The following is a 70686-nucleotide window of genomic DNA, read 5'->3' as shown; positions in this document are numbered from 1 at the left end:
GCTGGAACCCTCTTCGGGTCCAAGGAGCTGGCAAGCAACAGAGCTTACAGTCCCCCCTCCACTTTGTTAGGGCAGACACGAGCAAGCTTTGTGCGCCCTTGCTGGTCTACTGTGTCAGTAAATGCTGGGACCCACACCAGCCACAGCTGCTCAACTGGGACAGCCCCGGTGTGGTTCACACATGGACACCACTGGTCAGCAATCACCACAGCACCAGAGATCTTACCAAAATGACATAGGTGCAACGAGCCCAAGAATATTCCAAGCCTTCCCCTGCCAAGGTACCCTGTGTAAGTATCCCAGGAGCCTTGGCTTGCACCCACTTCAGCTTCAGCTGTCTGGCCAGTGTGCCCTTTGAGAAGAGAGCCAGAGGAACACCCTGACCCATGCCCACAGCAGCTCCTGTCTGTCCCCCAGGTCAGCCCCAGCATGGAGTGCCTTAGGACACCTAGCCCATGACAGCCACAGCTCCAGCCTGCCAAATTCACTAGGCACACAGTGTACACAGGGGACAATGATATTCAAGTCATTCCTTCAAGCTTAGAAATAGCTGTTCCACCCAATTCATAGAAAAGCACAAAGTTAAACAAAATGAAGAAACAGGAATGTGTTCCAAATGAAATATCAAGACAAATCTCAGGAAAGAAAAAACCTATCAGATAGGTTGCTTATGTCCATTTCATTTAAAGAATTCAAATTAATGTTCATAAGGATGCTCACAGGACTGGAGAGAAAAGTAGATGAACTCAGTGAGAACTTCAACAAAGAGATGAAAAGTATTTTAAAAAATAACCAAAGAATTCAATAACCGGAATGAAAAATATGCTTAGAAGAAATGAACACTATTAGAGGGCGCAGAAGGATGGATCAGTGACCTGGAAGACAAAGTGGTAGAAAGCATCCAAGCTGAATGATGAAAAGAAAAAAGAATTTTTTTTAAAGAAAAAATTTCAAAAAGGAGGATATGTTAAGGGATCTCTTGGACAACACCAGTGAACAAACATTTTGATTATAGGGGTCCCAGAAGAAAAGGGGAATGGGGCAGGAAAATTATTTCCAGACAGAATAGCTGAAAATTTTCCTAACCGGGGGAAAGACATCCAGGGTCAGCAAACAGAATTTCAAACAAGATGAACCAAAGGGGGTACACACCTTCTGATGCAAAAAATAAAAATGTTGAAGATTAAAGATAAAAGAGAATTTTCAAAGCAGCAAGAGAGGAGTAACTAGTTACATACAAGGAAAACCCCATAAGGTTTTCAGCTGATTTTTCGACAGAAACTTTGACTATATTATGCTTGTACTTTCTGGCCTCCAAAGTGCTGAAAGTGAAAAACAACAACAAAAACAAACAAAAAAGCTACAACCAAAAATGCTCTACCAGGCAAGGTTATCATTAGAATTGAAAGAGAGATAGAGTTTCCCAGGGAAACACATGTTAGAAGAGCTCATCACCACTAAGCCAGCCTTACAAGCAAGTGTTAATGGGAACTCTTTAAGTAGAAAAGACAAGGCCATAGTTAGAGGAAAATTATAAAAGGAAAACATTTCATAAGTGAATGCAAACATACAGTAAAGGTGGGAGTGTAAGCATTTATGAAGCCAATATGAATATTAAAAGACAGAAGTAGTAAAATCAAAGATCTTTAAAAATGAGATAAGGAAAAAATAAAAAATAAAAAAAAATAAAAATAAAAATGAGATAAGGGACTTGCTAAAATATGTAAAATATGACAACGTATACATGAAATGTGGAGAGTGGGAGTAAAAATTAAGGTCTTTGAACTTAAGTGACCATCAACTTGATCCAGGCTGCTATATGTTTAAGATATTATATATGAACCTCAGGCTAACCACAAACCAAAAAACATAATAGAAACAAGAAAAATAAAGGAAAGAAACCCAGCATACCACTAAAGGAAGTTATTAATCACAAAGAAAGAGAGCAAGAAGAGAGAACTATAAAAACAACCAAAAATAAAAATCATTAAAAATTAAAAAAAAAAAACAAAAAACAATGAACAATGAACAAAACAGCAAGTACATACCTATTAATAATTAGGTTAGGTATAAATGGTCTAAATGCTCCAATAAAAGACACGGGGTGTTTGAATGAATAAAAAAGGAAGACCCATCTACAGGCTGACTCGCTTTAGACCTAAAGACCGGAAAGCAAAGAGATGAAAAAGATACTCCATGTAGATGGAATCAAAGATGACTGGGCTAGCAACACTTAGATCAGAAAAATATAGAGTTTAAAAAACCACAAGAGACAAATAAGGGCATTATATAAGGATAAAGGAGTCAATCCAACAAAAAGATTTAATAATTGTAAATATCTATGCACACAACACTGGAGCACCTAAACCCCAAAGAAATATTGACAAAGGAAGAAGCTGACAGTAATACAATTAATAGTAGGTGACTTTAAAACCACACTTACATCAATGGATAGATCACTCAGGCAGGAAATCAATAAGGAAACAGTGTCCTTGAATGACACATTAGACCAGCTGGACTAACAGTGTAGGAAAAAAAATTTTTTTTAAAGATTTTATTTATTCATTCATGAGAGACACAGAGAGAAGCAGAGCATAGGGAGAGGGAGAAGCAGGCTCCCTGTGGGGAGCTCGATGCAGGACTCGATCCCAGGACCCCAGGATCCTAGGACCATGCCCTGAGCCGAAGGCAGATGCTCAACTACTAAGCCACCCAGGTGAACAATAGAGAAAACATTCTATCCAAGAACAGAATACACATTCTTTTCAAGTGCACATGGAACATTCTCTAGGATATACCACATGTTAGGCCACAAAACAGTAAATTTAAGAAGATTAAAATCCTATCCAGCATCTTTTCTAAAATATAGTAGTAGGAAACTGGAAATCATTTACAAGAAAAAAAACTGGAAAAAGCACAGACACAGGGATACTTAACAACATACTTCTAAAAACCAATGGGTCAATGAAGAAATCAAAAAGGAAATTAGAAACATGGAGACAAATGAAACTGAAAACACAACGACCTTAAATTTGGGGGGCACAGCAAAAACAGTTCTGAGAGCAGAACTTCTAGCAATACAGGCTACCCTAAGAAACAAGAAAAATCTCAATATAACCTTATACCTTCAGGAACTAGAAAAAGAAGAACAAAGCCTAAGTTATGATAAGAAGGCTATAATGAAGATGAGAGCAGAAACAGAGATAGAAAACCAATAGAAAAGAGAGAGGACACACCAAAGATCAGACATGAAAAAAGTTACAAACACCAGAGAAATGCAAAGACCTATGAGAGCCTCCTACAAAAAAACTATATGCCAACAAATTGGACGACCTAGAAGAAATGGCTACATTCCTAGAAACATATAGCCTTCCAAAACTGAATCAGGAAAAGACAGAAAATCTGAGGTTACTAGTCACAAAAATGAGCTGGTAATGGAAAAACTCCCAGCAAAAGTCCAGGACCAGAAGGATTCACAGGTTAGTTCTACCAAACATTTAAAGAAGAGTTAATACCTATTCTCATCAAACTATTCCAAAATATAGAAGGAAAGTATCCAAATACACTTATGAGGCCAGCATTAGCCTGATGCCAAAGCTAGACAAAGACACTACAAAAAAAAAAAAAAAAGAAAATGACAGGCCAATATCCTTAATGAACACATCAATTCAAAAATTCTTTTTTTTTATATTGGACAACATAGATTTTATTTATTTATTTATTTATTTATTTATTTATTTAATTTTTTAATTTATTTATGATAGTTACAGAGAGAGAGAGAGAGGCAGAGACACAGGCAGAGGGAGAAGCAGGCTCCATGCACCAGGAGCCTGATGTGGGATTCGATCCCGGGTCTCCAGGATCGCGCCCTGGGCCAAAGGCAGGCGCCAAACCGCTGCGCCACCCAGGGATCCCTATTTATTTATTTTTTAATAAATTTATTTTTATTGGTGTTCAATTTGTCAACATACAGAATAACACCCAGTGCTCATCCCGTCAAGTGCCCCCTCAGTGCCCGCCACCCAGTCTCCCTTGCCCACCTCCCCTTCCACCACCCCTAGTTCGTTTCCCAGAGTTAGGAGTCTTTCATGTTCTGTCTCCCTTTCTGATATATCCAACTTATTTTTTCTTCTTTCCCCTTAATTCCCTTTCACTATTTTTTATATTCCCCAAATGAAGGAGACCATATAATTTTTGTCCTTCTCCGATTGCAGGATGTTTTAATATCCACAAATCCATGCGATGCACCACATTATCAGAGGATATTGAAGGATGAAAACTATATGCTCATCTCAATAGATGCAGACAAAGCATCTGACAAAATTCAACACCCATTCATGATAAAACCTCTCAACAAAATAGGCTTAGAGGGAACTTACCCCAACGTAATAAAGGCCCTATGTGACAAACCCACAGCTAACTTCACTCGGGAAAATCTGAGGGCTTTTAAGATCAGAAACAAGACAAAGATGTCTGCTCTCACCTATTCAACATAGGACTGGAAATCCTAGCCACAGCAATAAGAAATAAAAGGCCTCCAAATTGCTAAGAAAGAAGTAAAACTCAGTATTTGCAGATGACATACTATACAAAGAAAATTCTAAAGACTTTACCAAAAATTATTAGAGGCAATAAATGAATTCAGTAATGTGGCAGGATAGAAAATTAACATACAAAAATCTATTGTGTTCCTATAAGCTAATAGTGAAGTAACAGGAATAAAGCAATGAAGAAAACAATTCCATTTACGATTTATAATTGTGCTAAAAAGAATAAAACACCTAGGAATAAACTTAACCGAGGAGGTAAAAGACCTGTACTCTGAAAACTATAAACGCTGATGAGAAAAACTGAAGACAACACAAATAGAAAGCTATTCCGCGTTCATGGTTTGGAAGAATATTGTTAAAATGTCCACACTACCCAGAGCTATCTACAGACTCAATGAGATCCCTGTCAAAATACCAGTAACATTTTTCATGGAACTAGAACAAATAATCCTGAAATTTGTATAGAGCCATGGAAGAGTTCAAAGAGCCAAAGTAATTTTGGGAAAGAATAAAACTGGAGTTATCACAATCCCAGATTTCGAGCTATACCACACAAAGCCATAATAACCAAAACAGTATGATACTGGCACAAAAATAGACATAAAAAAAATCAATGGAACAGAATAGAGAGCCCAGAAAGAAACCTCACACACTATGACTAGTTCATCTAGGACAAAGGTGGCAAGGATATTCAGTGGGGAAGCATAAAAATAAATGGTGCTGGGAAAACTGGAGAGCCACATATGAAAAACTGAAACTGGGCCACTTTCTTACACCACGCACAGAAATAAACTCAAAATGGATTAAAGACCTAAACATGGGACCTGAAACCATAAAGCTTCTAGAAGAAAACATAGTCATCTCTTTGACATCAGCCTTAGCCCCATTTTTCTGGATAGGTCTCCTCAGGGAAGGAAAACAAAAGCAAAGGTATACTAATGGGACTATATTAAAATTTAGCTTTTGCACAGCAAAGGAAACCGTCAACAGAACAAGGCAACCTACAGGATGGGAGAAGAGATTTTCAAATGATAAATTTGAAAAGGGATTAATATCCAAAATATATAAAGAACTTCCATAACCTAACATTAAAACCCAAATAATCCAATTAAAAATGGGTAGAGGGGACCCCTGGGTGGCTCAGCGGTTCAGCGCCTGCCGTAGGCCCAGGGTGTGGTCCTGGAGACCCGGGATCAAGTCCCGCATCGGGCTCCCTGCGTGGAGCCTGCTTCTCCCTTTGCCTGTGTCTCTTTTTCTCTTTGTGTATCTCTCATGAATAAACAAGTAAAATCTTTAAAAAAAAAAAAATGGGTAGAGGACCTGAATAGACCTTTTCCAAAGACCACATACAGAGATACGTGAACAGATGCTCAACACCACTGATCATCAGGGAAATGCAAATCTAAACTACAACGAGATACCACCTTATCCCCGTCAGGATGGCTAGTAGCAAAAAGACAAATAGGTTTTGGTGAAGAATGTGGAGAAAAAGGAATCCCCACCCCCTGCACTGCTGGTGGGAATGTAAATTGGTGGGGCCCCCGTGGAAAACACTGGGGAAGTTCCCCACCGACCCCCCTTAAAATAGCAATATCATGCAATCCAGTAATTGTACTACTGTTTACCCATTCAAAATTAAAACACGAATTTGAAAAGATACATGCACCCTTATATTTATTGCAGCATTGTTTAGGGTAGCCGAGGTAGGGAAGCAACCTAATTGCCCATGAGAGATGAACGGATAAAGAAGCAGCGGTACGCACAATGCTGTATCAGCCACAAAACAGATTTACCATTTGTGACAACACGGATGGACCCAGAGGGTATAATCTTAAGTGAAATAACTGAGAAAGACAAATACCAGAGGGTGGGGGGTGGGCCAAATGGGTGAAGGGGAGTGGGAGGTATAGGCTTCCAGTTGGGAGTTCACTCCAGGGTTGAGGGGTGCAGCATGGGGAGCAGTCGGTGGTTGTGCACTAGGGTTGCACAGGTACACGGGTGGTGAGCACATCAGAGTTGTTAAATCACCGCTACCCACCTAAAGCTAACGTAACGTTGCGTATCAACTATACTCCAATAAGAAATAGAAATGAAGACGAGTTAGGACCTGGAGGAAGAGAATTTCAGGGGAGGAAGCCGTACAGAGCCCTGAAGGGAGGGGCGTGGGGGGTACGAGTGGGCTTGGGGATGGCCCCAGTAGCATCCCTCCTGTCACCCCGCTCTGCACGGATGGTAAAATGAGACCGAAATAAGCAGAAGGGGCCAAGAAGATCGTCTGTATGGTTAAAGCTGAGAATGGGGAATGTGGCTTGGGTCAGTGTGGCTTCTACTACCGAGACCCATCCCCAGTGAGCCCATCCTGAGCCCCATCCTGGGCCCCTTCCTGAGCCCCATCCTCAGTCCCATCCTCAGCCCCATCCTGAGCCCCTTCCTGGGCCCCATCCTGAGCCCCATCCTAGGGCCCCATTCTGAGCCCCTTCCTGGGCCCCATCCTGAGCCCCATCCTGGGCCCCTTCCTGAGTCCCATCCTAGGGCCCCATCCTGAGCCCCTTCCTGGGCCCCATCCTGGGCCCCATCCTGAGCCCCTTCCTGGGCCCCATCCTGAGCCCCTTCCTGAGCCCCATCCTAGGGCCCCATCCTGAGCCCCTTCCTGGGTCCCATCCTGAGCCCCATCCTGGGCCCCTTCCTGAGCCCCATCCTAGGGCCCCATCCTGAGCCCCTTCCTGGGCCGCATCCTGAGCTTCTCCCAGGACAGCTGCGGGGCACAGCTGAGAACCAGGGCTCGCGGGGCGGGGAGAGAGCCAACCCTCCGAAGAGGGGGCACCAGGGGCCGGAGTCCCGCAGCTGGAAGAAGGCTCCTCCTGGCTGAAGCCCGGGAGCTGCGCCCAGGGCTTGGAGCTCGGCCTCCAGGGCAGGAGGGTGGCCCGAGCCGGGGTGCAGGCGGGCCGGGGCCCTGGCGAGGAGCGGGTGCGTCTCCCCCGCTGCGGGAGCGTCAGCGCCTGCGGGCAGCTCGTGCAACCGTTCCCGGTGTCGTGTCGTGGACCACAGCCTGGTTGCGTAGCCACCCTTTCCAACGATTCAACTTAATGCCTGCGGTTCTCAGGAGCTGTGGCACACACCCTGGCAGGCCCGCCCGCCCGCCACTCGCCTGGCGTCGCCCTGTGCCCCGCGAACCCCGGTTAGGCAGGTCCCTGCGTCTTGGTTTGCTCGTTGTGTCCGACACAGGCCATTCCACATACTCCAAGGTCAATAAATATCAAGGAAACCATCCAACAACAGCGGGAACTGCAGTCGGGGTAATTAGCCGACCTGTGCCTCTCGCGGGCCTCTGTCGCTGTCCCCGCAGTGGGCGCGCACCGCCGTCATCTGGCCCCTCCCTGAGCCTCGGGCGAGCTGGAGCAGGTGCCCCTTCAGGAGTCTCCGCGGGTCGGAACCTTCTCTGCAGATGAACCGGACGTGGCCTGAGTGAGTGAGCTCCGCTGACACCTGCTGCAGGCCCGGGGGTCGGTGGGGGGGCTGCCACCCGAAGGGCCCCCAGCGCCACCAGCCACAGCCTGGCAGGTGCGCAGGTCCCTTTCTGGCCTCCGCTGGCTGAGGACGACGGCCGGGGAGCGCGGTGGTCTCCCCCCGATGTGTGCTCAGCCACAGGCACCCCTGGGTGTGGAGCTGGAACCTCCAGAGGTGTGAGTTCACGTCGTGGGACTTGCAAGCGTTAACATTCATGTGTGTTTTATTTCTTTTTTAAAGATCATATTTATTCATGAGACACACAGAGGGAGAAGCAGGCTCCCTGTGGGGAGCCCGAGGTGGGACTCGATCCCAGCACCCCGGGATCACGACCTGAGCAGAGGGCAGACGCTCAACCACTGAGCCACTGAGCCAACCAGGCGCCCCCAAACACGTCTCAAAGAACTGTCAGACATGGGCCCAAATGTTCAACATCTGGGGTCCCACTGCACCTTGACAACAGCGCGAGGAGGTGAAGACCATCCTCCTAATTTACGCAAGGAGCCGCTGAGGCTCGGAGGGACCCAAGGCTGAGCCTGAGGTCACCGCTGGGAAGGGTCAGGGGCTCGAACCCGGGCTGGTTGGCCCAAAACCATCTTCTCCATTTCACGGATGAGCCCACCTTCGCCGTGTGGTCCTTGCGTGTGTTACTCTACACACACACACACACACACACACACTCCAGTGCAGGCTCTGGCTTTGTTTTTTCACCGAGAAGTGAAGGTCTGCAACCTCTGGGTTAGAGCCCTTGCGTGACTAGGACCCAGGCTCCCGCGCTGGCTCGGAGCCAACAGGGGGAACCTGGGCAGGTCCCTGGGGCCCCGTGGACCCCAGTTTGTGACACGAGGCTGTGGACACCGCGCCTGGGGCCTTCCCAGCTGCCCTTTGCTCCTCCCAGGACAGCGCTGTGCCACTTGCCCCCCCCCCCCGCCCTCCCGCAGGCTGCCCCGAGGACCCAGCCTGGAGAGGGTGACGACGCTGACCACACCTGCGGGGCACATGCCGCCAGCCCAGCAAGGCCTTTTACCAGCAAGGTGTGCAGGGCAGTGGGGCATCTAGTCGTCTCGCTGTGGCCGAGACAAGACTCCTACGGAAGTGTCCTTTGCTGTTATTAAGGTGCCACCTGCATGCTTCCGACTGTCCCCACCTGATGGGGCCGGTTTCCCGTCCTCCTGAGAAGCTCCTGAGAGGCTCCCGCGGAACCATCGTTTCCAAACGTAGAAGGGGCTGCCTCCCATGTGTATATCTTTGGGGCCACACCATACTTTTCTTTTTTTTAAAGATTTTATTTAGGAATCCTTGGGTGGGGGATCCCTGGGTGGCGCAGCGGTTTGGCGCCGCCTTTGGCCCAGAGCATGACCCTGGAGACCCGGGATCGAGTCCCACGTCAGGCTCCCTGCGTGCGGCCTGCTTCTCCCTCTGCCTGTGTCTCTGCCTCTCTCTCTCTCTGTGTCTCTCATTAATAAATAAATAAAATCTTAAAAAAAAAACCCAAAACCAAAATGCTTGGGGTAATTCCAGGCCATGGTTACCTGAGAAAGTCTGGGGAGATCTGGTCCTGCCAACACCTGGGAGCACCCGCTTTCTTAGTCTGGTGGATGAAGTGCCGGGGGTCCCAGGGAGTGACCCCACAGATGGTGACTTCTCAGCACGGAGGTCCCCCACAGCCTTCCAGGCTCTCACAGGTCACATCGGGGCGGCCCAAGCGGAAGTGTAGTGGGCAGAGAATGGTCACGTCTCCGAGGGAGCGTCGTCGGAGGTCGTGTCTGGGTCAGGCAGCTAGTGGGGGACAAGGAAGGAGCCCTGCTGGGAGCCACGTGTGAGGAGGTGGGGGCTGCATTGTACAGGCCCGAGGCCCGGATGACCCCCCCTCCCGAAGCCACGGGGCACCCAACCCCATCCTCCTGGGTCACACAAGCGCCTCCTTCCACGTCTCCCGGGATGCGCTCCTGGGGCCCCTCAGCCAACGCTTCAATTCTCTTCTCTTGGCCAAACCCCAGGGCCAATTCCGTCCTCCCGACCTCTCTGAAGCTGCTGGTTCAGTGAATCACCACCTTCTATCCTCATTGTCGTCTCTGTTCTTGGCAGGCCTTGCAGAAAGAAAGAAAGAAAAAATCCTTTGCAAGATTAACATTGACCACAAAGGATGTGCTTTTCTACGTTTTTTTTACATCTCATTTTTCAAGCTCAATTGGTTCATTTTGTTGCAACTACAATTCATTACAATAAAACAGCAGAGGCAGGAGGGGTTGGGGGGGAGGCAATATTGATAAAATGCGTATCAAATATTGAAGTTTTCAACATAAAAATAAATCACTTTATTATTTCCTATAGATGTACGGCTGCTCCAAACAGCACCCTCCTGGGTGGCAAAATAGAATATCGATTAGCACATGACACATGCCCACTGAACTTGACTTAGCTGAGTATCCGGGACTCCTTGAGGCCTTTTTTTCCCTGGAGGGAGACACCCAAGCAAGGCTCTGTGGCCTCTCCCCAACGGCACCAGAGTGGGCGAGGCTGGGGCATCTGGTGTCAGGACTCGCAGGAATTGTCATTTTTATGGCTCCGTGGAGGGGGGAGGGGTAATGTGAAGGAATGCTCCGATTGCAGCTGCTTTTCCACCTGGAGAGGTCTCGGGGACAATGCTCAAAAGTAAACTGCAAAGGGAATTGCGGAACTGCTGTTTGAGGAAAAAATTCCAGACTGTTTTACGAAAACTATTAAACTGTTTCACACACACACACACACGCACACACACACACTGGATTCTCCGGCTACAACTCAGCTCTAAGAATTTTGAAGCCTTGATAGAATATACTGGATCCTATAAACTGCAGGGAGGCTTGGTGCCCCAAGAGGCTAAACCTGGTGCGTGATTTCTTTTTTTTTTTTTTTTCTTAGTCAGAGAGAGAGAGAGAGTGAGAGGGAGAGAGAGACACAGGCAGAGGGAGAAGCAGGCTCTATGCACCCAGAGCCTGACATGGGATTCGATCCTGGGTCTCCAGGATCACGCCCCGGGCCAAAGGCAGGCGCTAAACCGCTGCACCACCCAGGGATCCCCGGTGCGTGATTTCTGAAGCTGACTCCGCCACAAGTCCTACTTCCAGCCACAAGCGTAAAGCCCCGTTTTGTCCTAGGAAGCCACGAGGTGGGCTGAATGCACACGTTCGGATGAAGGGCAGAGTCTTCTGTGTGGGATCGTCGGGCGGCTCCCTGCCTGCCCCCGCGACACGTGCGCCCTGGGGATAATTCCTCGTGCTCATATGCTCATCTGATGATAACTGTCCACAGGGGTATCTCTTTTTTCTTTTTTTTTTTTAATTTAAATTCAATCCGCCAACATAAAGTCCGTGCTGAGTCCCAGACGTAGTGTTCCTGACTCATCAGTTGCGTACAACACCCAGAGCTCATCACATCAGGTGCCCGCCTAATGCCCATCACCCACGTAGCCACCCCACCCCCTCCAGCGACCCTCAGTTTGTTCCCCGGAGTTAAGAGTCTCTCATGGTTTGTCTCCCTCTCTGATGACTTCCCATTCAGTCTTGCCTCCCTTCCCCTGCGATCCTCTGGGCTGTTTCTTATATTCCGCATATGAGCGAAACCGCACGCTGACTGTCTTTCTCTGACTGGCTCCTTTCACTCAGCGTGATGCCCTCCAGTTGCATCCACGTTGAGGCGGATGTTAGGTACTCGTCCTTTCCGATGGCCGAGGACTCTTCCATTGCGTATACAAGCACCACATCTTTACCCACTCATCCGTCGGTGGCCATCTCAGCCCTTCCCTCAGCTTGGCCACTGTGGACATTGCTGCTATGAACATTGGGGTGCAGGTGCCCCTTTGGGTCACTGCATTTCTATCTTTGGGGTAAATACCCAGTAGTGCGATTGCTGGTTATAGGGTAGCTCTATTTTTAACTTCCTGGGGAACCTCCATACTGTTTCCCAGAGCGGCTGCACCAGCTCCCCTTCCATCTCTTTCTATCAAGCAATTTGAAATACAGAAAAAAATCCCCTAGTTGCTGAAGCCAATTAGTTGGGGTTTCGGTTGTTGACACGTGGACCACCCTCACCCATAGAAACTCACTCAGAGAGAAACTGACAGCTGGGCCGGGGTCACCTCTTGTCTTGGTTTCCTAGGGCTGCCATGACAAAGTACCACACCCCGGGTGGCTTCAAACAGCAGACACTCACCCTCTCACTGCTCTGGAGTCTAGACATCAGAAGTCAGCTGTCCTCCCGTAGGGGAGGATCTTGCCTTGCCTTGCATCCTCGGTGCTCCTGGGCTTGCAGGTGCAGTGCTCCAATCTCTGCCTTTGTCACATGACCTCCCAGTGTGTCTGTGTCTCTGTGTCCAAATGTCCCTTTTCTTACAAGGACACCAGCCATACTGGATCGAGTTCCACTCTGATCCAGGAACGACCTCATCTTAACTAATTCTATCGGCAAAGACCCTATTTCCAAGGAAGGTGACAGGAGGACTGAGGGTTAGGCCTCAGACATGGATTTAGCCAGGAGCACAATTCAACCCATAGCAGGGTCTTTCCCAGGGACATCCCAGGGTATCCTGTGACAATACCCTGATTGCTTTCAGAAACAAACTGGGGGGACCGCTGTGGGGAGCCAAGAGGTGCAGCCATGGTAGCGCCCTCCTGGCATACTTGGGTCAGTGATCCTGACTTCATCAGTTCCATGTTAGGGGTTCATCCTTGATGAGCCTGCACCGTGAATTGACTATTGATTCTAGAACCTGCTCTGACTCATGCCGGTGACACTTGTGGTGGGTGTATGCAGTTGTGGAGCCTAGGGATGAACTGGATTAGCAGGAGATGCGGGGGGGGGGGGGGGGGGGGCAGGGGCTGTCGCCAGGAGGCTGGAAACAAGTGGCCAAATGGCAGCTGTGACGAGCACATGCCCAGGGTACCAGCAGGCAAGGAAGAGGAGGCCACAGGCCAATCCTGGAAGTGCTTGGTGTTCTTCAAGCCAACCCGGCCCCAGCATTCCTACAGGTCCTGGGTGGGGCAAGTCCAGGGGCGCAGGGAGGGAGGGGAAAGGTGTGTCTGGGGGGGACCCCAGCCCCGAGGGCCAGGCGGGGGGAAGGGCACCAGAGGACATGTAGGGTGGGCTTCGTCTGCAGTGCGGAGCATCCCCTGCCGCTCCACACACCCGACCAGGGCGTTGGGACAAGAGGCGGGCTGGGGCCAGCTGGGCACCTGGAGTTGGACTCAGTGGGCCCGGGGCTGGATCGCGGGCTGGAGGGTCAGAGGTCAGGGTGGAGGAGGGAGGAGGGAGCATGACGAAGTGACAGTGGCTGAGAACAGCCACTCTGGGAAACGAAGGGTAACTGCAACGTGTCCTAACAGCACTTGGGGGCAGCTGGGACCGCAGCGGCGCTGCCCCCGGGGCTGTGCGTCATCGGGGTGCTTCTCAACTCCGGCTGCAGGTGACAGCTGCGGGGGCATCGTCAAGGACGCTCACCCTGGGGCGCCTGCCTACAGCTCAGGTGGCCATCCCGGGGTCTGGGGTCGAGTCCCCCCCTCGGGCCTGCTTCTCCCCCACCTGTGTCCCTCATGAATAAGTAAATTAAATCTTAAAAACAAACAAACAAACAAACAAACCCACGACTCCTCACCCTGAGGGATCCCCGTAGCTGGCCTGGCGGGACCTGCAGGCTGGAGGACCCTAGTCGCTGATGCGGGAAAGGAAACCCTCTATGGGCTCAGGGCGCACGAGGGACCCCCCCTCCCCAGGAGCTGGACCGCTTCCCTCTGGGGCCTCCTGGGGGGGGCACCGTGTCCCTGCGCCAGCCCCTGACAGCAGCGCGGCTGCTCACTGGGCACCTGTGCCGGTGCAGGGGGGCTGGGGACAGCCCCCCGACAAGGACGGGCCAGGAGAGAAGACGGGCACCAGGGTGGCACCTGCCAGGGGTCACCGGCAGGAAGGCGGGGGCCCCAGCAGGGCCGGCGGCGCCTCTGGGCCAGCATCATCTAGGCACCCCTAAGGGATGTGGGGGTCCAAGGTAGGGGTGGCAGGAGACTAGGAACGCTGAGTTCTGCCCCTGTGGGCGGGGGACCCTGCAAGTGCCCCCCAGCACTCCCACCCCGAGGCAGCAGCGGGTGTCCAGCCAGCCCCTCCCCGTTGTCCGCGTGCCTCTCACTGCAGGCCAACCCCCCCCCACCTTCAGGCCTCAGCAGGGGGAAGCCACCAGGTCCCCGCGGGCGTCCCCACAGGTGGTGCTCCCCTCTGGGCTCCAGGGAGCACTGCGGGCGCTGCTGGGGGTTTCTGCGGCCTCCCCGAAGCCCCCTCTCTCAGGATCGCTCACACCAAATCTCAGTGATCTCAGCCCGGAGGCCTGAACTTGGAGACCCACGCGGGCAGCACCGAGGTCCCCACGCCAGTTCCCTTCGCCAGGTTGTCACTTGAAGCATCTTAGGGCAGAGACGCCGGTGTTTGCATCGCCCCGCAGTCCGTGAAGCGCTTACACATTTAGCATCTCACCAAAGACAGGTGCAAGCAGATCGGGACCGTGAACCGGGGACCCAGGCTGTCACCTCGGGGCCACCTCACACCGAGAGCGTTTTGGTGCTGGAGAAACCATCCTCTCTTGATGGAATTCAAGGGAGAGCCGCCGGGTTGGGAACTCAGAGTCTAAAGAATAGTCCAGTTTTACAGGCTTGCTCATTTCTGGCTCTACATCAGTATCCCCCGGGGGGATGCCAGCGTCGTGGGCCTGTGACCTGGCTGTCCCCGGGGGGCCCAACGTTCAGGAGGACTCTGCACCTAGAAGGATCACCCACTGGTTGAATGTTTTCTCGTCACCTTGAGATGTTTGATATTTTTGAAACATTTTCATTTTGCGCAGAGGCCCTGCAAATTCTGTACCTAGTCTTGCCTGGGAACTTCTTAAAAATGCAGAATGCCAGGCCATCCTCGGGGCACCTTTCGAATCAGAATCTGCATTGTAAGGAGATCCCCAGGGGATTCGTATGCACCTGAAAGCCTGGGGGGCATTGCTTAAGTCATCCCGTTCTTTTCCTAGAAGTTAGTACGAAAAGGTGTTAGTAAGAAGAACAAATATTCTGAAAAATACATGTAGGACAATGACAAATTGACAACATTCAGATTTTTTTTAATTGTCTTAAACTTAATATCTTGGACTGTGTAATACTCTCAAGTTGTTTCAGGAGACTCAGGCCAGACAGAGACCTTGTCATGAATGATTGCAGGGAACAGACACCGGGGGCTAATTTCTTTATTTTGGAGGCCCAGCCACGTCAACAGGGGGAGCTTCTTAGCGAGCCAGGAAGCCATCCTTGGGTCTAATGTCAATGGATGCCACAGGTGGGTTTCCTGGCATTCTAATTCTCCTGGAGCCTTGAGAAAGAAAGCCACGTACCTGTACATTTTGGAAGTCCCTGAGATCACCCCCGTAAGGCCTCGATTCTCAATCAGTTTGTTGTCCCAACACGCCTGAGGGGCATGGCTCTCCCACCAGGCACCATGGGGCTCTGAGAAAGGGTGATGATTCTAGGTGGCTGCTCAAGGATCTTTGGAGGGAAAAAAGGCACACATATAGTTGGGAAAAGCTCTCACCCTTGCCACCCCAGCACTCACCCAGCTGAGAATCACTGATGGAAACATCTGTCACCAGGATTTTCTGGGTCTGAGATCTTTGAGTGGGTGGTGACATCTCTTGGCAGACGGGGCCCTGGGCAGTGGAAGGCATGTTAAGGCATGTGCCCTGGCACCACCTGCAGGTCACAGCTGTGCCCTGCCATTCACCTTTCTTCCACCCAGAAGGACTCCCACCTCCAGTCTCTCGCTTGCTGTGTGTGTGACACACAGTCTACTTGGGCAGCTCCCCCTGAACTCTGCCCTTGTCTGGCTGCAGAAACAAAGGAGCGGCAAAGCCCGCCCAGGATGGATACCCTCTCTGCCCACCCAGGGGGATTTGCCACAGATTTACTCCTCTTAGGAATTCCCATACAAAATGATAAATATTCCTGTAATAGCACATGAAATTAAATAAAGCAAAATAAAAAGACACACAATGCCAAGGGTTGATGAGATTCGGGGACAATTAAAACTTTCATGTCCTGTTAATGGGAGCATTTCCCGATGAATTTTTAGAGTCAGCTTGCCAATTAAAAAAAAAAAATCCTGCCATCTTATTTTAAATGAGATTATTTTAAATCTATAAACCAATTTTGGATAAATGACATTTTTACAATATTGAGGCTTCCTTTCCATGAAAACTCTGCAGATCTGTCCATTTGCTCAGGTCTCCTTTGATTTGTTCCAGTGATGTTTTATAGTTTTCGGTGCAGACGACGTCTTGGACATCCCTTGTAAGATCTCTCCCCAGGTATCTGATGTCCCCTTAACGTCATTGCAAAACCACCATTTAAAAAATATATTTTCTAGTTACTCCTGCTGGTACAGAGGAATACGATAGATTTGGGGTGTTTTGAGTCCAGCAACTTAGTTAACGAGTCTGTTCTTGGGCCTGATCTTCCAGGGCACTAATTCCAATCTCACAATGACTACAGTTCCTTTTCAGTTATCTGCATTTTAAAATTTTGACACGCATGTTTGTTAAGCTCCATGAGTGTGTGTGTGTGTGTGTGTGTGTGTGTGTGCACGCACACGTGAATGTACTGTATGTGCATGTCCTTGAGAGCACTTACTACTTCTTACTTGGTGCTCTTTGGTCTCCTTGAGTTGTTGTGTGTCCTTGCACAAGTGTTCCTGTGGTTTCTGTCCACTTGCTGGGCTGCCTCATATGGAGCTACCATTCTCTGTGAGTGGCACCGTGGAGTTTCCTTCATGACGGGAATCTCACAGATGGTGCAAGAAAAAGGAGTCTGTCTGTGTGGATCTAAGTGACAAGGGCCATCAGAGTCTTAGGGGCCCCAGAGAGACCCCCTCTATCCTCCATACAATTCTATCCCAAGCACCTCAATTCACCAGTCTGCTCCCCTTGGCCTTTTGGAGTCAAGGTGACTCTGGCCTGTTTTACTCAGAACATTCTGACAACACATGCGTAGGGTTTTTCCATAGCAATGATTTTTTCCAACTCTCTGGACACCAAATGTATGCCCTACAATTGAATTCAAGTCTGATGACCGACCACCTGGAGTTAGTGTCAGATTCACAGATTTAAGGGCTCAGTCTCAAGACTGCCCATCTTGGACACCAGTCACCCATACTGGTCCTAGGCCACCCACACTTCTGACCGACCAGCTATGAATCAGGGGTTCCCACAGACCCTCCTCAGATTGGGTAATTTGCTAGAACTGCATATAGAACTCCAGGGAACACTTACATTTACCAGATTTATTATAAAGGGTGAAACTCAAGAACAGCCAGATGGAGGAGACGCAAAGAGCAAGGTATGGGGGCTGGGGTGTGGAGCTTCTGTGGCCTCTCTGGGCACGTCACCACCTCAGCACTTTGTTGCGTTCACCAGTCTGGAAGCTCATCAAATCTCTCACATCAAGAATTTTTACAGAGCTTCATCTCCAGCCCCTACTACCCTTCCTGGTGGCTGGTAGGCAGGGCTGGAAGTTCCAACCCTCTAACCACTAGGTTCTTCTGGTGATGAGCCCCATCCCCTCATCCGTGGTCTTTCTAGCCAAAAACATCCTTAGGCTATCTAGGAACTCCATTCTAAGTTACTTTATTAGCATAAACTCAGGTGGGATCAGAAGGAGTTCTTTATGCATAACAAAACACATCCCTGTCATTCAGAAAATTCCAGGGTTTCAGGAGCTCTGTGCCAGGAATTGGGGACAAAGACCAAGCATATATCTTCTTTTTAAAATATAAATTTATTTTTTATTGGTGTTCAATTTGCCAACATATAGAATAACACCCAGTGCTCATCCCATCAAGTGCCCCCCTCAGTGCCTGTCACCCAGTCACCCCCACCCCCCACCCACCTCCCTTCCACCACCCCTAGTTCGTTTCCCAGAGTTAGGAGACCAAGCATATATCTAATACCACAGTGCCCCTGCATTTGGTCACTTTTTTCTTCATCAAGAGAGACTATAGATCCCTCAACTTCTCAGACAGACCCCTTCTGGTTCTTTCTCTGGGCTCTGTGTCCAATTCCCAGTAGATGAGTCTGACTTTGGAGACCCCAACCAAACTCACTCACACTTAGCCACCTGTAGGTCCTAGCAACACCTGCTCAGGTAGACAAGTGTCTTGGAATGGAGTATGGAAGAGAAGAGGGGGACCATGTTCAGGTCTGAGGTTCCCAGCCAGCTTGGATTCTCTTGGTGAATTGGCCTATGGCATATTTGTTGGGTATGCAGTTAGAAGCATGGCAGGACACCCCACTGATGTACAAGCTTTGTCATTCATCTAATATTTTACTCTCCCTCCACTGCATGTAAGTAAGCAGGCTCTGAGTGACCTCTCCTCGGGGAAGGTTTGAAGATAAATCTGCTTAATGTCATGGCTCTGTTTCTTTTGGAACCACTTGAGGAGATGCCTTTAAGGGCTTCAAGAAGTAAAAGGAAAGGTTGATAGTGTCAAGACTAGCAAGATGCGAGGTCCCTGACGAAGTGGCAATACTCAGAAAGGATGCCTGCATATGGCGCCGGATTGCCCAGCCAACTCCCTGGACACTGGAGTTGCCAATGATGACAAAGAGTTTGGGGCCTTCAAGCAAAGCATGGCTGCTTAGCTTCTGACTTGGAGACACCATGCATGCTTGGGCACCCAGTAGCAAGCAGGAGAGATGAAAGACAGGGGGACCTCCCAGGGGCTTAGGGTTGCCCAATACCATCAGAAGCTCAGTCCTAGGCTTGAGAATGTGTTTATGACAGAGAAGGAGCTAATGGTGGTCAAGGTTGGGTTTCCTGCTCACTTGGCAGGATGGAGATTGCTATGAGTTGAATTGTGTCCCCTCAACAAAGATATTTTGAAGTCTAACCCCTAGGACTACAGAATGTGAATTTATTTGGAAATGAGGTCTTTACAGAATTATATTAAGAATATTACAAGTTAAAATGAGGTCACTAGGGTGGGCCACACATGGCTGCGTCCTTATAAGAAGGGAAATTTGGACACATAAACTGGCACACAGCGATCTAAGAACTCCAGAACTGTGAGACATTTCTATTGTATAAACCACCCAGCTTGTAGCACTTCATTATGGCGGCCCTAGGAGACTAGCACAGAGATTCAGAATTGGCTTTAGGGAAAATTAAAGACCTTGTATGTCTTACACACCAGTGAGAAACTGAGGTTCCCACTAGCTAGTGACAGGAGAGCTAATTTCCTGAAAGTCAGATGCGGTTTTATGGAAAAAGTTCCTGAAATTGTATAGTATCCTTCAGCTGTCCATTCAAGATTAAAAGGAGAAGAGTCTTTCTCTTCTCTGGGAAGCTCTCTCCCCTCCTGTAATCCTTACAAGAGCATGGTCAACTAAATTCCATGTCACTGACAAGGAGCATGGCAGCCAGAGAAGGTAGAGGCCAAGAACACAACTTTTGATTCTTGGCCCCAGGGACACCTCATCATTCTTCCTGAAAGAGAGCTTTCAGGAAGTTCTTACCTCTGTGGTCAAATCCTCCAGGTTGGAATTTCATTTTATTGTCACATTATATGATCCAGTCTCCTGGCAAAAAAAACAGAGACAAAAATAAAGTTCCCATAGCTTTTGAACAAAGAAGCTACAGTTATGAGGGCAGAATGAAAACTGCCTTCCTTGGCCACTATCCATGTGAAGATAACCAGGGGGTGTTGGGAGGCAGCTAGCTCCAGAGGAGTCAATTGGATTCTGTGTTTGGTAAGGGAACTAATGCAAGCTTAGTGGCATAAATAAAGACATGGTTCGCATGGTCTGTACTTCACCAGAAATAACTATGCTTGGTGTTGGTCTGACCACACTGTGAGTACCATGTTCATGTCTAGGATCCACTTCTCTTGGGGTTTCACCACACTAGTGCTATGTTGGGGCAGGAGGAGGTGGGTGCTGAGATCCAAGGCATATGAGGAAGGTGCTGTTCTTGGCCTGGACAGGAGTCCAGAGTGGGAACTAGATAATCCCATCATGAACACCTGAAGGTAGGCTTAGGTCTGACCTGGGAGGTTCCAGGTTCTAGAATGCAGCTGGGGAAAGAGTGAACATTTAGTGCTGGTTTAAATGGAGCTGTCAAGCAAGGGGTCCCAGAAGGTGGATGGCCACGGAGGGAGCCTGTAGGGGGAATCAGAGAGAATCACTTCCTGAAGCTCTCGATGCCTCTCACTGCACACATATTTTCTGGTAAAATTATATCTCATTTGTTTCATTTTTAGCATAGGGAACTCTGAGGCTGTGGCAAGTTTAAGAAAATCTTTTTTCCATGAACAGTAACAACAATACGAATAGAAGCAACTAGGGAAATGGAGAAGCATGACGGTTCTTACAGTTTATCATGAGGCCACTAGGGGGCAGAGGAAGATAGCTATTTGGAGCCACTAAAAAACACTGCAATCCCAATCCTTTTTTCCCCACCACAAAATGCTTGAGCAGAAAAGAAAAGGTACAATACAAACCAAAAATGGCTTTGCCATTATCAAGAATTTCCAATATTCTGAGGTAGCTTATAGTTCATGTACACAATGCTGAGTATCAAGTGCAACGCTACCTTTAACTGCAATTCAAGTCCAAAGTCAAGCACACCTATAATTCAGCGCTGTGCTTCCGACCTCGCTGTGAGAACATACCAGCACATGCAGGTCGGTCAGTGCTCTCAAAGAGTGCTCAGGCAAGCCGGGAAAAGGAGGAGCAGACAGCAGGCATATGGGGTTAACACCACTGCTTTCTTGGCTGCTGCCATTTGATTTTGAAGGATTGTAAATACAAGAGATGCCCAAGACAATCAGCCTCACTGCAGCCTTGTTGGGGTCTTAGAAAAGTCTGAAGTTGTTGCTACACGCTAGGTCTTTCCCACTGCAACCATTCCTGGCTCACCTAGCACGAAAAAAGCAGAATAACGGGTAGTGAACCAGTTGCCAGGACAGTGGGAAAGCACAGTGATGGGCCTGTGTTGGTGCTTCACAGCTTACAAGGACCCCTTGGTTAATTATCGTATGCAGGACATTAAGGATTTGATGCAATGATCTTATGGGTAGAATTAAAGCACCTTGTGACCCTAAGGCTCTGAGGATCTAAGATCTCCCCAAATCCCATGAGATAAGGATAGAAGATAACATCCCATTCAAGGAAGCTGAGGCTCTGAGGACTTATTTCTCCAAGTCTATTCATTCAGCAAACATGCATGAGCTCTGTGCTAGACCTGTTGAGTGTTCAGGGGCTTTTTGGGTCACTGAGGAAAGAGACACACGATCTCAAAATAGAGTGCTGTCTGGGATGTGACAGAGAGGTGAACAAGGAGGTGTGCAAGCAGATAGAAGTTCCAAGACTCAGCTAAGGGAAAGGGACCCAAGCAGGCTACATTAGAGGTGGTGATTTTTTTAGCTGCTTTGACTATCTCCAAGGAACGTGGCAATAGGAAAAATAAACCCACCCTGGAGGGACACTTCTGTGTTCCAAATTGCACAGGATTCCCACAGAGAACAAAACAGAACAAAATAAGATGATCTCTGTAGAAGACAAGCTTACAATAAAAATTAAAAATTACAAAGCATTAAAGGACACAGTCACCATGAGTAAAAGCAAATGTCTACATTAAACATAGCTTTCAGATAATAAAATTCAGAGTGCATAAAGTTATATATAATATATATTTTTTATTTATTTATTTATTTATTTATTTATTTATTTGAGACACAGAGAGAGGCTGAGACACAGGCAGTGGGAGAAGCAGGCTCCCTAAGGGGAGTCCAATGTGGCACTTGATCCCAGGATCCCGGGATCACAACCTGAGCTGAAGGCAAACACTCAACAACTGAGCCACCAAGGTGCCCCTATAAAGTAATATTTTTAAAACAAAAACCACAGAAGAGGGGCACCCAGGTGGCTCAGTTGGTTGAGCTTCTGCCTTCGGCTCGGGTCATGATCCCAGGGTCCTGGAATCAAGCCCCACATCAGGCTCTTTGCTCAGCAGGAGAGTCTGCTTCTCCCCCTCTCTCTGCCTCTCCTCTCCACTCATGCACTCTCTCTCTCTCTCAAATAAGTAAATAAAATATTTTTTTAAAAAAACACAGAAGAGAGGCTAATGAGGATAAATAGGACCAAAGGATTTGAAGAGCCATGCAGAACTTCTAGAAATGAAAAATAGGATCTTTGCAATGAAACACTCAGTGGATGGGACTAAGCAGCGCTTGGACACAGCTAAAGAAAGAGTTTATAAAATGGAAGAAGGAGCTAGAGAATATTAGAGAAAGTCTATGAGACGTGAAGGATAAAATAACAAGAGCGGTCATATCCTTAATAGGAATTTCAGGCGAGACTAGAAAGAATGAGAGAGTGGCATCCTCAAAGAGACACTGGCTGAGATTCTTTTTCAGAATAGAAGAAGATACGATTTTCCAGAATCCAGTGGTCGGGAATCCTGGGTGATACGAATGCACATAAAGGCTCACCCAGACAGACGAAAATGAAACTGCAGAAATTAGCAAGGGATGAGGGATTTAATCTCTCAGGACAGAGACACTGGAAATTAAAACACAAAGAAACAGGCTTACCTGCAAAACAACAACCGTCCGACTGAAAACAGCGTCCGCAGTATCAGCTAGAGAAGCCAGGAGGCAACGTACACGCTGACAGCACACAACGACCAACGTCGACTGTGGAGTGTAGCCAAACTGCTATGCTATTCAAGAGCAAGAACAAAATAAAGACATCTTTACTCAAATAAAAATGCAAAGTTTGCTTCTAGTAGATCCTCCTCGAAAGAAACACTAAAAAATATACTTCAGGGAAAAAAAAAATAAGTTGAATCTAAATGAGAAGGATGCAGAAAGGCCTTTTGCTTTTTCTTCCCATTCTTCTCCCCGAATCTACTTCCTCTATTATGTCTCCACCTCCTTCTTCCCAGATAGGAGACGGGGCAGGAGGATGCCCATGATGGTGGTGGCAGCAGAACATGATGGGGCCTCCTTTATACCACTGTCCTAGCATTGCATAATCTCTGTCCCCCTGGGCATGCGTTCTGAATGCCTCTGGCTGGGTTTCCTATCAGCCCACCACTCCTGGGTTGGGGGTGGCAGCCAGAGGAACCCCAAAGTGTATCAGAGGGCCCCCAAACTGTATACTACAGCTCAGGCTTAGAGAAGTGGTCACACATTCTGATTTTGTGAGGGAAACTCCCAGATGTCCAGTGTCTGTTCCTCCACCCCTGCAACAACATCCCATTGACAGAGGTAGGCTTTTGGGGACCGGGGGGGGGGGGTTTCCTTGAATGTGACTCTAAGACAGAGATTCCAGATGGAGCAGTTTATTTGGAAGATGATCCCAGGAGTGCTGGCAGGGGCACGGTGAAGTGAGACAGGGAAAGGAAGGCAGCCAAGAAAGCATGTAGTATCAAACCAGCCACCACCGTGGGTGACTGAAGCTTCAGTCTGCTCGGAAAGCTCTGGAAGCCAATGAAGAACACACACCTCAGATCATCCCACCTGAGGGGCAAGGGAGCTGGGGTATTTATACACCAACTCCTGCTCACCACTATGGGGAGGCTGCTCCCCAGGGCTTCATGAAGTTCCCTAGCACTTAGGCGGGTGGCACAGGTGGCAAAGGGGGGCTCCAGCTCAAGGGAAGGTCCTCAGGACACAAAAGGAGGGGTCGGCAGTTGGAATTCAAGGCTGTCAGCACTGAAGGGGCAAGATGAGTGTGTGAGCAAGGCTCAGGCATCTCCTGCTGGAGTACCTTATTCAAAGCCTTTGGGAGAATGCATATATATATATATATATATATATATATATATATATATATATGTAGGCGCAAATAAAAAGACCCCAACAAACTCAGGGCCATGACTCACTGTCCTCATAGGTAAAAGGTGTCTGAGAACGTTCCGTTGCTTGCTGGCATTTTCCAGATGAACCCCTGCCTCCAGCTCAGTTGTCTGGCAAACACTGGGAGGGGTTGCAGGCAGCCCAGAGCATCTCACTATCACGAAAGTGACAGACTCTAAGAACACCCAAGTGTGTGGTTTGTCCACTGGCCTTGCTAATGGCCTGGCAGGCAGTCCGGCAGGTAGGCGTGGGCTCAGGAAACTGTGCAGGTGCACCTGGCTCCGCAAACAGCAGGTGATGAATTCCAAAGAAGCAGGAAATTCAAGTTATTAAACTCTGGCTGATTTAAAATACAAAAAAAGAGGACACACTTTTATGTGACTGATATTTGCCCAGATCTGAGCACTATAAAAAGAACTAGAGAGGAATAGAATTAGAAACCCACCTTTCGGCACTCCTAAAATAAAGTGGAATAAAAAGCTCTCGGGAGTGACAGGAAGAAGACCAGGGCAGATGGCATGACACACTGCAATTTAGCCTTGGCAGTAACCACAGTGGGGGGACCTGTCCCAGCCCACTGAATGACTTTAATGACCCTGTTCTTTTTCCCCTTTTGTTCATTTCTGTGGTTTACAATTTTATTTTTAAATTCCCGGTATTTTATAAGGTCGCTAATAGCTTGGACATTCATTATTTGCAAGGAGGGGGGTGTTCAGTGAGTTGCTTCACCTGTAAAACAAAGATGCTAACTCCTGCTTCTTCTGAATTCAGCCTGTTAACTCTCTCGGACACTCTATGGACGTGAGGAGGAAGGACTACAGCTGAGAGGCCCACATCTGTCTTGGCAGCTGTTAGTGAGACTGGCATAAAAAGCTGAGGTATTTCCAACTTTCCTACAAGAGAAGAAAATTATGTCAGCAACATCTCTGTCCTCAAGCTGCAGCAGCCCATAGTACTTGAGAGTTTGTTGTACTTTAACGTCAACTTCAGCTTTATCCGTCCATTCCATTCTGTTCCATTCCATTCCATCTGTCCATTATCCCATCACATGCAGCCAGCCAGTCAGCCATCTTTTCTTCCAGCCCAACCAGCCTTCCATTCATCTATCCAACCAACCCAAGCAGCCTCTTTCTTCTTTCTCTCCTTCTTTTCACCGTCCCTTCCTCCCTTTTCCTTTCTTCCTTCCTTCCTTCTTTCACTTAATGCATCTCAAACAATCATCCATCCATTCATCCATCCATCCATCCATCCATCCATCCATCCATCCATCCATTTATCACAACCATCCAAGATCTACTGAGTATCTTTGGGATAACTAAGCACTGAAATACAGAGGTAAAAATAGTTTTACCCTCCATAAGTTTACCCTTCAACAATATTTTTAAAAAAATCTCCACATGGTGATAATCTATTTTTTCTTTTTATCTTAATGAAAATAATGTTCTCTAGAAATATCTGTGAATCTTCCCACATTCAGTGGTAAACATGGTTATGGAAAAGTGAAAAGGGAATTCTTAAGACTTTTGTTGCTATTCAGTATGAGGCCCTCGAGCAAGTGTCTTTCCAGGGATGCTTACTCTTGTTGGTTAGCTTCTCGTTTTGTGGACTCTTTTTGGGCATCATAGATGACCTTGTCCACTTTTCGTTCGAGAGGTCTGGAAAGATTCTGGGAATATGGCAGGCAGAATGAGCATCCTTGGGCCACATGTTAGACAATGTGTTCACTTTATTGGCTTGGTAACTCCTAGCAAAACTCAAAACCTCCTGAGTCTGTTTCTCCATACACAGTAATCATGACTCTGCCAGGATTTGCATACATTGTGTGCAAACACTCTGTAAAAAGAGCTTCCCAAACCACCAACTATTAGACAAGTGAAAAGAGCTTCCAAAACCACCAACTATCTGACAAAAGCACTTCTTTTAAAAACTGTTTATTATTTCTTAATTGCATAAATAATAAAGGTTGACAGTAGAAAAATCAAAAGATCAAACTGAGAATAAAAACTGAACACAAACAAACATAAAATCATTTTAGTCCCACCGCTTGGTTTCCCCAAGATGTGTTTGTTGTCATGGAAAGATATGGATGATGAGAGCTCGAGATGAAAAACCAGGTACTATCACAGGATATATCCTACTCATCCCCATATTTAAAACTGTATTTCCAGGAGGATTATTTTTAATTTACCTATGGTATTAATAAATAGTACCAGAAAAGTCAGATAAGTAAAAGGCAAGCCAAAAATTAAAATGGATCTGACCTACTATCTAGCTATGACCACTGATGATATTTTGGTCTATTAACCTTACAGAGTTTACTTATTTCTATATATATTTTTTCTAAAGATTGATTGATTGATTGATTTAGAATATGCACGAGCAGGGGGAAGGGCAGAGGAAGAGGGAGAGGGGATGCTGACTCCCCACTAAATGCTGAGCCTGACATGAAGCTGGATCCCACAACCCTGAGATCATGATCTGAACCAAAACCAAGAATTGGTCACTTAAATGCTTAACCGACTGAGCCCCCCAGGCCCCCCTACTTATTTCTGTATTTATAGATTTTACAAATATTGTACTAGATCATATATACAAATACTGTTGCTTACTTTCCCAGTCTCTACTAAATGGACAGCTTCGCATGTCAATACATATACTTCATGATATTTGAATTAGCTTTGAATATTCTGTTCTATGGATATGTCATCATCCCCTGATGTTGGATATTTAACATGTTTGTCTTCCAAGAGTTTGGAAATTTTCCCTTTAAACAATATGTAATCAAGATCCCTTGCAATAAAATCTTTGTGCCCATACCTATTACTCCATTGCATCTCGGAAATATTGGACCACTTATTCTTTTTTTGTGGTGTTGGAGAATCCTCCCTACCCCCAAAGAATAAGAATATATATATATATATATATATATTCTTAATCTTTAGAATATATATATATATTCTAAAGATTTTATTTATTTATTTGAGAGAGAGCATGATGCAGGAAGGAAAGGGGGAAGCAGGCTCCCCACTGAGCAGGGAGATGGATGTGAGGTTCAATCCAGGACCCTGAGATCATGATTTGAATCGAAGGCAGACACTTCCCCGACTTAACCACCCAGGTGTCCCAAGAACATGTTTATTTAAGTGTACTCTGGTAACACCCTCAGCCTTTCAACAATCAATAAACAGAAAGAGGAGAGTAGAAAGTCTGGAAGGAGTGGAAAGGAGAATGGCTAACTCCAAGTCTTATCCTCAATCAGTCCAGGGGCTCCATAGGGAACCTTGAAAAGTATTTGCAAAATTCCATTTTGTTTTGCAAAACCAAAAAACCCCAACAAATATAAATTCCTATCTTCCACCTCTTTGAGAGGCAGTCGGTTATATACACCATCCTGAACCTTGCTTATTTTTCTTAACAAAATACGGTAGAGCTCTTTCCATGTCAATTCTGAGAGCACGTCTCCTTTTATTCACAGCATAGGGTTCACCCCAGAGAGGAGCCACCTGCCGCTTCTGTTGTTTTCTATCACAAACAGTGTTGGAATGAATAATCTCCATGCAATGAATGTCCTCTGTGCGTGCCTGTAGCTATAGGATAAATTCTCAGTAGTGGAATTATGTATTTCCAATTTTGGGGGTGGGATTGTTAGTTTCTTTTTATGATTTATTTACTTATTTGAGAGAGAGAGCGTGCCTGTGGGGGGGGGGTGGTGGTCAGAGGGAGAGGGAGAGAGAGAATCTCAAGCAGACCCCACTGACCATGGAGTCTGACACAGGGCTCAGTCCCAGGATCCCGAGATCACCACCCAAGCCAAAATCAGGAGTCAGCTGCTCAACTGACTGAGCCACCCAGGCACCCCCGTACACTTGTAGTTTTTCACGCACAGGCCACATCCCCCTCCATAATGGACATACCAGGTTTCATCTCCAGTAGCAATGTTCCTGGGCGGGGGGGGGGAGGGGTGGCTGTCCTTCCACAGACTTCCAGCAGAGTGTGGCTGGTGTTAAATATGAGGATTTTGGCCAAGTCAGTGGATGAAGATGGAATTTCGGGGCTGCTTCCTGTGACCATGGCCCCAATTTTTTCTAGTCCTTCCTCTCCTATGCTTTTCCTTCCTTCCTTCTCCCCTTCCTTCCTTCCCATTTCGAGGGGCTCTTTATGCATTAGGAAGAGTAGGCCTTTTCTGTCATATGAATCATAAAACTATTTTCCCATTTTTTTCATTTTCCAAAATGTAGCGAAATGTAGTTGCTTTTTTGCTTTCTGTGCAAAAGGCTTTAAAAACATAGGCCATGTTAGTCTCGCTGCTTGTGCCTCTGGATGTTAAGTCATTGGTTCAGAGGGCGTGGAAATGAGATGCTCTTCACTACGGAGCACATCCGAGGCCCCTGGGAGCCCATCTGCGGGCTCAGACCCACGGCCCACTCTGGGTCCCACGTTGGGGGGCGGCTGCTTTTGTCTTTCCTTTGTGTTCAGCCTCATTTCATGGGAACAGGAGTGCCGGAAGTGTCTCACAAATCCATTTAGAGAGAACAGAGGGAAGAGAATCAGGAGTGGGCTTAGGTCACGGGAAACCCAACAGCCTTAGGCCTGTGTCCTGGGATCAAGCCCCACCTCAAGCTCCCTGCTCAGCGGGGAGCCTGCTGCTTCCTCTCCTTCCGCCTGCTGTTGTGCCTGCTTGTGTCTTTCTCTAATAAATAAATAAAATACTTAAAAAAAAAAAAAAGAATCCTGCAAAAGGATTCTAAGAGTTCAACAAGCTTGAATGCTGGCCACAGACCCACCCTCCCTCCAAGGCAGCTCCCTCAGCCCCCTAGCCCCCTAGCCCCCATTAGCCTGCTAATGATGAAAACACCCACCTACCTCTTAGGGTGCTAACATCACATGTGTGGCTTCACTTTATTTCCACAACCACTCCCTGCCACCACCTCCCTTCCCACAGATGGGAAGACAAGGGCAGAGAGCTTAAGCCACTTGCCCCAAGATGCCCCCCAGTAAGTGGCAGAGCTGAGATCCGATTCCATGCGGCCTGGCTCCAGGGCACATGCCAGCACGCAGAGCAGCCTCAGTTAATTACTCCTCAAAACCAAAGAAGAGCAGATCTGATTTAAAGGGAAGACAGGAAAAGCAGTCAAAAAGAAACGCAGGTGCAAGAAACAGGTATGAGCAATCACCTGGAGGCCGAGAAGCGCTGTCGTCCCGTTGTGGCTGGTCCTGCTGCTACTGTAACTTCTCGGCCACTGTGAGCCACTCCCTTTGTCCTGAGCAAGCCGAGAGCCGGGCCCAGGAAACTCAGGCCACCCCCAGGGGCCAGGCTCAGCGCTCAGCTCCCCTAGCTCCAGGACCTGGGGCAAATAACTTTCTTTCTCTTTCCTTTTTATCATGGTAAAAAAAAAAAATACATAAAATTTATCTTTTTTTTTTTTCTATTTTAAAGTGCACGAGTTAGCAGCATTCATCATTCATCATGGACACTGTCCATTTCCAGAACTTTTCATCATCCCAAACAGAAACTCTGTACCCAGTAAACAGTAACTCCCCACCCCAGCCCCAGCCCCAGATAACCCCTGTTCTACTTTCTATTGCTGCAAACTGGCCAACTCTGCATACCTCGTGTAAGTGCGCTCATGCCGCGTTTGCCCTTTTGGGCCTGGCTCATGGGGCTCAGCATGTTCTCGAGGTTCATCCCTGTTCAGCATGTATCAGTAATGTTGTGTGCATCTACCCCCGGTTTATTGAGTCTTTGCGCTGTTGTGAACAGAGCTGCTCTGAATGTTGTACAGGGATCAGCCTGAGACTCTGCTTTCAATTTGTTGAAGTGTACACCTCAGAGGGGAACTTGCTGGGTCATATGGCAATTCTATGTTTAACATTTTGAGGAGCCGCCAAACTCACTTTATTTTTAAACAGGAGATTTTTTTATTTCTTTTTTTTTTTTTTCACTTAGGATCCTGGGCACAAATAAGCTTCCTAATTATTTCCCTGGGCCAATGAGCAGATTTTTCCAGCCCTTTTTCCAGGAAGCATCAGCCCTTGCAATGCCTCGTTTGTCCGGAGCTCAGCTCTGCCTTCCACCTCACGGGGGTCGCTGCATGAAATGTAAGCACATGCACATGAGTCCTTTCCTCTCCTTACCTTGACTTTGCAACAGGCTTTGACCCAGTGGACCCCTCTTCCTTCTAGAATCTTTTCACATTTGTTTGCTTTATAGTTGCTCCCTCTCTACAATAGAAGTCCTATAGGGCAAGGGCATTTTTTTCTCTTGTTTTCTATGATGTCCCCAAAGCATATGATGGTATCTGGCACATAATAGGTACTCAAGAAACACTTGGCGTGGAAGAGAAAGTCCAATATGTTTCTACAGCCTTTCTTCCACAGGTTGTCTCATTTCATCCTTATAACACCTTATGAAGGGACACTTCTCCCTACTTCCTAGCCAAAAAACAGGACCAGAGAGTTTAAATAACTTCCTTAAGGTTAGCACGTCTAGTAAAATTTATAGTCTACCTGTGATCCAAGTGACAAAGGCCCAGGTGTGCACCTTCAGCATCACTGAAGGAAACTAGTGCTTCTCAAAGGACCCACAAGCTATTCCCGAGGCCCTAAGGATGCTGCCCCTGCCAGCAGGCACACTCCTGCCCTGTCCTGAGTTGGGACTTGAAGCCCTGTGGCATTACTGTCCTCGGGCCCCTCGGTGAGGACCTTCTTAAGGTCCCAAACAAAACAGAGGTCAGGCAGCGGATGGCCTGGCTGTGTGAGGATAATGACAGAACCAACCAGAAAATAAATTACAAACACCCTGGGGCTCAGACCTACACCCAGGGCTTTTCACTGAGCTGCCCGGCCTCACTAGCAGCCTGGTCCCTGGCTCCCTACGGAGCTGGGCAGTGCAGCGCCACCAGCACAGTCCAGGCGTCGCCCCCACCCCGCCGCCACCTTACTTTGTTCCAGCTGCCATGACAAAGTACCACAGACTGGGTGGCTTAACAGAAATGGATTTGCTCACATTCTTGGAGGCTGAAAGTCTGAGATGCAGGTGTTGTCAGGGTCGGTTCCTTTTGAGGACTTTGTCCTGGGCTTGCAGATGGCCACCTTCTCCCTATGTCCTCACACTCCTCCCTGTGTGCGTGTCTATGCACAATCGCTACTTATGGGGACACATCATATGGGATTAGATATGATGTGTCCCCACCGACCTCATAACTTAATGGCCTCTTCAAAGCCCCTGTCTCCAAATACAGTCACATTCTGAGGTACTGGGTGGGGAGGTGCTTCAGTTAGGACTTCAACATATGAATGGAGGGGGGAGATATAATTTAGCCCAACACAACTCAGCCAGGGGGTGCACTTCCCTAATCGTAAGAGGGTAAGATCCTGCTTCAAGCAGCACTAATCTCGATGACCTCCTCCAAAGATGCCTGCGAACAGATCTCTTCATCTCAGTTCCTCCTATCAAGTGAGGAAGTGCTCAAGGCACATGGTTATGTATAAAAGAAAGTGTGTGTCTGGTGGGAATGATGGGCTAAGAGGGCCCACTGAGCTATAAAATTATAAGATCTTCTATTCCCAAAGTATTTCCACAGAATACAAGTTATGAGATGATGTAGAAAGGGTGGCAAGGTCGAGGTGGGATGCTGAACATACAGGAAGTCCACCCTCAGTCCAGAATTCTGCTCATCCTAGAATCTAAGCCCCTGGTTTTAATCCTGTGAACAAAGCCATTGTCTATCCTGAAGGAGCAGAATACCTTGCTTCACACGTATCGATGCAGGACCACAAAGCACGGCTTTCTTCCTCTCCTAGAACCATAAATTAAGGTCTGTTCTACACTCATCTGCTCGCCAGCTCTTGGCAGCCTTCTCTGGACCTCGGGGCTCTTTGAGTACTTACAGTCTTTGTTCAAATAAGCTGCCTTCTGATGGCTGGCCCAGATGTGAGGCCCACATCTGGAAACGATCCCTTGTCTTGGCCCAGGCGTTCAGGTCTGAGAGATGTGTGTGTGTCAGGTACACCCACACCCTGCCTGGTGATCCACACACAAGGTCCTATGCAGGACAGAGGTCTTGGAGGTTGGCAGCTTGGATTGGAGATGACACTGTGTTGTGTTAAATCCTAGTGGGCAACCATTTGGAAAATTCTGGAACCTGCCAACATACGGGTGCTCCTATCTGATCATCCTTCCTTGGTTTTCTTGGCAGGGCCCACAGTGCCAGGCCTTGCCACAGCATCCAGCATGCAACCCACAGAACATGCTATATCTTGCTGATGCCCCCACTTTGGTCTATGGATGGGAAGTGGTTGTCTAAGTTTGGGATTCAGTCTCCTCGTCTGGGGATTGATATCTAAGACTTACGGTGCAGGCATGAAGGTAAGTTCAGGGGGATCCTGTTCTTAAAGAAAATGCTGTGCTATGAAGCCAAAAATACAGCAGGACACAGTTTGGACCAATAGAAGGAAGGCAATGCTCTTCACCATTCCTAAGCAACGGCAAGCACCAAAGAATGGTGTGTGTGCAGGAAGGAGGTGGCATTTCTCCAGAGTTTGCCTGAGCAAGTCCTTGTACCAGGTACTTGGGCCAGTCCCCAGTGACAGGTTTAGAGGGTCTGACTGAGCCAAGAAGGATCCTCAGTATGTGCCTGCCTGACCTCACCCTTTCTTTTCTTTGTTTCTTTTTTTTTACCTTGAATGCATTTTCAAATTTCTAAAGTAGGAAGAATTTAAAATATAGATAAAGCAAAAAAAAAATATTCCTCAAATTCCAACAACAGGGATAACCCCTGTTAACACTTTGGTTTAATATATGCCAAGCCTTTTCTCCTATGTATGTATAAATACTTCCTAAAATAATGAAAGGCAACTGTATATTACCATCCTATAATACTGTTCTACAACCTAATTTCTATTAAATATCTCATGGTATTTCCATATCAAAAATATACAACTGTATCTGAGGTCTTAACAGCAGCACTGCTGCTCAAGAGAGGACTGAAAGTCTGTGGAGGCATTTGTAGTTGTCACAATAATGGGGGGTCAGAGGAGCGGGTGGGAGATACGCAATGGACACTTTGAAGGGAAGAGACCAGGAAATTGGATTTTCTGCAATGCTTAGTCCAGCTCGAATGTTCAATGTCCTAATGGATATTCATGAAGGCAAAAAAACAAACAAACAAAAAAAACAAACCAAAAACCTGTTTTTAATGATTTCAGCTCAAGACCTAACTCCATTTGACATATAAACACAAGGTTTTTGGGCATGATTTCCGTATACCCTGAATTTTATAACAATGCAACAAATGAGTTTTGTTTCGTTTTCACTTTTTACTATGAATTGTCAACTCAACAGTTTGGAAATTTCATCAGCAATGGCAAAGCCACCTATAATATTTGAGTCACTGCTTAGAGCCACCTGGATCTATCTGTATTGTAGTCACTGTATTCCTAGTGATTATACATACTTGGGAATACACTCATTCAGCCTTTTCTTTCCAAAAGTCAGATACAGAAAGTGTCTGTAACATTTAATGGGACTTTTCTTACTTGTATTAAATCCTGACCTATTTAAATGCAGATTCAAGCATCTGGCTTCTTTATTATATTCTCAAATGTAGTTGTGCCTAAAAATTTGCAAACTGAAACTATTATCTATTGGCTCTGTACACCCCTTCTGAGCCTGCTCTCCACCTCTGGGGCTAGAAACCTCCATGTTACAGCTTCCAGATCCTTTCCCATCTGGCTCCTCTGAGGGTCTGCCAATGGGAGGCACTGGGGGATGGAAGAGATCCGGGACACGCCATTTCCCCATCTTCTCGGTTGTGTGGTGTGCCTGGTGTGGCGTGCACGGTGGCAGCCACAGTGGCCTTGCAATTGGAGGTTCTGGTGACATCATTTTCCCCTTTGTTTCTCCAGCTCTAGGGACTAGTGAGTCCCTGTAGCTACTAATCCTTGCATAACCCTACCTTCCTCTATATGATCTTTCAGCCCTTCCCCATCATAACCAACCCCCTAGATTAATTTACTTCTGTTTGAAATACTTGGAGTGGTTTGTTTTCCTGACTGGACACAAAAAAGATTAAAAAAACAATTAGGATTTTATTCTATTTACCTTGTTTATATTATCGTCAGGCCATTATATGCACTTGAGGGTGAAAAGGTACAAGCTTCCAGTTATAAAATAAATAAGTCATGGGGAGGTAGCGTGTTGCCATTGTAATAATAATAATGCTGTGTTGCATTTTTGAAAGTAGCTAAGAAAGTAGATCTGAAAAGCTCTCATCACAAGAAAAAATTTGCTTGGAAAATGTGTAAGGTGATGAATGTTACTGTGCTAATCATTTTGCAATATATATAAATATCAAATCATTATGTTGTACACCTAAGACTAATATAATGTTATATGTCAATTATTCTTCACTTAAAAAAAATTACCCACTTGGGTAAATATATTACCTATGAATTTAATTTTGGGTCAACGAAGGGGGTATTGCAAAATATTTAATACTATAAACAGTGGTGTTGAAAGTATTGGCAAGGACATGGAGACAAGGGGAAAATTGTGCTTGGTTGGTGGGGGTATAAATTGGTGCAGCCTTTATGGAAAACAGTATGGGAAGTTCCTCCAAAAATTACAAGTCAATCTACGATATGCTTCAGCAATCCTACTGCTGGGTAAATATGCAAAGGAAATGAAATCAGTGACTATGAGATATGTGCCCTCCGATGTTCGTCGTGGGATCACACAGAATGGCCAAGAAATCGTAAGAGGCTGCATGCCCACCAATGGATGAATGGATAAAGAACATATGACCTATCTGTACTGGAATATTATTCAGCCATAAAAATCAGAACCCAAGAGGGGCACCTGGGTGGCTCCGTGGTGGAGCCTCTACCTTTGGCTCAGATGATGATCCCGGGCCCTGGGATCGAGTCCCGCATCTCTGCCTCTCTCGGTGTCTCTCATGAAAAAATAAAATCTCACAAAAAATCCGAACTCGGGGATCCCTGGGTGGCGCAGCCGTTTAGCGCCTGCCTTTGGCCCAGGGCGCGATCCTGGAGACCAGGGATCGAATCCCATGTCGGGCTCCCGGTGCATGGAGCCTGCTTCTCCCTCTGCCTGTGTCTCTGCCTCTCTCTCTCTCACTGTGTGCCTATCATAAATAAATGAAAATTAAAAAAAAAAATAAAGTCCTGGTTGACCTGTGTTTAAAAAAAATAATAATCCGAACTCAGAAGTGCTGGGCGAGCAGCGGAGGGAGTCCCGGGGCCGGGGCTGGGTGACGTGGCGAGGAGTGGTGTGGGTGGGTGTGAGGGGCCTGGACACGTTCCAGGGGGTCCCCTGCGTCGCTGGACCTCCGCTAACGACACTGTCCTGTGGATTTTAAATGCGCCGGGGGAGAGGGTTTCACGTGTGCTCCTCACACCCAAAGAAGGTAACTTGCGAGGTAATAAACGTGGATCAGCTTCCCGGTAGCAGGCCAGCACCCGGCACTCCTAAGTGCATTGTTTCGGTCAGTGATGCTCAAGGCGGCGAACGACGGTGTCTGAACGAGCGCTGGGCCTGACAGTAGATGGTCCCCGCGCTAGGTCTTCACGTCCCCTCCTCCCCGTGGGGCAGACGCTCAGCCTTTCCAGGACGCCGATGCGCTGCGGGGAAGACGCTGGTACTTGCCGCGCTCGGTGCATCCCAACACCGCCGGTGACTGCGTCCAGCAGAGCTCCGTTCTGCCGCAGTCTGTCCTTCCTGGCCCCGCGTTTGCGTGGGGACCAACACACACCGCACCTGGGGACGCGGCGAGGCAGCCCGGGAGGCTGCGGCGCCCGCGGCCGCGCAGGCGGGGAGCGCGCACCGAGCGCGCACCGGGCCCGTCCACGGCGCACAGCCCACGCCGCCCGCGCCGAAACCCCGCCCGCCCGGGCCCCGCCCACGCCTGGAGCCCCGCCCACCCCGGAGCCTTGTCCGCTCCGGGAGCCCCGCCCACCCCGGAGCCCCGCCCGCCCTTGGAGCCCCGCCCGCGCTCGGAGCCCCGCCCACCCCGGGGCCTCGTCCGCTCTTGGAGCCCCGCCCACCCGGAGCCCCGCCCACCCGGAGCCCCGCCCGCGCTCTGCGCAGACGCGGCGCCTAGGATCGCTGGCCGGGTAAAGTCTGCCACCGACTTCCAATAGCCAGTGGTCCTCGAAGAAGGTGCAAGGGTCCGAAGGCGGCGAAGGTGAGGCAGGGAGCAAACACAGAAACCCCCCACGAGCCCTTGCCCGATCTCTGCCTTGAGGCCCAGGCCGTCTCTTGAGCAAGGGATTTTGCTTTGGCGCGGAGGGTTCTCAAGATACGGGTCCTCCGAAGGGAGCTAGCAGTTTTGCAAGGTCTTCGGAGTCTATAGAGACACCTAAGTCTTCCGGCTTTCATCACAAGCCTAAGGAGATACATATCTACTCAACTCTTCATCTTCCCACCGCATTCCATGATTTCCGTATTTTCAAGATTTTCCGAAATCTTGTAAAATCCTTGGCTTCCCTTCCCATTCATCCACTGGTTCCAGCCCCTGGTCAAATTCCAGTGGATTGGACAGCCAGGGGGTTTCTAGGTGTTGTCACTCTCTCCATCCTGATGTCACTTGGCTAATTCTAATTCATCCCAGGGATTACTGCAAGAGCATCCATTGGTTTTCTTCCTTCAGGTCTCTATTTTACATTCTCATGTTCCAGCCAGAATAAGCTTTCTCAAAGTCAAATAAGAGGATTATTGACAATGGCGACCCTTCAGGGCTTCCTAGTTTTAAGATAAAGTTCAAAGCCCTTGATAAGTTTCAACTAGCCCCTTCCTGATGTCTATCATTTCTTCTTCGTTTCTATACTCTTCTCCACACTCTGCCCAACCACAGACAAATGATTCCAGTTGATTGATGATAACATTAACATCTAATTTGTAGGGAAAAGGCTAGGATTAAATAGCAGGCATAAATAGCATGCAAATAGGGACATGCATGACTGGAATTTAAGCTAGGACCCCAAAATTATTAAGTTTTGTTAAGTATGCATGCTAACACTAGAATAACCACCAAAAAAAGATTTAATTGCACATAATTAACAAATAAATGGAGGGGGGAGAAATGAAATGACAGAAGGAAACATTTTTAAAAGAAAAATGCCCAAAATGAGAAGATGAGGAATGAATAAATAGCTCGGAGATCCAAACATATCAGTAATCACTATAAAAAGACTAAACACTCCAATGAAAAGACAAAGATGGTCAGACTGGACAAACAATAAAGTTCAGATATATGCTATTTAAAAGAGATACTTCTTAAAAATAAGTATAAGGAAGATTAAAAGTCAAAGGATTAAAAAAATCATACGCTAAGAAATATAATTGACCAAAAGATAAATCAAGTAGTAATAGTAACAGCAGACTAAGTAAACTTTAAAATGGAAAGCATTTCTAGAGAGGAAGGTCATAATATAATGAATGGTAAAAAGTCTAATTTATTAGTAATTTGTAACCATTTTAAATTTGAATGCAACTAATAACAGAACCTCAAATATATATAAAACAAAACCCACAATTGTTCTAAGGGAGATATTGCTAAATTCACCATCTCTTTGGGGAATTTTAACACAACTATTTGTAAATATTTTAAAGGACTTACATATAGACCATAATCTTAAACAGAAATTAGAAATAAAAAAAGATAACTAAAAACCCCATGGGTTTGGAAACATACATAAAACACTTAAAAATTGTTCACATACTAAAAATAAAATTAAAGTTGAAATAAAATATCCAGAACTAAATAGTAACTGACCATTATCTATCAAAATGTGTCAAATGCAGCTAAAGTGGTACTTAGAGAACAGTTTTATAGCCCTGGATGTTTATATTAGAAAAGAGCAATATCTAAAACTTAATAAACCAAAGAGCCAACTTAACAATGAGAAAAAATAGCAACCTAAGCCCAAAGAAAGAAGATAGATGCTAAAAGGAAAAACAGAAATTAATGAAACAGAAAATATATATTAGAGAAGATCAACGAAAACAAAAGTTGTTTTTTGGGGAAAAATATAGCAATATTAACCAAGAAAAAAAAGAAACACAAATAGTAATAGATATTTTAAAAGGGGGGGGGAACTCCTGGGTGGCTCAGCTGTTGAGCATCTGCCTTTGGCTCAGGGTGTGATCCCAGAGTTCCGGGATCGAGTCTCACATGAGGCTTCCTGAAAGGAGCCTGCTACTCCCTCTGCCTATGTTTCTGCCTCTCTGTGTGTCTCTCTTGAATAAATAAATAAAATCTTAAAAAAAAAAAAGAAATTTTAAAAGGAGGGGCACCTGGTGGCTCAATTGGTTAAGCATCTGCTTTAGGCTCAGGTCATGATCTCAGGGTCCTGGGATTGAGCCCCACATCGGACTCCCTGCTCTAAGGGGAGCCTGCTTCTCTCTCTCTCTCTCTCTCTCTCTCTTTCTGCACCTTGCTCTGCTCATTCTTTTTCTCAAATAAATAAATAACGTCCTCAAAAAAAGGAAAATATTTTATTTATTTATTCATGAGAGACACAGAGAGGCAGAGACATAGGCAGAGGGAGAAGCAGACTCCCTGCAGGGAGCCTGATGCGGGACTCTATCGCAGGACCCCGGGATCATGACCTGAGCCAAAGCCAGATGCTCAACCACTGAGCCACCCAGATGCCCCTAACAAAAAGAAATTTTCAAAGGATTATAACAATAGGATTTTTAAAGGTGCTGCAGACATTAAACAGATCATTAGAGCATATTATTAGCAACAGTGAGTGGTCATATTGCCAATTAGTGACCTTGGATCGGCCCCTTCCTTTTTTTTTTAGGAAGTTTTCTGTGATTTTAAAAAACATTTTATTTTTAAGGCATCTCCACATCTAATGTGGGGCTCAAACTCACAACCCCGAGATCAAGAGTCACATACTCCTGGCAGACTGAGCCAGCCAGGCACCCCCAGTCCATTCCTTTCCTAATAAAATATTTCAATTAACTGATTTTTTTAAAGATGTTATTTATTTATTCAAGAGAGACAGAGAGAGAGGCAGAGACATAGGCAGGGACTCAATGCGAGACTGGATCCCTGGTCTGCAGGATCACGCCCTTTGCTGAAGGCAGATGCTCAACTGCTGAGCCACCCAGGCATCCCCTCAATGAATTGATCTTAAGTATTCTGTAAAGCAATGCTTCTCACAAAGTAGTGGGAATTTTGTTAAAATGCAGATTCTAATTCAATAGGTTTGAGAGTCTGCTTTGCTAATAACCCTCTAAGTGACATAGATGTACTGGTCTATATTTGAGTCAGAAGGCCTTAAGGCACTATCATCCTATACACTGGTATTACTGTCTTTTTTGACAAATTCTATCTTGCATTCTGTGCTGCCTTTTTTTCAACACTCACTCCCAAACTCCCAAACTCCCAAATCCTTCCCATGCCACCCAGATATAGTAAGGTTCTCAGATTCATCAGAGTTGAAACCTTAAATAACCTTTGAAGATGCAGGAAAAAAAAAAAAAAAAAAAAGCCTAGTACCCTCTAATTTTACAAGTTGCAACTAAAAGGACATCATTCCTAAAAGCGATACCTGCAATTAAGCCCGCTTTTGTTTTTTGTTTTGTTCTGTTTAAATGAACCAATTTACTCTGTATTTTGGGAAATGGGTGCATTGAAAGTGCTATATAGACATAATGCATGCCAATAATTTACGTGTAATGACACAGGATTGAATAATACATTCGTTGACAATAAACACAGTGAAAATTTCCTTTTTAATTATGTAAGTGGAATTTCTGTTCATCTTCATAAAATGTTTCAGAGGCTTATCTTAATTATCCCAATATCATTCACAGTTGAATAAAAAGTCAGTTTGATGTGCAATGTGGAAGAAAAAAAATCTACATAATGTCTTCTAAAGCATGAACTCTCACTTCAAATTCCCTTTTAAGCCAAGGAGAAATTGATGAAGTCATTTTGCTTGAGTACACACAATCAGAATTTTCTTTTACTTGCAGTTTCTAACAATAACAAGGGTTGTCATCTTTAATATTTAAGCCCAAGGCTGGAGGGGAAAAGATATTTATGCACATGTCTGTACAACCTGGCAAATATTAGTCATCTGTTCCCAAATACCTGGAACCAGGCAGAAAAATAAAACAGGTAGCTCTGACTATCCTAGAAAATGTGTAAGCTTTTTAATAAAGCATGACCTTGTCACTGGTATGACCACCATCCCGGGTATCCCTCTTCTTGTTCCTGCTGGCACTTTTCTCAATGTCTTTGCTCCAGGCTTAGGCCAGGGCTGAATGAGCAAGAGAAGATAGGTGATAGAGGTCAGGAGCATTACAAGTAACAGGCCTGCTGGAGTGTCCAGTACCCATGCCATTGTCAGCCTTCTAGTTAGCTGTACCTCAAAACAAAACTTGCCCTAGACCCAAGTAGGACCTTTACAAATTCCAAGCACCAAAAGTAAACTGTTACATGTGATTTTAAGACCCTGAGCACTAGACTATCTGAGTGAAAGACCCAGGGCCTAGACCACAAAGTCCCTAGCCACTGAGAGCACAGTTTTGTGATGCTCTCCTTTTTGGTCATAGAACCCTAGCAGTGACATTTGTGATGAAGGCCTGGTTGGACACAGGTTAAGGAGAAACTGCTTGCCATGCAGACAAATAATTTCTCCAGGCTGTGTTTTCAGAAACCTAGTCCAGTTTTCAGACCTCTCAATAAGCTTTCCTAAAGAAGTCTAATCTAATATCTAGTAAAGAGACTTTTTCCATACCTGGTTTAAGAATTGTGACCCAGAAAAATGGTCATGTAAAGGTCTTCATGAGATTCTCTTGATGATCCATGAAATAGGATCACTCCTATCCTTTGACAGGTGAGCACCCTGAGGCCCAGACAAGAAGACCCAGGATTGGGTCAGCTCCTCCATTCATCCTGAGTTTTTCAGACTCCAAAGTTCATGAGCTTTCTGTTCCACATGGATTTGTCCTTTACAAGTGCCTGTAAGCTTTAGACAAAAGTCAAAAATCATACTTTCTGATCACACCTAGGGAATAAGTCTGTTCTTCCCCAGAGGTTTGGTCTTTATGTGTTAAATAATCTAGTCACTGGGGCCTTTTTTTTTTTTAAATATATATTTTTTATTTATTTATGATAGTCACAGAGAGAGAGAGAGAGAGAGAGGCAGAGACATAGGCAGAGGGAGAAGCAGGCTCCATGCACCGGGAGCCCGACGTGGGATTCGATTCCAGGTCTCCAGGATCGCGCCCTGGGCCAAAGGCAGGCGCCAAACCTCTGTGCCACCCAGGGATCCCAACTGGGGCCTTTTAAACACAATCATTTGTTATTCTATTCAAAGCCCGTGAAATGGGAGAAATTGTCTCCCTTGTTCATGAACAAATCCTGTGGCCAGATAATTCCTGGCACATAGTTTGTGCTCAACAAACATCTGTGACTCACTGCTTCACAACTACCTGTTGAAAGGATTCATTACTGCATTCATAAACAAGAGTTCATAGAAAAACAGAAAGGTCAGCTGTGAGGTCATCCATAAGATCTGGATTATGACACAAGCCTTGCTCTAGGACTGCCCATTTTGGGAGAGAAAGGATAGCCTTGTTAATGTGGTAAATCTTTGGGCAAGAAACTGTTTACTACCGTATTACATTAGAAGACAAAATTACATTAGAAAACAAAACAAAATATGTATCAGACCCAATTGTTTAGTAGTTTTTACCTCTTTCTAGAAGCCTTTGCTGAATAACCATACATGTTATTGGTCAGTCCCTCACTTTCTTAACCTATTTAATTATGTATTCTCAGTCTGTTTATCCCTCAGTTATTTATCAACAAAACATTTATTGAACATTTTCTAGAGAGCTGGCATTGTAGTTACAAGGAGGAATTAAGCAAAACCCCTCAGCCCAAAGCGCGCATCATAAGTGCACAGACTACTAAATCAGATCATGTCATAAACTTCTGGTCAAGCTGGTAGAATGAGTACATGTGAAACCTCCCCCTTCTAGTGCCAAGCAATATATTGTAGTGCATATATTTAATATAACACAGATGCAGCAGAGTATATATATTTAAAATTATAAGGTACAGTCATTGTATTAGTTTCTTAGGGAGGATACAACAAAGTACCAGAGATTGGGGGGCTTACCCAACAGATATTTACTGTCTCACACTCGAGGCTAGAAGATCAAGATCAAAGTGTCGGCAGGCTTAGCTTCTTCTGAGGAACCATCATGAAATTCTAGAGCTTCTAATCACCCTTTTAGGGCTTTGAATACTGGACAACAAAGGATCCTCAAACACACGAGAATTTCTAATGTGAAGAAGGCCCAAGTAAACAACCACAGAAATGAAACCAGAGGAAATGGAACTAATCAGAGAAGAGGGAACATTTAAAAATAGCTCCAAATAACATTTTTAGAAGCAAGAAAACACTGCAGCTTTATAACAAGGGTAAAGTGCTATAAAATGATAACAATTAGGGGTTAAGAAGAAGCTCTTGGAAATTTAAAACGCAGAACATGGCCAAAATGAAAACATTCAACATGGGGTTTGGTAGGTAATGTTGAATAAATTAACACAAATGCTAAACAGATGGAAAATATGAAAGAAAAGATAAGAAGCATGGAAGGTTATTCCAAAAGGTCCAACATCTGACTAAGAGGAGTTTCACAATGGGAGAACAGAGAAAATGGAGAGGAAAAAATTAATGAGCATTTTCTAGAACTAGGACACAGATTTAAAGAGCTGACTGAATAACCAGTACGACAAAGGGAAAAGATTCATACCAAGGCATGTTGCTATCGACAACAGAGATAAAGTAATGTTCCCAAACGTTCTCCAAGGAGAAGAAAAAAGTAGCTTAGCATCAGGTTTCTCAACATTGGATGCTGAAGATGAGGTGGGGAAAGGGGAGAGGTCAGTGCCTTCCAAATCCTGGGAAAAAATGGATTCAATCTAGAACTTGGCTCTGTGGTAACCTCAGATGTGAGGCAAAAACAGATTTTCAGACATGCAATAGGACTCAGAATCTTTACCCTCCATTTATGCTGTCACAGGAAGTGAGTGGACTTTATGCTCTGGAAAGATGAAGGAGTCAAGCAAGAAAGACCCAGAAGTGGGATCCAGAAGAATGTGAGGAGAGATTTCAGAGAGACAGAAGAGCAGCAGGGCCAACCTGAAACAGAAGGAGGGAAAATTCAGGGAAACAGGATGGAGAAAGGGGGGTTCCCCAGAATACCCGAGATGGTGGGTCACTAGGGCAAGATAAAAGAGAGATGGATGACAGAACTGATGGAGTGTTTGAAATCAAATTAGTAATATCCACAGAGTCCTAATCATGTGATTTAATTTAAAACAGTGATCCATCATAACAGATAATAGACACCATCTAAAATGGATAAATCAAGGACAAGCCATATATGCATATGACACGGTAACTTGAAGGCAATTGCCAGAGGCCACAGCTGAGGGAGTTCAAAGTGGTTGCCCCTAGGCATCAGACTAGTGTGCAAGAAGGGGCAAGAAGGGGTTAAGGACTGCTATGATTTATTACCAACCTTTGGGAATGATTTGATTATTAACTCTATGTATATGTGACTTTGACAACAGATTTAAAACTAAAGGAGAACAAGTACGTGTTAAGGGCTATGAGAGGGACTGGGGGAGGAAGAAGCTCGAGCTTTGATGGTGAATCAGAAGGGAAACTCTCCTAGAAGAAGCTGGTCACTATTATATGACGCCTGAGTTGAATGCCTTGTTTCTTTCATTCATTCATTCATTCATTCATTCATCCATCCATCCATCCATCCACCATGCTCCATACACTCTTCTAAGTCCTGCCTTTGTATCAGGGAAGAAGAGACCCAGATGCTGTATGCCCTCTTCCCCAGCTGCCCCTGAACAATGGATGCTCATGTGCTCTCTTCTATCCCCACATAGCACTTTGAATAATGCTGCCCTGACATGGCCAGTAAGTAAATCCTGGCTATAAGAGTTAGTGAATGAATGAATCACGGAACGCGTGCAATCCACAGCCGTGTGAACAGGCAACTAGCTATGAGGACAAAGAGCATTTTCTGGATGTGAAGTAGAAAGAAATTTCTCTTCTGATCGAATGGCAACAAGTTGAGAGAAAATGCAGAAACCCAACATCCCAGACAGAAAGGTCCCAGATCTCCTCTTAGCTCTGTAACTGTGTGCCTTTAGTTGTCACTTCATTTCTCAGTATTACAAAAGTCTCATCTATAAAATGGGAATGCTAGTAATACCTCATAGCATTGTTATAGGAACCAATGGATATGGTGCTCTGTAAGCTGTAGAGCTCTGTAAACATTTTAATTATTTTACCCTTTGGGATTAGACTGCCTATTACTTTCAGAGTGATGGGAGCTTAGCTCCTTGGATTTCATGAAATCTATCCTCTGATTTGATAGAACAGGGAACTGAGGCTCAGAGGGGCATAGAGGGTTACCCAAGATCACACAGCCCAGCTGTGCAGTGTTGAAGCTGTAACTCATGTTTTCTTGTTCAGTGCTCCTTCCCGTTTAATCCCCTTTAGGTTCAGAGAGTTCAATTGAGAGTCTTTGGGAAGTTCTGCACTTGAAAAGTAAAATCTTGTTTAAAAGTGAAAAAAGGTCTAGTCGAGAATGAAGGAAGCCGACATTTTGCATATCAGAAAGTCCTAAGGCCCAAATGAGTAAGCTTGGCTCTTGAGTCCAACAGAATTTTCTTATTCCAAGTGATGTGTGCTGTTGATATAAAAGTGGGATCTGTCAAGGAGGGTTCTCACCAGGTGAAGCCCAGTGACACCATCTGGTGACATTACCTGGGACACTACCTGGGAGACTATCCATAAAGGTTTCACAGTAGTTGAACAGAGAAAAGGCGAGGCAATCAGTGAGTCCCCGGGAACGTGGTTTGTCACAATGAAAGCAGAACAAGGAAACAAACCACTGCCACAGCAATCAGCTTTATTTTCCCATGGAGAATAGCAAGTCTGCTTTAGCAAGCAATACCAACAGTTTTGTTAACTAAAAGTTCAGTTTTGTTGGTTTTGTGGTTTATTTTTGAATTGTAAATTAGTTTTCATGAATCAGTGTATGAGGGCTATGGAGTCACAATGGAGTTCTATATTTATAAGTAACATTACTGTAGAAATTATATAAGCCAACAATAGAGATCCTCAGGATATTTCCTTTTAAAAGGAGTCCAAAGATTGCTCAAACTTTAAAACACTCAGCAGGCAAGGGGACATTGGTCCCACGTGGCCCCCAGAGGCAGGCTGCTTATTAACAGAAGCTCAGGGGGAGGAGAGAGAAAAACTGTTGTCTTATATCAAGAAACCTGGGCCTCCTGGAGCCGTGAATTTCAATTTTTTCTCCTGTAAGCTTATGGAATAATTCAAACCTAACAGAACTAGATTCCCTCTCACGTATTTTTCAGTTGATGTTCAAAATTTCCATCATAAGTTACACCAATCACAAAAGATGTGCTTTTCCAGTGTGTTGTAAACACTGGCATTTGAAAAAACAGATGGTTACAGCGCTCTTTTAAATGTACACGATGAAGAGTAAATACAGAAGAGTTGAAAACCTCCATCATTCATTTGAAAAGGATGTGAATCACTCGTTTAACTCTTAGAACATCTGTACGATCCCTTTTTCTCCTTGAATCCACATTTCCATTCTGCTTCTCCTACAGACTTTTACCCCCACGTAACAGGCGTACGCTCCGAGGCAGTACTGATCACCCTGTCGTGCCTCTCTGACACAGACTAGGCATATCAACTGGAATCTTAAACTCTTGAAATTTCTAGTGACGATAAGTCACCAAAGAGTCCTTCCTATCTGGATTGAGTTATGGCTACAACTATTATTAGTTCACAATCGATCAAAACACCATAAATACATTTCAAATGTTGATATATAATTATTACACATAAAAGTAAAATGTTCCTGGAAATGCCCCCCCACCCCCCCCCTTAAAGAGATGGATTCATCCATAGGTGAACGTTACTGATTGCTGGAGCAAGCAAGCCCTTGGCTTCAATCCTATTCCCGGTTTTCATCTTTACAGATGTAAGTCCTACAACTCTCTGATAAATAAATAGCAGGCATTTTGTTACAGCACTGGCACTCTGTTCTTGAACTCCTTCCAAAGGATATTTCAAAAATCACATACTAATCCATCTTCAAAAATTACTTTTATTAATCTATCACTTGACAACTCAATTAGGTCCTCCTCCAATTTTATTAAAAGCCAAAAAGAAAGAAAGGAAGGAAGGAAGGAAGGAAGGAAGGAAGGAAGGAAGGAAGGAAGGATCTGATCTACAAAAAAAATTTGTTATTCCATCATTGGAGTCATTTAGTTTCTCAGTTTTGGGAAAATATAACCGAATAGGTTCTACTAAGAGACTTAGTAAATGATGATTAATTATACCCATAATTCTTTCACTTAGGAATTTTCTTTCACCTAGTATTACCAGGAAGATTTTTAAAAATCTAAATACTGTTAATTTTGCTATGCCTTTACCGAAGAGTATTTTTGATAAAATGCTCTTACCTCATCAAGGGCTTTAAAGCTATTTATTCAGGACGCGAGAGCAACCATTTGGCTCATTTAATTTACAAAAGATAGCTGTCATATAAATGAATTGACAAAGTCAGTCCTCATTGTCCAATCAATCAGCCAAATTAGACTTCAGCTTTCTGCTAGAAAGAATCTGCCTTCTTTCCTCAATTCAAGTGGATGTGTTCAGATGTGTCTCTGGGTTCTCACTTCACAGAGAACAATGGAAAGAAAGTGTAAGGCCCTGTTCCCACTGCCTATTTTCCTTCTCACTTTCTGTCCAAAGGCAAGTACTATGCCAATAGTTAGGGGATAAAAGAAGAGATATCCTTAAAATAGTCCAAACACTTAATCTGGACTAAGACTCCCAGCTCGGCAGCTGTACTTTTCTCTTTAGCAGAAATATGCAGAGACAGCACATTTAGGATGCCTGATGAAACACGAATATGCCAGATTGCCCTTGGCTTGATGTGGCACTCTAGTTTCTACAGTCTAAGGCGCACATGCGAAGTGTGCTTTTCTTCTGTAGGGAGGAGGGGGGAAGCTGCCAAAAGAGAGCTGGTCCTTTCTCAGGCAGGTCATTAGCAGGCAGATGCCCAGGCAGGTTGGGGATTTGGGAATCCATCTGCATTACCCCAACTCTGGAGTGTCCACGGCTGTGGGGGCCAAAGACTTCCAGGGAAGGGTGCCAAGAGCTGGATTAATGAAAATGCACCCCCAGATCCCCAACCGCCGTGGGAATCTTCCTGGTCCTGATCCACCTGACAGAGTTTCTAACACTGTGCAGGAGGTTAGGAAGTAGTCCCTCTGCCCATCCTATAAAGTTTATGGATGAGGCCTGGAGACTCCAGTCACCCCCTCAATGTCTCCCCGCCCTGGGGTTGAGACTCTCTGCAACCCCAGGCTCGAGGCAGGGAACAATCAGGTCCACAGGGCCTTGGAAGATGCATTACAAGGCGCTCAGAGGGACAAGGTAGGGCCAAATGATGAAAATGCACCCTGATTCCAGGAGACAATCAGACTACTGAAATAGTACTGTGAATTTTAGTTCAGCCTAAAGAAAGCCCAACATATTAGTGGTCAAATTTCTAATGCAGACTATGGACAGAGACTGTTTGCTAGATTCACACATCTGTGGTTTTGTATGAGGCACAAAAACCCAGAAATCCAGAAAGGGGAACCCCAAAAAGTAACACAGGGAAGTCTTTGCTCAACCCACCAGCAGTAGTCTTTAAAAACAAGAAAGGAGAGGCACCTCAGTGGCTCAGTGGTTGAGCATCTGCCTTTGGCTAAGGTTGTGATCCTGGGGTCCTGGTATTGAGTCTTGCATTGGGCTCCCTGCAGAGAGCCTGCTTCTCCCTCTGCCTATATCTCTGCCTCTCTCTGTGTGCCTCTCATGAATAAAGAAATTAAATCTTTAAAAAAGAAGAAAGAAAGAAAGAAAGAAAGAAAGAAAGAAAGAAAGAAAGAAAGAAAGAAAGAAAAAGAGCGAGCAAACAACCACGAAACCTCTCTCATTGGAGCAGAGGTTAGAGCACCCCAGAAAGGTTTGGCTCCACGTTTATTTCAGACGGAGGTAAAAAGACCCAGGAGTGGCTGTGGGCACCCTCGTGGGCCGGCAGCAGAGGGGGATCAGCTCGGCCTGAACTGGCTTGGAGGCTGTGGCTCTGGGAATCCACAGGATGCAAAAGAAAAGAATGTGCTTGTCAAGTTTCCGGGTGTCAGTGCTCCTGAAATAGGTGGAAATTATAGCTCAAGTCCCTTCACCATGGGAACATCTGGAATAGAAGCACTTCTGTGCATATTAAGAGAACTATTTATAGTTTTCTACGAATGTTAGGGAAGGCAATTATGTAAAATACTACTGTATTATTAGGTATTTGAAAAATACCAGGCTTGCAATAACTGCACAGATCTAAAAGCAATTCAGACTTCCACGAGCTGTCAACCCCAAGTCGGAAAAGGACTGGTTTATGTTCCTGATGCAGTGACACCACCAAACACCAGCTGAAGTCTCTGCTGACACTGATAAATGATGTCACCGGGCATGTCCACCCTGCTGAAGTCATGTTGGTGCTACGCTTGCGGCTGAGCCAAAGGGCAATACGAACCCAAGTCGCCTCTGGGATTATTTGGAAAATCCAGCCCCCACACCCCTACCCTGACATAGAAATGGGGCTGCTCAGACTGAGAGGAAGAAGCTGTGCACCCCCAGATGGAACCCCAGCTAACGAGGCTCTTGCTCTTAAATACCACGCTTGCTGCTGAAGACCTGCCGAGGGTTGTCAGCGGGTCCCTGAGATCAGCGTGCCTCAAACACCGGCAGCACTGCTATTTTGGGGGGTTGTCATCTTGGGCTTCAATGAATATTTCTTTGATTGCTCCAGTCTGTGAACCTAGGACAGCAATATTAAAGGCACCAAGACTTGCGCAAAGTCACCAAGGTTTGGCTGCATCACTGCTTCCCTGGCTTTTGGACGAACTTTGGTTGTAGCATCTTCCCAGGAGCTGATGGGAGGGCAGGAGGGAAGTCAGAGAGAGGCCTGAGCCTGGGCTCTGTTTCCAACCCTCAGGGATGCTTCCCACCTACTCAGTACTGGGACACCCGGGGCTCTGGAGGCTGACGGGGTCTGTCCTGCCTGTACGTCCGTCTTATCTGGAAAATTTTTCAGGGACATGAATGCTAAACTTATTTTATGCTATCATGTTGTGGTAAGAACTGATTTTTTAAAATATTTTATTTATATATTTGAGAGAGCGAGAGAGTGAGCACAGGCAGAGGGGAGGCATAGAGGGAGAGGGAGAAGCAGACTCCCAGATGAGCAGGGCGCCTGACATGGGGGTCCCAGGACCCCAGGATCATGACCTGAGCTGAAGGCAGATGCTTATAACTGACTGAGCCACCCAGGTGCCCCAAGAACTGATGTTTTTAAAGTAATTAATGAAGTAATTGTAAATTATATTTAATTCTGCCTCAAAATATATATGTGTATGTGTGTGCAAGTGTATAAATGTATTTATGTGTGTGTGTACATATCTTCTTCCTTTGTGTGATACTGAAAGCCTCACTTTTCAGGGTACTTTGGGGGATTCAGCAGGTTAGAAAGTGCATCAAAAGGGGATCCTCACATCCCAGGTTCTAGTCTGTGCTTTGCATTCATTAGGTAGGACACTTTTTGCAATTTTTTTTTTAACTTCTCTAGGCCTTAAGTTTACCTGTAAAATCAGTGTGTGGCGATTCCTGAGATCATTCTTAACCTGGAGTCACTTGTTGGTGAGAGCAACCATATATTTGGCTCTCTGCCAGGAAAGTGTGTCAACCCACAGCATGCAGAAAGAAATCAAAAAGCCAGAAAGTGCAAGAACGAAGATGGACATAAGGACACACATCATGGTATTGTTTAAAATAGGAAAAAGCTGGCATGGTTAAATAAATGATGAACTTCTCATATGATAGAATAATGTATAGCCATGAAAAGGTATTAAAAGTATCTAATTAGAGGCAAAAATTCATAATATACTATTAAGTAAAAACAAGCAGGCTATAGTGCACATAGCATATTTCCATTTTTTAAAAGTAAAATATGTATAATCATATATGTGTGTGTGTGTGTATATACATACTATACATATGTGTTTTAAAAAGAATTTTAGGGTTACCTGGGTGGCTCAGTCAGTTAAGTGACCAACTTGTGATTTCGGTTCAGGTTGGTGCTGGGTGTGGAGTCTGCTTAAGATTCTTTCTCCCTCTGCCCCTCCCCTTTTCCCTCTCTAAAATAAATAAACAAACAAATAAATAAAGAGAATTTTAAAAACATTAAAATAATGACAGTGGTATTTCTGGGTTGTGAATGACTTTATAATAATTTCCTTGCACTTATTTGTACTTCCCTTATTTTCACCTTTCTTTTTTTTTTTTTTTTTAAGAGAAAGGAGGTGGGGGGCGCAGAGGGAGAGGGAGAGAGAGAGAATCCCAAGCAGGCTTCATGCCCAGTGGGGAGCCCAACTTGGGTCTCAATCTTACAACCCTGAGATCATGACCGGAGCTGAAATCAAGAGTCAGACCCTTAGCCAACTGAGCCATCCAGGTGCCTCTCATTTAACTTTTTAAATCAGAAAAATATAATTTTTAAAAATATTTAATTAATTTATTTATTTGAGAGAGAATGAGTATGGGAGGGGCAGAGGGGGAGAGAATCCCAAGGAGACTTTTCGCTGAGCACGGAGCTAGACTTGGGGCTCAATCCCTCATGACCTTGAGATCATGATCTGAGCCAAAACCAAGAGTCAGATGCTCAACTGACTGAGCCACCCAAGCACCCCCAGAAAAATATCATTTTAATGAAAAAGTCTGGCACATAGGGCAAAAGAGTTGCAGAAATCATGCAGCCATGTCTGGAGCATCATGAACAAATCTCCAAGTCCCTAACTTCTGGGAGTTTTGAGGACGGAGAGTGAACATACCATGTAAATATACTTTCCACCATCTCAGTGAAAAGTTTCGCCTTGATGACATGTTACAAATGCACAGCGCTCAGCCCCCCACAGCTCCTTCAATCAGCCTGCAGAGAGCCTGTTCCTGCAGCCCTGAATCTGTATCTTATGAATCTCTTGAAAATTCTTGGCATTCAGGACAACCAACCTGGACATTTTTCAGAGCCAACTGACTTTTTTAAAAGAAAAACTTTACGATATTAATCGAGCTATTTTTCACTTCTTACTTTACCTTTTTATATCTAAAATATATACATTGATTATCTGACATTTACACTGTGGTAACCTACTTTAAAATTGTGATCTTTTTCTCAGGAATTGCCAAACCATCACAAGTCTTAAGGACGTTTTTATTTTTGGCTGGTAAAAGTTTTATGACTTTCCAAAAGTTTGCCCTGGTGTTTGGTCATTTAATAACTCATGTTTAGTTAAATTTCCATGTACTGTTGCATTTGACTAAGAATAAAGGATGTAGGGATGCTTGGGTGGCTCAGTAGTTAAGGCTCTGCCTTTGGCTCAGGGCATGATCCCAGAGTCCCGGGACTCCTTGCATGGAGCCTGCTTCTCCCTCTGCCTATGTCTCTGCCTCTCTCTCTCTGTGTCTCTCATGAATAAATAAATAAAACTAAAAATCTTAAAAAAAATAATAAAGGATGTAGAAGAAAAAAAATCCTGGGTCACGGAGCCTCTGTATTTTTTACAGAAGATCCCCACTTACAGTTCTATTGTTAGCAACAGGCAAAGGCTAAGAAGGGAACCTAATAAAAAGTAATAATAACTAGCAACTGGTTGAATGTTTTCTAGGTGTTAAGTCTATTACACGTATTTTCTTATTTGATGAGGTTGCTAATAATGTGGTCTACCTAAAATAACTCACATTCTGCCCATTGTATGGATGAAGAAACTGAGGCTAGTGAGCTATGGAGCTGAGGGTCAACAGAGTATAACTTGAGACCTGCATAAGTAGTCTGTGGCCAGCAGGTTCACACTGGACATAGAGAAGCTAGGAGAACACACACAGGGGCCACTTGCCAGGAGCCCTCAATGTGATGCCAGAGTCATACTTTCAGGTTTGAAGGCCTCACTGCCAAAGTTAGAATATACATGTGTATATGTGTGTGTGGACATATAAACATACATTTTTATGTATATATATATATGTACAAATTCAATACATATGCGCACCCCACTCCTCATAAACCTGCAAGTGATATTTCTAAATGGCTACCACTGTGGGTGTGTTGGTTTCCTGGTCTCCTGGATTTCTTCTCATCTTGGTGGATGAGTGGTTGATGCCACTTCTGTCTCCGATCAGTCTCTCCAGAGAATGTTCTTGAGGAGTGGGCATCTTTTTGTTTACCTGGGTCTCTAACTCCTTTTGCAGGACTCTAACAGAGGACCCCAATCTCTGGAAGAGGAGAGCTCCATTCAGGTTGTCCTGTCCACAGCTGGTCCCAGGCTCTCTCAGCTCCTGAAAGGCGACAGGGTGGAGCAAGGTCTCCAGGGTACCGCTGGGTGTAGGGATAATTTTAACAAATTCACAAATCAGAGCTTGATTTTGGACCTTTGGAGCTTCACTTTCTGGACCTTTTGCTACTTCTTGAACATCTCCATTATAACTAAGACCAATTTTCTAAAACAACTCAGGACAATTTAGAGCTCTTGCAAACCTACCCACCCCCCCTTACAGTTGCTTAGGGAAGTGTTCCCTAGGACTTTTCAATAAAACTGTGACCCTTGATCTCATGGGGAACATGAATGTACAATCCTGAGTAGTCTTCTTCACCCTTGGTCTCTGAATTACATAATGAGAAACTGCTAGAAAGCAGAAATTAAATTGGAAAGGAAAACAGTAGAGCCATGAGAAGAGACAAAGAGGTGCAGAAGAAAGGCTGTCTAAATCCTGTTGACTTCATAGTAAATAGAAAAAATGTAGGTGTGAAAGAAGGATTATAGAGGTATTAGGAGACTGGTCATCAGAGCAGCAAGTGAACCAGTGAACCGCTGGCTTTGGATGGAGCAGAGTTGTACCACTACAGCAGAAGGAAACCAGAAACCACAAATGCGAGAAAGAAGCTTGGAGATTGCTTATAATGCAGCCTGCCCATGCACGCAATTTAATTTCACCTGGAACCACCCGAATCCTCTCTTGCATATTAGGTTCCACTGACCTGCATTGTTTGCGGAATTCTTGTCTTCGTCTGGGAAAGAGGAACAAAATCACAGAGGCCAAAAGTAATTACATTTTAAATAAACTCAAGCCACCTCTTCTTAAATGGATCTTCTTAATTTCAATGCCCAATTTTATAAATACTGAACGATTAGCATCCCCAGCTCCACGCTCCTCCCCACCCCACCAGATTCTACTTCTTCATTTTAACAACTGAGGAATAAGTGGCCACTCGGTTATTATTTTAGTAAATCAGAAATAGGACTTAAAACATTGAAAACACAGTCACACCCCATTTCAAACAAAAATGCAAATCAGATGAATCAGAGGAACAGTTTTAGAGAAATGTCTTATGGAGACAGTGTTTGATACTCAAAGCTTCATAATGAAGCTGAGTGCCGGGGTCCCAGGCTGGCCTCTCTTCAAACTGTCAAATAGAGCCCAGGCCCGGGGTGATTAAGGGGGGCAAATCCTGCTGGATCCGGGGCTGAGAGAGATGGCATCTTCCTGTGGTGTCTCCTCCTGTTCCGGAGAATAGATAACATCTCCTTGCACCAGAAACACAAGACCCGACTTTCTGCCTTCCAAACCTAGAGCCCACACATTCCCCCTTTGGATATATAAACAAGAGATGACAAGGGCAGAGAGGAGGTGGGGAGGCTTATTTATTGTAACATAATGAATGAGTCTCCCAATGAGAAGCCGATTCCCTAGGAAAAGTCACCCCAAGGGTCCCCCTTAATAGTAAATTATGGCTTAGTGTATTAAACTGTACCCCAGAGGCCGAAGGGAATTATGGAAACTGCCTGATTTACTTTTACAAAGTGATTTACACCCAGGAGTATAATCTGTCTCAATAAATCTGAAGCCAATACACAAGCCCCTCCGAAGGTAGTACAAAGTGAGATGATTTCAATTATATAGCTATCTGCCACCACTCCATTCAGCATCCCTCAACACAAGCTTCTTGAATTTATTTGTCACAGAAAGACTGTTTTCTCATGTAATATAAGACAATAAAGGGAAATCCAGTAAAAGAAGAATCTTTCGCCCTCTCCCTCTTTCCTTTCCTCTACGCTGAGATGCTTTGAGACTTTTATGTTCTCAGACACTGCTGGGGATTTACAAAGGACGCGAAGCTCTTGTGCCCACAAATAACGGAACGAAGGATGTCTTTTTGGCGGGGGGGGTTAAATATTTTATTTCTTAAAATTCTTTGTTTTTAAAGATTTTTAATCCATTCATCAGACACACACACACACAGAGGCAGAGACACAGGCAGAGGGAGAAGCAGGATGTCTTAGTTTCAACATGACTGCCCATCATCTCACTTTTACCTGCCTGTCCTTTGGCTCTGCAATTTGCTTCATAATTAAAAGGTGAATCTCAAGTTCAATTAGCAAGACAATTCATTCTTGTAACCAAGAAACGGCAGCTGAAAACTGATTTTAAATAAGATCTGGCTCCTGTGACTTCATGGAGTGAGACTTCAGTTCACGAAAGTCTTTTCCAATTTAATATTTATTGTGGGTTTTCCCAAAAGGGTATTTGCTAAAGTTGCTGCTGCCAGAAGCTGAAAATATAGTTCAGTAAAAGCAGTTTTATTTATACAACTAGAGAATATTTATGTCACTATTATCGATTGAATGTTCAGCCCATGTTCTTATCAGCAGAGCATCTCCCCCCAAATGAAAAGTGGTGATAAGAAGCTGTGTGGACTGCAATATCCATCAAGTTTGACAGAACTAGGTCTGCATTTAGGAAAAGATGCCGGGACTCTGGAAATGGCTGCTCACACAGGAAACATCTCCTCTGTAAAAAGCTCTGATCAAGCTCAAAATCATAAGACACACTCACTCAGACTTACTCAGACTAATAACATCTCTTCCTGAAAATGGTTCTTTAAGTTTAACATGTCAACAAGGATTCTAGCCATTTCCGAGTGCATTGAAAAAATCTGGAGCACCTGGGTGGCTCAGTAGTTGAGCATCTGCCTTTGGCTCAGGGAATGATCCTGGGGTCCTGGGATCGAGTCCCACATCGAGCTCCCCACAGGGAGCCTGCTTCTCCCTCTGCCTGTGTCTCTGCCTCTCTCTCTCTCTGTCTCTCATGAATAAAGAAATCTTTAAAAAGAAAAAATCTCCTTTTCCTCCCCCACCCTCCCATTCCTCCTACTACAAAGAGGACAAAGCAGTCCTGGCTGGGCTTGATTGGCAGTGAATATAGGACTCCATCAGGTGAGTGAGGTGAGCCTGGGCGAGGTGGCCCATGACCCTTTGGCCCAAGGACAGAGGCCACATTTGCAACCCCACTGCCTCCTGTCCTTAGCAATCTATCTCCTTTTGGAATCTGGCTTGAAAACTCCACTTGTGAAGATGGGGTTTTCTGTTTGCAAGGTGCTGGTTTTGTCTGGTTTGGTTTTGGTCTTGGTAGAAGAAATTCCAGATTCTGTGAAAGATAACCAATATTAGTTCACAGGCTTTTCAAACACCCCCTTCACAGTAATGGAGAAGCCTTGTTACTTACAGTCGAATTTTTTTTTAAAAATCACAAAAGCTGTTGTTCGTGAAGATTGTTTTGAAAGATATACTAGGCTTTCATTGCACAGAGTCAATTAGAAAACACAGATTTGTACATGGTGTGGTTTAATTTTACATTTTAAAAAGAAGTTGGCTACCGAGTGGTCAAACTTAGCACTAGGACAGCCAAACGTTCCCTGGCCTGATGTGATGCAGTAAGGACACAGATCCATCACTTGTGGCCCAAAATGTTCAACTTGAATCTAGTCATCAGAGAATGGTCAGACAAATCTAGGATGTGGGAGATTCTACAAGACAACTGGGGTAAATTTAAAAAAAAAAATTCAAATAGCATAAAACAGACACACAAGACAAAACAAAAAGCCACAGGAACTATTCTAAGTTAAAATTTTTTTAGACTACAAGAGGCATGACAACAGTGTATGAGCCACAGCTGTATGATGACATTTCTTAAAGCGATAAAAGACATTTTATATAAATATATATTTAAAGATTTATTTACTTATATTAAAGACAGTGAGACGGCATAAGCAGGGGGAAGGGCAGAGGGAGAGGGAGAAGCAGGCTCCCTACTGAGCAGGGAGCCCGACTTGGGCTCGATCTCATGACCCTGAGATCATGGCCTGAGCTGAAACCAAGAGTTGGCTGCTCAACCAACTGAGCCACCCAGGCAACCCCAAAAAACATTTTATAAAGGACTCTTGTAGTACTTGAATATGACTGTACATCAGATATTATTAAATTAATGTTAGTTTTCCTTAGTGCCCTAACTGTGTCGTGGCATTGGAGGATGGATGTCCTTGGTGGTAGATGGTTGCTGAAATATTGACGGGTGAGTGTCACGATGTCTGAAACTTTCAAATGGTTCTGCCAAAGCATACATCTATATAAGAAAAATCATAGCTGTCTAGGGAAGAGGTAAGACAGGCGGTAGTTCTCTTGAAGGATAGAGTATATTCTGAGGAACTCACCTGAGCTGGTTTTCACCTTTGTTCCTGGCAGCAGATAGAAAGAATGCCTGACGGTTTGATTCATACCTGGGAGTGAATTTAATGTTGCAGCTCTAAGGAACCAGATAAGCAACTTTTGGTGCCAGAAGTCTATCTGCCTCCCTTGGAAATGGGACCCTTGGAAATAGTGACTTTACGGACAAATCTCTGCACCTGAGTCTTGTTTTAATTTCTTAGTCTGAACCGACAATAGGTCCGATGGATCTGTGTCCTCAGAAGACTGGAGGAGGACAGGTTAAGGCTTGTAATAGTCAAGACCAATGTGGTGGGTGCTAGGACCATGGCCTCTGCTGGCTGAAAATATGAAAAATTGAAGCATTTGAAAAATACTAAGCATCCTCTTACTATTTTGAGGATGGATTGGGGGCAGGAGGAAACAATTTATTTTCAGAGTGGCTTTCTATTTCTCCCATGTACCAGGCAACATTTTGAATGCTGGAACCCAGACAACTACCCTTCTCACCCCTTCTACACAGGTCACAGTGGGACTGGTGATCAATGTGGAGGAGACGGGGCTGAGGAGGAGACGCAAGGAGATGTCACGCTGTCGGTGGACCAGTCAGCAACATCTCAGGACCACCACCGGGCTTGAGATTTGAGAAAAAGGCACTGGGTTTTAGAAGGCAATCCTACAAATATTAAAATAAACACTTTTTTCCGTTTATAGCTGGATGATCATGAACACCCTAACTGGCTACATAAGCGTTGGTCCAGAAGGGGACACACGCACATGCTTTTGTTTAAAACAACTTAGTTGAGCCAGTTTCTAAAAATAAAAATAATTTGGTTGAAAATGAATAATCTACAATCACTGTTAGCTTTGTGGGTTTTTTCCTTTTTGGGGGGCAAATATTGGCAAATTTTGCGTACAAAAGGGCTCTTAAAACTTTTATTTCTTTAAGCAAGTTGGTCTATCCTCCCCTCCCCCCCCCAGAATTTCTCCGATTGTTTCCCTCCTTTTCCCCTTCTCCTTTATTGTAATTTATTTTCATGCAGTTATTCTGGCTTTGCGTTGGTTTGTTAGGGCCAAGTTGGAAGCAACCAAAATGTCCAACAATAGGAGTTTAGTTGGAAGCGACTCAAAGTCTAACAATAGTGGACTGCTTAAATAAATTATAAAAGGTGTTTCATATTATGCACAAAAACTTTTCAAATGTGAACTGGTGACTTACAATACTCAAATTTTCCCAATTCTAAAATCTCATGAACACATATCCAGATAGGCAAAGCAGGTTAAAAGTAAATTAGAACACACAGACACACACACACACACACACACACACACACACACACACACCATTTAAACCCTGAAAAGTTCCAGATAATTTTTTTCTATTTAATCATATTTGGTTTAAAGTTATTATTATTTTTACAAAATCAGCTGATGTTCATCACATTAAAAGAGCTACAGCCAAGCAAAAAAGCATTTCTAGCCATCCAGTGGCAGCCACTGTTGTTTCCAAGAGGCCAATTTTCTGCTGAGCGAGGTTACTGTTCTTTCTGGTAGAGGAGCTGAGTGAGGGCAGAGCATCCAACCAGAATGGTCCCACAGGCAGCGGGAGACGCTGGGCGGAAACACAAATACAGGTCAGGCTAAACTAACAGATCTGGGTGTCTTTGGCCCAGAAATGACAGGTGATGTCCCAAAGGGAGAAAAGGAGACAGTGGGGGGTTGGGAAACAAAAGCCCAGATCTGGGTTCTGAGTCTTGGCAAACACTGATGGGTATGGAACCCGAAGAGGGGTTTATTATGTTAAATCCAAGTTTTGGAATAGGGGTGGGGAATGGGGGCAGATGGGGCTCAAAAGAAGGCAGAAATTGTGTTAGCACCGGGTGGGAAGTAAACTACTCCTTGGCTTTGCAAACTTCTTCCAATTTTTGTTTTTTACAAATCTTAATGGGGAAGCAGCACTAGTGAAACAGGTAAGAGCTGAGTTCCTCTGGTTGGCAGACCCCGAGGGACCTCCTGGGAGCATCTTTGACCCCTGCCTATTGTGGGAACTATTGGCTTCCCTCTCTTGTTTGTTAAACTGTGAGACTGAGGTTTAGGGTTGGATATAATTTTACTCAAAAGAAATAAAAGGATCTAGCTGTGTCAGATTGGATCATCGCTCAGGCTTTGTTTAACAGAAAGGTTCTATAATTTAATGGACTCTCAAATCCCCTCCTTCAGAATCAGAGCTTAGAGGTCTCTCACCTGACTGTCTCCCCATAATCCAAGCCTGCCCCTGCTCGTCGTCCCAGAAGGACTCATTCCATGGTATCATCATCAGCTTCAAATTTGTTGACTTCCTGCCCTTTGTCTCTTGGACCCAGGCCCCCTCACTTACTCTGTCCTGGCTCTAAATTCTCTTTCATTACACCTGAGCTTTTCAAGAGCTGATGCTATGTTTGATGATTCCAAACACTACTGGGCACAAGTAAGTGATTCATGCATTAAATTGGCTTGGGGGGATCCCTGGGTGGCTCAGCGGTTTCGCGTCTGCCTTTGGCCCAGGGCGCAATCCTGGAGTCCCAGGATCGAGTCCCACGTCGGGCTCCCGGCATGGAGCCTGCTTCTCCTTCTGCCTGTGTCTCTGCCTCTCTCTCTCTATGTCTATCATAAATAAATAAATAAAAATAAATCTTTAAAAAAAACTGGCTTGGAAACAAGACGACTGGGGGAGAAAGAGCAAACGGATAAGGAAGTGAGAAAAATTATCGGTGATAAGCAAGCAGGACAGAGAAAGAGATCTACATGGCAGTAGGACATCTTGAGACACTAATTTATGTTTATCCTCACTTTGACTTTTCCTTAAGCTTATTCCCAGCAGATGGTCCTGGCAGGTAACTCCTTCAAGACAGACTCTGCTTGGAGGTGGGCTTAGAAATGGTATCTATGTGGAAAAGGGGAGAGAGAGAGCGCGCGCGCCTTAGACTGGGAAGGGCAAGGTTGTTGGGCTGCCCAAGTTGTGGTATATCAAGACTCTTTCCACTGCAATTACAGACTCCAATTTAAATAGGCTGACAGTTGAGAATTTAATGGCTCACGAAATTGTGGATCTAGCTTCAGGCATGGCTGAACTCTGTTGAACAAGAAGGACTTTTTGTCTTTGGCTCTCTCTCAAGGCCCAGCTGCTCACTGAGCTGGCTTCACTCTCAGGTTCCCTCCATAGAGGAGAATCCACTAAGTACAGAGTCTACAGTGCACCTCCCTGAAGCCCAGCAGACAGAAACTCCCATAGAGGGGCTGACTTTCAGTGCTTAGGATTGGCTGAAATCTTGGGTCAGGAGCTCAATCAATCACTTATTAGCTCCATATATTCCAGAGTAGGGAGGAGTGGTTTCCCAAAGAGAAATTGAAGTGCTGTTGTTGGAAAAAAGGGAGATATACTAGGCAGGCAAAAATACCAAATATCGAAAAAACAAAACAAAAAACAAAACAAAACAAAAACAAATATCTGCTGCCATATTCTGTAGAAGCTAACACCACCCAAGCTGTTGACAGCAAGGGGTTAGCTTAGGGAGGTTCAGAGACTCCCAACCTATGCTGAGATCCCCGTGTTCTATCTGGCACATATGGAATATGTGGGTACCCTTATGGATTAAAAATGAACCCCAACCTCTATCTCACTCCAACTCACCTTTAAGGGAGGGTTCAGGCTTGATCCTTAAGGATACCATTGTTCCCTTAATAGACAGGAGAGTAAAGGTTCCACTTCCCACCTTGCCCTCCCATAATTTTTCCACCTCCTGAAAAAAGATTCTTTCACAACCAGGGGGAGGGGAAAATCTCTAGAAGGACTTGAAATGGTCTTTTTACCAGCATGGTAAAAAGGAGGTATAAGACCTTAAAGGCAAATCGAATTTTCATTCAAGAAAATAAAACAAGCATGTCCTGCATTTTATTTGCAGAGGAAGATTTATGCCTGCCATGTTGCTTACTTACGGTGTCTGAAAATATTTTCCCCCAAAGAACTATAATTCAACAAGCATGTGCTTTATTTTCTCAAAACCAAGCATTCTCTCTTAGTCCCTTTATTAGTTTTTTTTTTTTTACCTTAGTCCCTTTAAAATAAAGCCCAAAGGTGAGGAAATCTTGAAAGACCCACTCTCTAGGTGAGTGTATTGCTAAAAAATTACAGGTTAGGGATGCCTGGGTGGCTCAGCAGTTGAGCGGCTGCCTTCAGCGCAGGACATGATCCCAGAGTCCTGGGATTGAGTCCCACATCAGGTTCCCCGCAGGGAGCCTGCTTCTCCCTCTGCCTGTGTCTCTGCCTCTCTCTGTGTGTCTCTCATGAATAAATAAATAAAATCTTTTTTAAAATTACAGGTTAAAAAAATTATAGGTTAATGACTCCAGAAATAGATCCACCCATATACAGTCAACTGATTTTTAACCGAGGTGCTAAGCCAGTCCAATAGTGAAAGGTCTTTTTTAACAAATATTGCTGAAAAGCAGATACGATAGGGAAAAAAAATGAGCCTCAACCTCCACCTCGCTCCATGAATAAAAATTAATTTGTGCTGAATTACAGACCTGAATATAATATCCAGACTATCAGCTACTGGAAGAAAATATAGGACTCTATCTTTATGATTTGTGGTAGGCAAAGACATCCCAGATAAGACCCCAAAACCATTAATCATCAAAGAGCAAAACTGATAAGTTAGACATTATTGAAACTAGAAATTTCTGCTCATCAAAAGACACTGCTAAGAAAATGAACACATGAGCCCGTGTAGGCTGGGGAAAATATTTGCAGCATAAGTATTTGACAAAGGACTTGATCCCAGCACTTACCAACCAACAGTAAAGAGATGAACAACCCAGTTTTAAAATGAGCAAGACTTGAATAGACATTTCCCAATAGAAGATGCACTAATGACCATGAAGGCAAAATTCAAGAAAGTCACACTTCCTTCTGTGTGAGAGCCTTCCAGAGGTAGCTTGCTGGTGTGGAAGACTCTGGTGGAACAAAGAAATCTGAGGCGCTGGTCTTTGAATCCTTACTACATTTGGGACAGGAGGAGGGATGAAGTCAGCCATTTGTTGGGTACGCATTCCCCTGTTCCTCAGCTACCTTTAGATGGGCTGAACATCTTCACATGGGGGTGTTCCCCACACCTGCCGTCCAAGAATGAGCAGAAGGGGACAGCCACCAGCTTCCCTCCTTGTCTGGCTCAGCCCCCCCCCTCCGCCCCGGCCCCACACCTCAATCACTTCACCTTTGGATTGGTAGCTACTCGATACATGCGTGTGTCCACATTCCTACAGACCAAAGAAAGCTGTCTCCTCATCAAGGAAGGTCTGGGGCTTGGCACCATGCTAGCCCCCATGGCATGCATCAGAGGTATACGGGCTCATAGCCACTTGCATTTTCTTCGCCCTCCCCTCCCCCTCTCCAGACAATGAATTTCTAACCTGTGCAAGGTGGGCTCCCAGGGAATGTGGTGTCAACAGCAATAAATAAGGTCCCTCCTGGGCCTTCCTCCAAGAGCTTGCTGTCTGTTGAGAGGCAGAAGGCAAGATAACAACTATTCAGCAAAGGGAGCTTATATGGGGTGGATGTCACTGGGTCGCTGCTGCTCTGACCTGGTCTTCAAGGAGAGAAGGACAATGAGTAATGCATATGGGAGAAAGGAAATCAGCCTGGCTGGAAGGAGAACTCATGTGTGGGCTGAGATGCAAAAGGGGGGAGGGGCTGGGGGAGAGAGGGAGAGAGAGAGGGAGGGAGAGGGAATGTACAAAGTAGTGAAGGGTGAGCAAGGCACCAAATGAGTGACAGAGGCATCTGGACAGGCAGTGTGCTAGCAAAATGAATCAAAAGCTGCAATAAGACCCCAGGGAACGACCACACTGCTGTTGAGTCTCCATCCAGGACTCTGCCAAAAATGTCTGACTTGCCCAGAACACGGGTTCTCTGAAGGTCAAGTATAAGCATTAACATAAAATGATTTCTTGCAGTTGTTAGAGATGCGGGGTTTTGTTCAGAGAATCTTACTCATCCAGACTGCTGGCTGGCAGGTAGTTTTTAGTAAAATATTATAGTTTTATTATTTTATTTTTTAAAAGATTTTATTTATTTATTCATGGGAGACACACACACACACACACACACAGAGAGAGAGAGAGAGAGAGAGAGGCAGAGACACAGGCAGAGGGAGAAGCAGGCTTCCTGCAGGGAGCCTGACATGGGATTCAATCCCAGCACCCCGGGATTATGACCTGAGCCAAAGGCCACTGAGCCACCCAGGTGTTCCATATTGTAGCTTTATTGTCACTCTTAGTCAACTAATTTTGTTTTTCATCTTTTAGAGATAGCACTACCTTTTTTTGTTTTGTTTTGGTTTGGTTTGGTTTGTTGGTTTGTTTGTTTTGTAGCATATTCTCCGGTTTTCAGAGTGTTTGCATGACCAGCAGTTCACTGGAGCCTTATAACATCTCTTTCTTAAAGAGGGCAGCCTAAGGGTCAGGGAGGCAGGGAGAGCCACCCACAGGTCACACGATTAGGAAGGACAGAGATTAGGACCCAGGCCTTCTGTTCTCCAAACTGGCTGAGAATAAGCCTTCAATCTGCGTGGGCCTTGGACCTGGGTCACGGTCTCCTGTTTTCCTTTGATGTTGAACTTGCTGATAATTTCTCCATGCTGAATTGTGTGTGGCAGCCACCGTGGAGGGTGCTAGTGCCCTGCTGTAAAACAGGAACAGCTCTATTTGATAAGACCAGCCATAATTTATTGCTGCTTTAACCTCTCTGTTGCTCAGGCAACTAATATCCTGAATTCAGACTCGGGCTATTTTAGTTAAGTTTAAAAATTTATGACTTTACAACTGCTCAGCCCCTCACTTTGCTCATGTCCTACGCCTATGAGTCATGCTGACCCCCTAAGAATTGCCTTGAACTCTAAATTAACTGAGTCTGGGGTGCAGGTGCATGTGAAGAGCTGGGCCCCGTGCATCCTGACTCATGCACCGAGTGGCCTGCCACCTCCTTGCTGCGCTTGCCAGCCAGAAAGGACAGAGGGACGCTCTGTGTTGACCTTTCTAGGGCCTGCCCTTTGCTGCAGGAACACAGTTTACTGCAGATTAGGCAAATTTATTTCACAATAAGTAGGCGGCACATGGTTAACTCTGTAACAGAAAAGGGCTACTGGTACCACGGGTTCACGAAGAAATAAGCACACAAACCCACTGCGTAAGGCCAACTTGGGAGCTGGTTTGGCTTCGTCTTCTCCCTCGCGGCTGGCAGGTCACACCAAGTCCTTCTGCTTTTTCACCTTCTTTATTTCACTGTCTCTTCTCTCCCAGAAGCCGTTGGCTGGACAACTGTTAACTCTTGATCTTCCCGCCTGCACCCCATTCGTTTAACCAAGCTTCATGCACACTCTGCTCTGTCCTCCATGCTGGGGACACCTCATAGCTCACAGTCCCATGGAAGAGAGGGACAGGTTCAAGTGAGCAAATCAGTGCAATGCATTGATTAGAGTAGAAGCTCCAGGGACAGGGACCATGTGGGTCGTAGTCTTCGTGCCTACTACTTGTGGAATACAGAAACGAGCAATTTTTGAGAGTTATAATGAAACCTATGTTCAAAGAGCTCTGAAAATCTTCAGAAGACAGGGCCTGAGTTGGCAGAGGAAGCACTGGGCCAAGTGGAGGATACGTGACTGCAAGGAGGCGACACTGAGCCTGCAGGCTCACTCCAAGTTTGGCCTCCTCGAAGGCCCTTTCTGACTGTTCCAGTGCCTGGGGACTCTCCTCTTCCTAACTGGGCACTTTAGAACATTATGGCACTTCAAATTCATAATGGCATTGTTTTCTTTTTTTACATGGATGTGTCATGTGTCCCTAATTAGACTACAGTCTCTTTGAGGGACTACAATTTATTTCCTATACGCACAGACCAGGAATTCGTAGATTCTTAATTGGATGTATTCTGCATGGGAGATGCCTGGCTGTACAATTATTTACTCATAAATCAAAAGGAATGCTTCTCTTTAAATATCAGTTTCTCTGGGACCTGAAATTGTCAATTTATAAACTTTTAATTACTTGCTAGAGTCTAAGATGGGGTCAGAAGGAAATTTTAAAGTGCCAAGTATAATGATCAATCATGGTTCGATTAGAAATGCAGAGTATCTCTGAGTACATTATTTGATGTATCCAACATTCTGATTTCAAAAATACATCGCCCCATCAAAAAAACAATTTTAGATAGTTTTAATACTAGTAAGTAATGTATCACAGAGATCTAACAAGTATAAATATAGGAACAGACTCCATGTAGCTGAAATAGAAATCACTTTTGAGAATTTAACTCTCAGAGGACTTTGCTCTACGTATTTGTGGGTGCTCGTATATATTTTTTAATGGTTCCAAAATAATTTGCTTTTGTTTCATTCTGGAATGTAATTACTAAAATGCTCAAATGACTTCAATATGTGGTATTTAAAATCCAGTGTAAAGGGATTTAAAAAATTAGTCAGAACTCAAAAGATAAGATTTGAATCTTAAACCTCAAATAGTTGTCGCGTATCTGTTTATAAAAGAAGAGATTTTCCTTCCACTCCCCCCCCCCCCTTTATTCATCTCAAGTAGAAGTCTATTATAGCAAAAATGCAACAGTGGCATCCTGTGGCTTGGCCTGTGAATGACAAGTGTGTGTCCCAGTTGCGGCCTTGGGAGACTTGGAATCGAGGTGCTAAGAGAGGTACAGATTCGGTTCAAGGAACATGGTGTTGCTGAAGAAAAAAACAACCATTTGTTATTTTTAGAGACCTAAAATCATTATAAATGAATCTTCATGGTCTTTTATGTTCATTTCATGAGGATGCAGTGCTTGTATAATTTAAAATGGAGTTGAAAATAAAGCTACAGAAATTATTTTTTTTTAAAAAGCTTACTTTTGGAGGAATCCAACATGGGGTTTCCCTCTTGTAGCTTTTATACAGAGTATCCTATTATTTCTCGCACGATGGTATCACAGCATCCCGTGATGGTATCACAGCATCCACAGCATCCTCTGTATAGACTGAATGGCGAGTTTGTCTTTCTCACATTTCATAAAAGAAAAAGAGGGGGCACATTTAACAAATGGTAATTCCTAAGGAAGTGTGGGAAACAGAGTAAAAAATCCAGACTGACCATTCACAACTGCCAACCTTTTTTTTCCCCCAAGAAACAAAATGCACGTAAGTCTTTGGTGTTCCTTGACTGACACCCTCAGTGGCCTTTCTCTCAACATCCAAACATCACTGTCATAGCTTACTGTAAGAACTTTCAGCTTCTTACCTGTTTCATTTTTTTTTTTTTGCACATTTTATTTAAATTTTATGTAGGGATCCCTGGGTGGCACAGGGGTTTGGCGCCTGCCTTCGGCCCAAGGCGCGATCCTGGAGACCCGGGATCGAATCCCACGTTGGGCTCCTGGTGCATGGAGCCTGCTTCTCCCTCTGCCTGTGTCTCTGCCTCTCTCTCTCTCTCTCTCTGTGTGACTATCGTAGATAAATAAAACAAATAAAATAAAATAAAATAAAATAAAAATAAACAAAAAATAAAATTTTATGTAAACAGAATTACGGTGTTCATATTCTGTAAGTTTTTTCACTCAAGATCCAATGGAACTCTCATAAATGCTTTTATTGAGTGAAAAAATTCATAGAATATGAATACCAGGGGCACTTAGGTGGCTCAGTCAATTAAGCATCAGTTTCCTGACATCAGTTCAGATGTCGGTCTCATCAGTGGCATGAGTTCAAGCTCCCCATTGGGCTCCATGCATACATGAATACAATTTTATTTATGTATTTTTTTTAAGAAAAAAACATAAAGGCATTTGGATTTCCACTTTTGGAAATCTCCTGTTCTCATCCTCCCACCCTCATTGGGGGTGTTTCTATTCCCTTATTTATTTAGGTTCTTTCCCCCATTAAATATAAATTCCCTAAAATAAATGTATATTTATCCATTCTTTGGTTATTGATCCTGCAAAATCTCTTCTCCAAGGCTTTTTTTTGTTTTGTTTTGTTTTTTTAGTTAATACCATGTCTCATTTTGATTATGGCATATTTTGTAACAAAGATGATTTCGGGTCCAAGGAGTTGTAGGTCAGTTACTGTTTAGTTGTAAGCAGTGGGATCCAGTCCGACTAGTTTAAGCAGAAGAGAAATTAATGAGCAACAGTAAGGAGCTTACGCGCTTTGGGAACCATGGCCTCCACTTCAATGAAAGGAAGTCCCAGCACCAACTCGCTCTTCCAGGAATCTGCCATCACCTCCAGGACCACATCACCTGGGCCCCTCCGCGCTCCAGAGATGCTGTGGAGGCGCCTCACTTCCGCCGGAAGTGCCTCACTTCCGCCGGAGCCCTCCTGGGGCGTCTGATTGGCCGGCCTGGGTCACATGCTACGCCCTGGCCGTGAAGCAGTCTGGGTAAAAAGCGCTTACCTGCAGGAAGCACGCCTGTGGGTGCGGGCAGCCAGCGCGAGGTGGCCTGGGGAGCCGGAAGGTGTTGGTGGGTTCGCAGATGGCATATTCACTCTTAAGTTGTAAAGACACTGTCCTGCGCGTTCCAGTAGTTTCCCTCCTGGTTGCAGGTTTTCAGGTGGAGGTCCTTAACGCCTCCAGAATTTATTTGCTGCATAATTGGCACAGGAACCTAATGCAGAGCCAACGCTTCCATCCTTTATCCTCTTCTCACTCCTCTCTACTTGCATCTCTCTCGTAGCCCCCTTTCCGGGATGCACAGATTTGGGGTGGGCTCTCTATTCGGCCCCAGCACCTGCCCTCTGCCCAGCCCACTGTATTTTAACTTCTGAAACTTGGTTGTCTTGACATCTGCAGGGCAACTCGTCTGCCCACCTCATTGTTCTTCTTTGTCAAGATGATTCTTTTTTCATAATTTTCACATGAATTTTATCATCAATTTGTAAACAAAAAAGTGCTGCAGGGTTTGGTTTGGAATTTAGTAAAATTTAGGGACAATTTAGGCAGCACCGACATTTTTAATGCTTTTGAGTCTTTTTAATCCATTACTCAGATCTTTTATATCTTTAACAAAGTTTTATCATTTTTTCCATAAAGCTCTTAAACATTTCATGTGACATGGATTCCCTTTTTCTTTCTTTCCTTTTTTTTTTTTTTTTTTTTTTTTGTGACATGGATTCCTTAGGTTCTTTATATGGTTTTTGCTATGATCTGAGTTTGGTTTTTTTTTTCAATTTTATTTTTTAATTTGTTCTTGCTGAGATATAGGCAAAGAAACACTGAATTTTATACGTCGCTCTTGTAATCAGCAACCTTGCTGAATTTTTTTTATCACTTCTAATAGTTTATCTGTTGATGTTTATGCATTTTCTATGCCTAAAAGTTTTTCATTTCCTTTGAAAAACTGCACACATTTTTTTCTTTGCTTTTTCCTCCTTTCTTCCTTTCTTCTTAATGCACTAGCTAGTATTTCCTGCATAATATTGAGTTGTGGCAGCTATAACTGCCCTTCTTGCTTTGTTCTTGCTTTTAATGGGACTATTTCAGAAGTATGTGATGTCACTGCTCTAGGTTTTATCAGATTAAAGAACTTCCCTTCTATTTCTAGTTTTTCCTAAGAGTTTCTCTTTCAGATAACAGTGGGTATTAAATGTACACAATAAGATGTGTTATAATTTATTTTTAATCTGCGTAAATGGGAAACTTCCACCAATGGACCTTTCTGATGTTCTCACAATTCTGGGATAAACAAAAACAAGTAATGATCATTTAAAAAATACACTGGATGGATTTAATTTGCTCTTTATTTAAGACTTTCAGTCTACATTTATAAGTGATATTATTCTACAGGTGTCTTTCTCTTGTACAGGCATACCTCAGAGATACTGCGGATGTGGTTCTAGACCACCACAATAAAGCAAATATCACAATAGTGATTCAAGCAAATATTTTGGTTTCCCAGTGCATATAAAAGTTATGTTGATACTATATTGTAGCTATTAAGTGTCAAATAGCACAATGTCTTTAAAAAGAACATACCTTTGTTAAAAAAAATACTTTATTGCTAAAATATGGTAACCATCATCTGAGCTTTCTTTCATTGAGTTGTAATCACTGGTCACAGATCACCATACCAAATATAATAATTAAAATGTTTGAAATATTGAGAAAATTGCCAAAGTGCAACAGAGACAGGAAGTGAGCAAATGCTATTGAAAAAAAATAGCACCAATAGACTTGTTCAACACAGGGTGGCCATAAATCTTCATTTGTTTAAAAAAAAAAAAACAACAGTATCTGCAAAGTGCAATAAAATAAGGTATCCCTGTGCTTGTACTGTCCTTGCTTTATTTTGGTGTCAAGCCTATACTAGCTTCATAAATTAAGTGGCCTACTGTCCTTTTCCATTGTCTGTAGCAGCTTATATAAGATGGAGGATATCTTTTCCTTGAAGGTTTGGTAAAATTCACTGCTAAAATGATCTAAGACTAGTGTCTTTTTTGGGTTGTTAGGAGGTAAAAAACACTTGATTGCCAAATCAATTTTTTTTCAGTTGTATTTATTTTAAGTAACATCCACAGCCAATGTGGGACTCGAATTCATGACCCTGAGATCAAGAGTCACACACACTCTTTTGACTGGGTCAGCCAGGCACCCCCATTAAATCAGTTTTTAAAAATATTTATTTATTCATGAGAGACTGAGAGAGGGAGGCAGAGACATAGGCAGAGAAGAAGCAGGCTCCATGCAGGGAGCCCGATGTAGGACTCGATCCCGGGACCCTGGGATCACGCCCTGAGCTGAAGGCAAACTCTCAACCACTGAGCCACTCAGGCATCCCAGTCACTTTTTTGCAACCGATCATAAGAATAATGTTGGATTGATACCTATTCTGCTCCACACTTCACCCTGCTTTTTGCCAGCTTTTCGTTTGATTGAGATTCTTTGCCTGCCCAAGTGACCCCAACTTATAGTCTTGAGAAATGTGAATCCTTGGTGATTCTGCCCATATGGAGTTTGTAGTGCGTTGTTACCCTTGACCATAGGGCGAGCAGTACACAAAGTCAGCCCAAGGGGTATGCCCCCAGCTTCCATGAACACTGTTCTCAGCCCTCTGTGCAAGAGCTCTCCTAGCTGCCCTTGACAGGTAGCACCAGCCCTCCAGCAATCACCATGACCTCTCTTTTTTCTTCTCCCTTGGTGGCTTCAGGACTCTGAAATGCTAACCCAGACAGTTCCACTCCTGTTTTTCTACCCAAAGAATTGGAGGCAGGTGTTCACATGTGTACACATGTTTGTAGCAGCACTATTCACAGTAGCCAAAAGGTAGAAACAACCCCAATGACCACCAGTGGGTGAATGGATAAATATACTATATGTACAGATGGTGGAATATTAGTTAGCCTACAAAAAGGAATGAAGGGTCAATACACGTTACAGTGCGGATGAACCTCAAAATATTACGCTAAGTGAAAGAAGCCATATGCACATCATCACTTATCGCCCAATTTCATTGATATGACATATCCAGAAGAGGTAAGTCCACAGAATCAGAGAGAAGATTGGTGGTGGCTGAGGCCTGGGGACAGGAAGGATTGAAGAGCAACCATATACTGGATAAAGGGTTTCTTTCTGGGGTGATTAAAATGGTTTGCAGACAGAGGTGGTGGTTGCACAACATTGTGAGTATACTAAATGCCACTGCACTATTCACTTTAAAAAGGTTAATTTTGTTACGTGAATTTCACCTCGGTAAGAACAAATACAAATACACAAAGCCCTCTCTCGTCTTACAATCATTGCACATTTAGGAGACAGATTATTCCCAAGCTATATTTCCTCTCATGGATGTTCATGAGATATTCATCTCTCTCCCAACACCCTCTCTCCTTTCTACCTTTTATGGATATCCCTTTGATTAAATGTAGGTTTGGAGGTGCTACTAATTTC

At 44.7% G+C, this 70686-nt stretch overlaps 2 long non-coding RNA genes across 5 annotated transcripts; both read right to left on the bottom strand.

The window, feature by feature from the left end:
• Positions 1–14246: 14246 nt before the first annotated feature.
• On the bottom strand, positions 14247–42863 carry LOC140630736 (uncharacterized). Of its 3 annotated transcripts, none has more exons than XR_012028451.1 (8): positions 42135–42863; positions 40746–40976; positions 24699–24862; positions 23996–24309; positions 22701–22828; positions 19624–19686; positions 15454–15765; positions 14247–15092 (listed from the first exon to the last, which is right to left on the bottom strand). It is a non-coding gene; the product is annotated as an uncharacterized lncRNA (long non-coding RNA). The 3 variants fall into 3 exon arrangements; XR_012028450.1 differs by lacking the exons at positions 40746–40976; positions 42135–42863 and adding exons at positions 29144–29342; positions 29580–29920; XR_012028452.1 differs by lacking the exons at positions 40746–40976; positions 42135–42863 and adding exons at positions 29144–29342; positions 29580–29920 and having other exon boundaries at positions 15454–15604.
• A 15257-nt stretch (positions 42864–58120) lies between these two features.
• On the bottom strand, positions 58121–67080 carry LOC140630727 (uncharacterized). 2 transcript variants are annotated; one of them, XR_012028440.1, is made up of 4 exons: positions 66795–67080; positions 65656–66246; positions 62174–62257; positions 58121–58334 (listed from the first exon to the last, which is right to left on the bottom strand). It is a non-coding gene; the product is annotated as an uncharacterized lncRNA (long non-coding RNA). The 2 variants fall into 2 exon arrangements; XR_012028446.1 differs by having other exon boundaries at positions 66868–67080.
• Between the last annotated feature and the right edge of the window lie 3606 nt (positions 67081–70686).

This window comes from Canis lupus, chromosome 1 (genome assembly GCF_048164855.1).
Source record: "Canis lupus baileyi chromosome 1, mCanLup2.hap1, whole genome shotgun sequence".
In the NCBI taxonomy this organism is placed as follows: domain Eukaryota; kingdom Metazoa; phylum Chordata; class Mammalia; order Carnivora; family Canidae; genus Canis; species Canis lupus.
The sequence above is the reverse complement of the archived record's forward strand: the minus strand, read 5'-3'. Positions and strand labels throughout refer to the sequence as shown.